This window comes from Dama dama, chromosome 20 (assembly GCF_033118175.1).
Source record: "Dama dama isolate Ldn47 chromosome 20, ASM3311817v1, whole genome shotgun sequence".
Lineage (NCBI taxonomy): Eukaryota > Metazoa > Chordata > Mammalia > Artiodactyla > Cervidae > Dama > Dama dama.
In genome coordinates this window covers 2,324,446-2,396,534 of record NC_083700.1, presented here as the reverse complement: position 1 = coordinate 2,396,534, position 72,089 = coordinate 2,324,446, and the positions used below count along the sequence as shown (strand labels likewise).

Here is a 72,089-nt window from a genome sequence, read left to right as displayed (position 1 = left end):
TTGTTTATATATATATGTTTATTTTTCATCTCAATGTGGGGAAGTCATTTCTAAATGTAATATTAAGCCCCATATAGAAAAGATCAATAAATCTGAACAATGTAAAAACAGAAATTTCAGCATGACAAAAACAATTGGTAAAAATAAAAAAGTACAATAAGCTGTGATAAAATGTTTGTAACTCATGTCATAGATATAAAGGGATTCTAAAAATCAAAGTAAAAATTACTCAAGAGCATAGTGGATAAAGGACAGGAATGCCTAGTTAACAGAAAATATATCTATATATGTATATATATATATATATATATATATTGCTCTTACGTATATAAAACACGTTCAGCCTCATTCACATTAAGAGAAATGGAATTTAAATTATGCTGTAATACCATAGTCAAACATAGTTAAACACTATCACTCTGGAGAAAATCCAGGTTTGGGAACATACTATGTGGTCTGGGGAAACAGGGATACTTACATACTTGTACATGTGCAACATTGTGTATGTACATACAAGGATATTCATTGCAGCTTTTGTAACAGCAGAAGGTAAGAAGTGACTTAACTGTACATGAACAGGGATAGGTCACACCATACAGCAGGGTGTTGCTCCACACACGCACAAGTAAATACAAGAACCTGTTAAAAAGCATGAGGAAACTCTGTAGAATGATACAGAGTGAGTTCCCATATACAACAAGTGGAAAAACAAGATGCTGGATAGTATGCTATCATTTCTATTTTTTGAAAGAGAGGATAAAAACTATATGAATGTTTGGTATGTTTCTGTAGGTGTAAGGTACTTTAAAAGGACATCCAAGAAACTGGAAATATTGGGTGCCCCTGGGGAACAGAACAAGTGCTATCTTGCAAGTCATGCATAAGGATTACCACAAATCCTTCGTATCTTCTGAATTTGTACTCAAATATAGTAATCTAAAGAATCTGCCTGCAATGTGGGAGACCTGGGTTCGATCCCTTGGTTGGGGGGAAGATCTCCTGGAGAAGGGAAAGGCCACCCACTCCAGTATTCTGGCCTGGAGAATTCCAGGGACTCTATAGTCCATGGGATTGCAAACAGTTAGACACAAGTGAACGACTTTCACTCACTCATAGTAACCTATTCCAAATAACAGTAGTGATCATAACTAAAGTGAACGTCTTTTTGTCCTCAAGCTGGGGAGATAAGACATACATTTACTCTTTTACTACAAGATGGAAAGTGTTTGGCATCCTAAGAGAGCCAGGGATTAAGTTATGTTCTGGCTGGGCTGGAAAGACAGCACTCATGGAAATTTAGGCAGGAGGATGCTTGTATTTTATTTAAGTATACTATAATGGAGCTAGAACGAGTGCTCTAACCTCCAAGTTCAAGTAATATTCAGCAGCACTTTGGCCTCCAACAAGACTTTTTTCTGGTTAAAAGCAGGTGCCTTAAAACTCAAAAGAGTTCTAAAAGAGCCCAGATAGCATCTGGCAAAAGTAAGGGGTCTAATGTTACTTGTTAAAGCCTTTTTAAGTGCACATCACCCTCCATCATGACCTGTTCCAGTGTTAAAGTAGCTGTGCTTAACACTATCGTGTGCCAGCAGGAGACAGAAAATATATGTTATTTTTAGCAAATTCTAGTACCAGTGGTACATACTCTTTGGACTCTGCTGGCAGACTTGCCTCTCAGCTGCTGGGAGGCCAAATTTAGTTAAATTGCCATCTTTGTCTGTCATCTCAAGTGGAGAAGTGGACTTTTTAGATTCCTCAAGCAGGGAGGTAATGGGTGAATAAATTCCCAAGGCGGCATCCAACTGTGGCTGAACTGACAGTTTGGGGATTTTATTTCCCCTAAAACTAAGTAAGGATGCAGAGTTTCAGCTCAGCAGCTGATAAAGACATCTGATTTACAGAGACAGCAAACAGAACTCTCCTGCCTTTATTTTTCAAAGTAGAAGAAAGGTCTCAGGTAACTCATTAACTCTAGCCCTTTCCATAACAATCACATAACAAGTCACAACTATCAGTAACTTCTTTTATAGTCAATTCTTTCTGTACTACGTGTTCAAAAAAATCCTTATGATCTCAATGATATTTTTATATATTTTTCTTCTAAAGTTTAAAAGGTTTCCTTTTCTAATTTATTTTTTAAATTTTTAAATGAATTTATTCATTTTAATTGGAGACTAATTACTTTACAATATTCTAGTGGTTTTGCCATACATTGACATCAATCAGCCATAGGTGTACATGTGTTCCCCATCCTGAACCCCGCTCCCACCTCCCTCCCCATCCCATCCCTATGGGTCATCCCAGTGTACCAGCCCCGAGCACCCTGGATCATGCATCGAAACTGGACTGGCGATTTGTTTCACATATGATAATATGCATGCTTCAGTGCCATTCTCCAAAATCATCCCACCCTTGCCCTCTCCCACAGAGTCCAAAAGACTGTTCTATACGTCTGTGTCTCTTTTGCTGTCTCACATATAGGGATATCATTACTTTCTTTCTAAATTCCATATATATGTGTTAGTATACTGTATTGTTGCTTTTCTTTCTGGCTTACTTCACTCTGTATAGTAGACTCCAGTTTCATCCACCTCATTAGAACTGATTCAAATGTATTCTTCTTAATGGCTGAGTAATATTCCATTGTGTATATGTACCACATCTTTCTTATCCATTCGTCTGCTTATGGACATCTAGGGTGCTTCCATGTCTTGGCTGTTATAAACAGTGCTGCAATGAACGTTGGGGTACACGTGTCTCTTTCAGTTCTGGTTTCCTTGGTGTGTATGCCCAGCAGTGGGATTGCTGGGTCATATGGCAGTTCTATTTCCAGTTTTTTAAGGAATCTCCACACTGTTCTCCATAGTGGTTGTACTAGTTTGCATTCCCACCAACAGTGCAAGAGGGTTCCCTTTTCTCCACACCCTCTCCAGCATTTATTGCTTGTAGACTTTGGATAGCAGTCATTCTGACTGGCGTGAGATGGTATCTCACTGTGGTTTTGATTTGTATTTCTCTGATAATGAGTGATGTTGAGCATCTTTTCATGTGTTTGTTAGTTATCTGTATGTCTTCTTTGGAGAAATGTCTATTTAGTTCTTTGGCCCATTTTTTGACTGGGTCGTTTATTTTTCTGGAATTGAGCTGCAGGAGCTGCTTGTATATTTTTTGAGATTAATTCTTTGTCAGTTGCTTCATTTGCTATTATTTTCTCCCATTCTGAAGACTGCCTTTTCACCTTGCTTATTGTTTCCTTCATTGTGCAAAAGCTTTTAAGTTTAATTAGGTCCCATTTGTTTATTTTTGCTTTGATTTCCATTACTCTGGGAGGTGGGTCATAGAGGATCCTGCTGTGATTTATGTTGGAGAGTGTTTTGCCTATGTTTTCCTCTAGGAGTTTTATAGTTTTTGGTCTTACATTTAGATCTTTAATCCATTTTTGTGCATGGTGTTAGAAACTGTTCTAGTTTCTTTCTCCTATAAGTGGTTGAGCAGTTTTCCCAGAACCACTTGTTAAAGAGATTGTCTTCTGTCCATTGTATATTCTTGCCTCCTTTGGCAAAGATAAGGTATCCATAGGTGCATGGATTTATTTCTGGGCTTTCTATTTTGTTCCATTGATCTATATTTCTGTCTTTGTGCCAGTACCATACTGTCTTGATGACTGTAGCTTTGTAGTAGAGTCTGAAGTCAGGCAGGTTGATTCCTCCAGTTCCTTTCTTCTTTCTCAAGATTGCTTTGGCTATTCGAGGTTTTTTGTATTTCCATACAAACTGTGAAATTATTTGTTCTAGTTCTGTGAAAAATACCATTGGTACCTTGATAGGGATTGCATCAAATCTATAGATTGCTTTGGGTAGTATACTCATTTTCACAATATTGATTCTTCCAATCCATGAGCACGATATATTTCTCCATCTATTTGTGTCCTCTTTGATTTCTTTCACCAGTGTTTTGTAGTTTTCTATATATAGGTCTTTTGTTTCTTTAGTTAGATATATCCCTAAGTATTTTATTCTTTTCTTTGCAATGATGAATGGAATTGTTTCCTTAATTTCTCTGTTTTCTCATTGTTAGTGTATAGGAATGCAAGGATTTCTGTGTGTTAATTTTATATCCTTCAACTTTACTATATTTATTGATTAGCTCTAGTAATTTTCTGGTGAAGTCTTTAGGGTTTTCTATGTAGAGGATCATGTCATCTGCAAACAGAGTTTTACTTCTTCTTTTCCAATCTGGATTCATTTTATTTCTTTTTCTGCTCTGATTGCTGTGGTGAAAACTTCCAAAACTATGTTGAATAGTAGTGGTGAGAGTGGGCACCCTTGTCTTGTTCCTGACTTTAGGGGAAATACTTTCAATTTTTCACAGAATGTTTGCTGTGGGTTTGTCATATATAGCTTTTATTATGTTGAGATATGTTCCTTCTATTCCTGCTTTCTGGAGGGTTTTTATCATAAATGGATGTTGAATTTTGTCAAAGGCTTTCTCTGCATCTATTAAGATAATCATATGGTTTTTATCTTTCAATTTGTTAATGTGGTGTATTACATTGATTGATTTATGGATATTAAAGAATCCTTGCATCCCTGGGATAAAGCCCATTTGGTCATGATGTATGATCTTTTCAATATGTTATTGGATTCTGTTTGCTAGGATTTTGTTAAGGACTTTTGCATCTATGTTCATCAGTGATATTGGCCTGTAGTTTTCTTTTAATGTGGCATCTTGGTCTGGTTTTGGTATTAGGGTGATGGTGGCCTCATAGAATGAGTTTGGAAGTTTACCTTCCTCTGCAATTTTCTGGAAGATTTTGAGTCGGATAGGTGTTAGCTCTTCTCTAAATTTTTTGGTAGAATTCAGCTGTGAAGCCATCTGGTCCTGGGCTTTTGTTTGCTGGAAGATTTTTGATTACAGTTTCAATTTCTGTACTTGTGGTGGGTCTGTTAAGATTTTCTATTTCTTCCTGGTTCAGTTTTGGGAAGTTGTACTTTTCTAAGAATTCATCCATTTCTTCCAAGTTGTCCATTTTATTGGCAAATAGTTGCTGATAGTAGTCTCTTATGATCCTTTGTATTTCTGTGTTGTCTGTTGTGATGTCTCCATTTTCATTTCTAATGTTGTTCATTTGATTCTTCTCCATTTGTTTCTTTTTTTTTCTTTCTTTTTTTTTTTTGCTTCCATTTTTTTATTTTTAAAAAATCAACTCATGTAAAATAATTCATCAAATCATAAAAAGGTGTAGAAACAAAAAGTCAAATATCAGTTTTAAAAATATCTGACACACTATAATGTGTGTATATGGCCTCTTAAATAATTTAAGATTAGCTCCATATTAAACACTCAGCTTTTCTCACATTGTTGCAAACCCAAATATTGTTCTAACCAGAGTCAAAAATGGTCTTTTTAACAATATAAAGATGGAACTCAAACAGAACTCCTCTTAGCAGTGCCATCTTAACTTCTGCTGCATTACCCAAAACAGTGGGTTTTCAAGAACTGGATCTTTCTAAGCCCATTTTTATTTCTAAAACTTCACTATTTGATTATATTTATTGTAGAAAAATGTGAAGAAATGGAAAAAGTAAAAATTATCCAGTATCCCTCTTCCCAAATACAGTAGCAGAAGAGTGCATATATTTCTTTCTAGTCTTTGTACATAACTATGTAGAATTTTAAAACAAAATTAGTACTGTAAAATGCTTACATATCCTCATTCCATATTATATAGCAGCAATGTGTTTTGTACATTATGTGAAGCCATGATGTTCAGTTGGCTGCTTCACAGTCTAATTAAGAGCTTGACCATGATTTACCTCCATCTGTTAGATATTCAGATTGTTTTGAATATTTGCTATGATAACTATGTTATACATCCTTCTTTATTCATAATTATTTATATGTATCTCTGATAATTCCTTAAAGATAAATTCCCAGGAGTTTAACCAGCACAAAGACTATTTTTTAAGACTTTGATACATTTTAACCAAACTGCCCTCCAAAAAAATTATACCAACTTACAGTCACACCAGTAAATAGTCCAAGAGCTTTTCTTCTTCAAATTCCTTGGCAGCATAGGAATATTACTACCTTTATTCCTACAGATTTAATAGGGGAATGGTGAAAGGTGTCTTCTTTTTTTTCTTTTCTATAAGTATAATTTGCTTTCCTTCTATTATTTGAAGCAGTCCAAGTCTTTGAGAAGGCATCTCTGATGAATGCAATGTCTTATCACGTCTTCCTTGGGCAGCAAGGGCATGAAAGCTGCATATCTTTTCTATGTTTTCTCAAGCAGGAATTCACAAAAGGACTGGAATTTCAAAGCCTCCTGGTCTTCTGGGCAGCCATGCTATGTTAATGTCTTGGTAACAAAACAGAACACTGGGCCGTTTTCTTCATGTTATGGAGGGTTTCTGACCATTCCATGGATCCTATTTGAGGTATGGCAGTGAGAAGTAAGCTTTTGGCTTTATTGGCATTTTCTTTCAGGGTCTTTAAGACCCGGTCCACTGAAACCGCTTCCTCATGCTCCTTCCAGCAATCATAATCTGTTGCCATGGCGATACTTGCATAGCAAATTCCAACCTCCTTAGCAAGAACCACCTCTGGAACTGTGGTCATGTTGATAACATCCGCCCCCCAGGTTTGGAACATGATGCTTTCTGCCCGGGAGCTGAAACGAGGTCCCTCGATGGTGATGACTGTCCCTTTTGAGTGGCACCTGAGTCCTAGCTTCTTAGCAGTCTCTATGAGGACCTCTCTTGTTTTAGGGCAGAATGGCTCAGCCATTGGAATATGGCACACTCCTCTGGCACAGGAATGATTTCCATCATAGAAGGTCTGAAGCCTTCTGGTAGTCCTGTCAATGAACTGATCAATGATGATGATGTCACCAGGCTGAATCTCTTCCTTCAAGGAACCGCAAGCTGTGGTCACTATGACATGGGTACAACCCTCCTCCTTCAGAGCCCAGATGTTCGCCTGATAGTTGACTTTCGAAGGCATGATGGTATGTTGCCTCCCATGCCTTGCAAGGAGGACGCAATCAACATTCTTTATCTTCCCCAAAACTAAGGCATCAGAAGGCTTGCCAAATGGAGTATCCACATATTTTTCAGTTCTTCCCTCTAAGATTTCTGGATCATCTAGGCCTGTTCCACCAATTACTCCAATCTTCACGGCAGCGGGAGTGGCACATGAGGACATGTCTGGCGAGGAAGGAGCGGCGGCCACGCTCGGGATGGAGGCGGTGAACCGAGGAGCGGCGCCTCCATTTGTTTCTTGATGAGTCTGGCTAATGGTTTGTCTATTTTATTTATCTTCTCAAAGAACCAGCTTTCGGCTTTGTTGATTTTTGCTATGGTCTCTTTTGTTTCTTTTGCATTTATTTCTGCCCTAATTATTATTATTTCTTTCCTTCTACTAACCCCGGAGTTCTTCAATTCTTCCTTTTCTAGTTGTTTTAGGTGTAGAGTTAGGTTATTTCTTTGACTTTTTTCTTGCTTCTTGAGGTAAGCTTGTATTGCTATGAACCTTCCCCTTAGCACTGCTTTTACAGTGTCCCATAGGTTTTGGGTTGTTGTGTTTTCATTTTCATTCATTTCTATGCATATTTTGATTTCTTTTTTGATTTCTTCTGTGATTTGTTGGTTATTCAGAAGCTTGTTGTTCAGCCTCCACATGTTGGAATTTTTAATAGTTTTTCTCCTGTAATTGACATCTGATCTTACTGCATTGTGGTCAGAAAAGACACTTGGAATGATTTCAATTTTTTGAATTTACCAAGGCTAGATTTATGGCCCAGGATGTGATCTGTCCTGGAGAAGGTTCCGTGTGCACTTGAGAAAAAGGTGAAATTGATTGTTTTGGGGTGAAATGTCCTATAGATATCAATTAGGTCTAACTGGTCTATTGTATCATTTAAAGTTTGTTTCCTTGTTAATTTTCTGTTTAGTTGATCTATCCATAGGTGTGAGTGGGGTATTAAAGTTTCCCACTATTATTGTGTTATTGTTAATTTCCCCTTTCATACTTGTTAGCATTTGCCTTATATGTTGTGGTGCTCCTATGTTGGGTGTGTATATATTTGTAATTGTTATATGTTCTTCTTGGATTGATCCTTTGATCATTATGTAGTGTCCTTCTTTGTCTCTTTTCACAGCCTTTATTTTAAAGTCTATTTTATCTGATATGAGTATTGCTACTCCTGCTTTCTTTTGGTCTCTATTTGCGTGAAATATCTTTTTCCAGCCCTTCACTTTCAGTCTGTATGTGTCCCTTGTTTTGAGGTGGGTCTCTTGTAGAGAACATATATAGGGGTCTTGTTTTTGTATCCATTCAGCCAGTCTTTGTCTTTTGGTTGGGGCATTCAACCTATTTACATTTAAGGTAATTATTGATAAATATGGTCCCATTGCCATTTACTTTGTTGTTTTGGGTTTGTGTTCATACAGCCTTTCTGTGTTTCCTGTCTAGAGAAGATCTTTTAGCATTTGTTGAAGAGCTGGTTTGGTGTTGCTGAATTCTCTCAGCTTTTGCTTGTCTGTAAAGCTTTTGAATTCTCCTTCATATTTGAATGAGATCCTTGCTGGGTACGGTAATCTGGATTGTAGGTTTTTCTCTTTCATCACTTTAAGCATGTCCTGCCATTGCTTTCTGGCCTGAAGAGCTTCTATTGAAAGATCAGCTGCTATCCTTATGTGAATCCCCTTGTGTGTTATTTGTTGTTTTTCCCTTGCTGCTTTTAATATTTGTTCTTTGTGTTTGATCTTTGTTAATTTGATTAATATGTATCTTGGGGTGTTTTGCCTTGGGTTTATCCTGTTTGGGACTCTCTGGGTTTCTTGGACTTGGGTGAATATTTCCTTCCCCATTTTAGGGATGTTTTCAACTATTATCTCCTCAAGTATTTTCTCATGGCTTTTCTCTTTGTCTTCTTCTGGGACTCCTATGATTCGAATGTTTGGGTGTTTAACATTGTCCCAGAGGTCTCTGAGGTTGTCCTCATTTCTTTTAATTCTTTTTTCTTTTTACCTCTCTGCTTCATTTATTTCTACCATTTTATCTTCTATCTCACTTATCCTGTCTTCTGCCTCGGCTATTCTACTGTTGGTTCCCTCCAGAGTGTTTTTTTATCTCATTTATTGCATTATTCATTATACATTGACTCTTTTTTATTTCTTCTAGGTTCTTGTTAAAACTTTCTTGCATCTTCTCAATCCTTGTCTCCAGGCTATTTGTCTGTAACTCCATTTTGTTTTCAAGATTTTGGATCATTTTCACTATCATTATTCAGAATTCTTTATCAGGTAGATTCCCTATCTCCTCCTCTTTTGTTTGGTTTGGTGGGCATTTATCATGTTCCTTTACCTGCTGAGTATTTCTCTGACTTTTCATCTTGTTTATATTGCTGTGTTTGGGGTGGCCTTTCCATATTCTGGCAGTTTGTGGTTCCTCTTTATTGTGGAGGTTCCTCACTGTGGGTGGGGTTGGACAGGTGGCTTGTCAAGGTTTCCTGGGTAGTGAAGCTTGTGTCAGTGTTCTGGTGGGTGGAGCTGGATTTCTTCTCTCTGGAGTGCAGTGAAGTGTCCAGTAGTGAGTTTTGAGAGGTCAGTGGGTTTGGTGTGACTTTGGGCAGCCTGTATGTTGAAGCTCAGGATTATGTTCTTGTGTTGCTGGAGAATTTGTGTGGTATGTCTTGCTCTGGAACTTGTTGGCCCTTGGGTGGTGCTTGGTTTCAGTGTAGGTGTGGAGGCTTTTGATGAGCTCCTATTGATTAATGTTCCCTGGAGTCAGGAGTTCTCTGGTGTTCTCAGGATTTGGACTTAAGCCTCCTGCCTCTGGATTTCAGTCTTATTCTTACAGTAGCCTCAAGACTTCTCCATCTATACAGCACAAAACATCTAGGTTAATGATGAAAAGTTTCTCCACAGTGAGGGACACCTGGAGAGGTTCACAGAGTTACATGAAGAAGAGAAGCAGAAGGAAGGAGATAAAGGTGACTAGGAGGAGAAGAGGGGGAATCAGAAGAGGAGAGGTCAAGCTAGCCAGGAATCACTTCCCTATTTGCTCTCTACACTCTGGAACACTCAGAGAGGTTCACAGAGTTATATAGGGAAGAGAAGAAGGGGGGAGGAGACAGAGGTGACCAGGAGGAGAAAAGGGGGAATTAAATGGAGAGAGAGAGAGAGAGAGAGAGATCCAGCCAGTGATCATTTCCTTACATGTTCTCCACAGCCCCAAACACACAAAGAGATTCACAGAGTTAGGTAGGGAAGAGAAGGGGAAGGGAGAAGATAGAGGCGACCTGGTGGAGAAAAAGGAGAATCAAAAGGGGTAGAGACCAATCAAGCCAGTAATCACTCTCCCAAGCAAAAATGGGTACTGAAGATTGGGTTCTTAAAGGTACAAAATTGATAACAGATACCAAAAAGCAAAGATTTAGAATCTAGAGTAGATATTAGACTGTGAAAAATACAATATTAAAAAAAAAGAAAACAAAGTGACAAAAATCATAAAATATATATATGAAGTTTGCTTTAAAAATAGGGGTGTTTTTTTTGCAAGGTAATAGTAGATTATAAAAATGAAAATTAAAGGAGTAATAGAGGACTTAAAATAAATTTTTTTTTAATTTAAAAAGTGATAATAGTAAAAAATATATCTAGGAATTTCTCTGGAGCTGTTGTGGACAGTGTGGGATCAGTTCAGTTTCAGATAGTTCCTTTTTCTGGCTTATACTTCTTAAGATCTATAGGCCTCTTCCTATGTAGTCGGTGCTAACTACAGGGCTTTAATCTATTGCACCTGTCACTTCCAAAGCGATTCCCTCTGTATTTTGGCTTCTTCTGTTTGCTGGTCTCTTCAGTGTCTAATTTCCGCCATGACACAAGGGGCTGAAGGTGGTCACTTATCTAGGCTCACTTGTTCAGTCGTGCTGCAGGGAGGGAGGAACACTGCAAGCAAATATCACTGGTGTGTGTGGGGAGCGCTCGCAGTGTCTGGGCCACACTGGGTTTGCCCCGGCTCATGGCGTGTGTGCTTTCCCAGTCTACACTGCTCAGGCTCCAGGTTGCTCTGCCGGGAACTGTCTGAGGCGGGCCCTGGGTTGCATGCACTTCCCAGGTCTAAGCCACTTAGGTTCAGGCTCTCGAGTACTCCCCAAAGGCACAGACTTGGCTGGGCCTGCATTTTGTGCCCTTCCCAGGTCCGAGCAGCTCAGGTGACCAGGTGCTTGGTGAGTGCAGTCACCCCCACTTGGGGGCTGCATCTTATCGCCGCTCGGTTTTCTGGGTGTACAACGGGTGCGCCTTCTCAGGTGTGCTGTGTGTCTCTTCTGGGGAGCTGATCTCTGGCTGCGACCCTCCCGGCGGATGTCAACCATCCAGAATCCCAAGAACTCTTGATTAGCAATGGAGCCTGCTTGCAGTTTGGTGGATGATGCCTCTCTGGGGCCGTGATTGCCCCCTTCCGGCTCTGGCTGCCCTCCTCTGCCTGTCTCCAGCAGGGGATGGGCCAGTCCGCAGCCGGCTAGCTCTGCTCAGTCCTTTGTTCTGTGAGCGGGCCTGGCAGTGCCTGAGGTTAGGGCTTTTCACAGGATAGTTCTCCCTCTTTTTTTCTTTCTCTCTTTCTCTGGCTATCCCACAGTTTGGGTTGCTATCTCATGTTAGTTCCCTCAGATTGCCCTCAAGGCATTCAGGCCAGGTCCTTACCCTAAGCAATGCAGCCGGCGCCTCCCTGTTCAGCCCCCGCTTGCTGGTGATGGCTGCGAGTGCTGGGAGTTGCCGTTAGGCGTGTAATCTGTGGGTTTTAATTATTTATTTATTTACTTTTCCTCCCGGTTATGTCGCCCTCTGAGATTCCAAGATTCCCCACAGACCTGCCAGTGAGAGGGTTTCCTGGTGTTTGGAAACTTCTCCCTTCCCAGGATGGATCTCTGTTCCTACCTCTTTTGTCTTTTTATCTTTTATGTTTTTTCCTACCTCCTTTTGAAGACAATGGGCTGCCTTTCTGGGTGCCTGATGTCCTCTACCAGCATTCAGAAGCTGTTTCGTGGAACTTTCTCAGTGTTCAAATGTTCTTTCAATGAATTTGTGGGGGAGAAAGTGATCTCCCTCCGCCATCTTATTCCCATTCCTATTCCTCTGCCATTTTAGGACTGCCCCCCTCTTCATATTTTAAATCTTAGACCAAATGGAATTGCTTTTCATGAATAAAGTGGGGAAGGGGTCTAAATTCAACTTTTTTCCTTTATGCGTTTATCAATGAATTATTCATGGACAATTTTCTAAATAGTCCCATTGGTCTGAAATATTACCTTGGTCAGTTTCATAAATGAATGGAAAAAATAATGAGTGGGTCTTCTGATTTTGTGCCATTTGTTAATTTGGCTATACTTACTTTAATATCTCACAATCTTAATTATCCTTATAATATTTTTTATAATCAATTAAAGATCTGACAGGGCAAGTCCCATCCCTCTTATGACGTTATTCTGCTATAGGTGTGTCCAGGCTTTCTTCATCTCTATCTTCCTAGAATTAGCTTGTGAAGTCCCACAAAAACAGGGTTGGAACTTTAATTGAAACTGCACTTATCTACGGACTGGTCCAGGAAGAATGAAAATCTGTACAGTTTTGAGTCTTTCTATAGACAGAAAAACTAGGTCTAAGTTTCTGGTCAGATTTATTCTTAGGTACCTCACAGTTTGGGGGTTCTGTTTTATTTTGTTGTTGTTTTGCTGTTGTAAATGTTGTCTTTTCCCCCTTCTTTTTAAAAATGTTTTTCAAACTATTTGTTGCTGTTGCATAGAAATGTATTTGATTATTTGATTTTTTTAATTGAACTTTTAGCCAGCTAAACTCTTCTATTTTTTTCTACTTTTTTTTTTTTTTTTTTTGCTTGTTAGTTTCAGGTTTTTTGGCTCTGCCACATGGTTTATGAGATTTTAGTTCCCTGATCAAGGATTGATCCCAGGCCCATGGCAGTGAAAACACAGTGGAAGTGCAGAGTCCTGACCATTGGACTGCCAGGGAATTCCTTATTTTTTCTACTTTTTGTCTGTAGATTCTTTTAAGCTATATAGACAGCCATATCTGTGAATAATGACAATTTTATTTATTCCTTTCCAAAACTTGTGCTTTTCTTTCTTATATTGTGTTTCCTAGAAACTCCAATACAATGTTAAATAGAAGTAACATCAGACATTTTTTTTCTTCTTGCTCCTGATTTTAAAGGAAAAGCTTTTAAATTTCCATTGAGAATAATACTTGTTATAAAATTTTTGTAGATGCTTTTCATCACGCTAAGGAAGTTCTAATTCTAGTTCGCTTGCAGTTTTTATTTTTTTAATCATAAGTGGATGTTCAATTCTGTCAAATATTTCTCTTTCCATCCATTCTAATAACATGCTTTTTCTCCCTTGAACCTATAATGTGATGAACGACATTTATAGATTTTTCTAATGCTAAATCACTCTTGCTCTCCTGAATAAACCCAACTTGAACACAGATGATATATTTTTGTATATATTTGGAATGATATATTTCTTGAAAATTTAGTAGAATTTGCTGGTTAAACTATGTGACCCTGGAATTTTATTCTTAAGAATCTTTTACCACTTCAATTTCTCCATTACAGGAAGTATAGACTTTCTATGTCTTCTAAATGCATTTCTAGTGAATTACATTTTTCTAGGAATTTCTTTCCAGTTCATGTAGGTTTTCAAATTTATTGGTATGAAATATTTCAGTATTTTTTCATGTGTTTAGCCTCTGCTGGTCTGGATTTATGCCTCCTTTTATATTCCTAATTATTGTATATGCCTTCTCTTTTGCTTGGTTCATCTCAGAGTTTTCATCTACTTTAATAATCTTCTCAAAGAGTCAGCTTGGGCTTTGTTGAAGTTCATTATCTTTGTTTTTTATTTCTCTTTATTTTCTCTTTTCTTCTACTTTTCATGAGTAAATTGTTATTTTTCTAATTTAAGTTGGTTAGTTAGTTGCTAATTTTCAGTCCTTCTTTTCTTCCAATATAAATATTTACAGCTATATGTTTTCCTCTCTCTTCATGTAGTATGTAGTATTTAATAAAACTATTTAGCAGACTTTTACTACCAACTTAGTCATAAGTTTTTGGATTTCATCATGATTTCCAAATGTATGAGATTAAAAAAATTTTTTTTATATATACACATAATTGAGAAAAAATATGACTTGTCAATTCCTTGAAATTTATTGAGACTTTTCTTCTTACAGTTTGGTCCATTACTATTGAAAAAAATTCCATGTGTATTTGAAATGAATGTAGTTAAATTGTCTATTTAAGCTTAACTAAAGTTTTCAAATATTCTATATTATTTACTGATTTTTAGTATGCTTATCAAAGACATGTTTAAATCTTACAGCCTGATGGTAGACTTGTCAGTTTCTCCTTGTTCTGTATTACCTTTAACTTTACATTTTTGGAAACTATTGAAAAAGGAAAAATTACTGAATTAATCAGGAAATAGTTTTAAAATCTAACAATGATTTTTATTAAATACTCTTTCGTTTGATATTAATACCACAGATTTTTGAGGGGTTGGTATTTCCCTGGTACATATGTATTTTTTAAACTTTTTTCATTTTTCCTGCCAATTTGCTTCTAGTGCATATCTTGTACACAGCATATAACTGGATTTTATTTATTTATTTATTTTTATAACTGAATTAAAAAAAAATTCAATTTGGTAAACTTTTGACCAGTGAGTTTACATTTATTGTACTTATTGATATATTGCACTTGATGCTACCATTTTATTTTTACTATTTTTCTTTCCCCCAACTCTATGCATTTTCTTTCTTTTCTTCTCTCCTGCTTCCCCAGGGGGGTGAGTTTATTTTTGTTATTATATTTTTCTGTATTCTAATTGTTTTCTCTTTATAAATTTATAAATTATTCACTCTATTTCTGTTCTCTCAGTGGTTACCCTGGACATTTTACCAAACTTATTTGATAAGATCTAGTGGGATCGAAAATCCCATGGACGGAGGAGCCTGGTAGGCTGCAATCCATTGGGTCGCTACCAGTCGGACATGGCTGAGCGACTTCACTTTCACTTTTCACTTTCACACATTGGAGAAGGAAATGGCAACCCACTCCAGTGTTCTTGCCTGGAGAATCCCAGGGACGGGGGAGCCTGGTGGGCTGCCGTCTATGGGGTCACACAGAGTCGGACACGACTGAAGTGACTTAGCAGCAGCAGCAGCAGCAGCAGTGTCACATAGGGCTTCCCTGGTGGCTCAGACGGTAAAGAATCCACCTGCAATGTGGCAGACCTGTTTTCGATCCCTGGATTGGGAAGAACCCTTGGAGGAGGGCATGGTAACCCACACCAGTATTCTTGCCTAGAGAATCCCCATGGACAGAGGAGCCTGGCAGGTCTCAAAGAGTCGGACATGACTGAGCAACAAAGAACAAACAGCACAGCACAGTATCAAATAATACATTAAGCTTTTAATGAACAATTCTATGATTTTAGAACACTAATTTCAGCAAACACCCTGTCTGCTTATGTTATTACAGATCCAGCATTTTAGTGCTGTCCTTTTATAACCCCCTTGAATTAAACAATATAATACTCAGCTTTTTACATGAACAATATTTGCTTAGGTTTGGTGGCTCAGTCAGTAAAGAATCCACCTGCAATGCAGGAGACCAGGGTTTGATCTCTGGTTTGGGAAGATCCTCTGGAGAAGGAAATGGCAACCTACTCCAGTATTCTTGCCTGAGAAATTTAACCTAAGGATTCATGTTTTTCATCATTTTTGAAAATTTTCAGCCACCTCTTGTTTAGTCTTTCTTGCACGGAAATTCCAACTAGACAAATATTAGACTCACTTTTTCCTCCAAATCTATCATCTTTTTCTCATTTTAATTCTATTGTATCTCTATGATACATTCTACTCATTTCTTCAGTACTATCTTCCAGCTCGCTAATTTTCTTTTCAGCTGTGGTTAGTCTTCCAGTGAGTTTTTTTTTTTTTCACTTCAACAATTACATTTTTTTCATTTCTAGAACTTCTCTTTGTTTTTTTGTCCTTCAAATATGCCTCCTCATTGAAATAATTATTGCTTACTTTTCTGTGAGTCTTAAAACATTTCATGCATAGATATTCTGTATTCCATAGTTAACAGTTCCAGTATCTGCAGCACCTGGATGAATAATTCCATTATTTGCTGTTTCTACTGTTAAAATGTTTTACCTTTCCCTAGGCTTCATGTGCTTAATGAGCTACTTCTTGATCTCGCTGCTGCTGTTGCTAAGTCACCTCAGTTGTGTCCGACTCTGTGCAACCCTGTAGATGGCCGCCCACCAGGCTCCGCCGTCCCTGGGATTCTCCAGGCAAGAACACTGGAGTGGGTTGCCATTTCCTTTCCCAGTGCATGAAAGTGAAAGGTGAAAATGAAGTCGCTCAGTCGTGTCCGACTCTGAGTGACCCTGTGGACTGAAGCCTACCAGGCTCCTCCGTCCATGGGATTTTCCAGGCAAGAGTACTAGAGTGGGTCGCCAGTGCCTTCTCCGCTTCTTGATCTTAATCTGAGGGAATTTTGGAGGACTAAATTGGACAAACATTTCTTACAAGGATCACCATCTGTTTCTGGCAATGTCCAGGGGGGTTCAGCAACACGGTACTATTTCAGACCTCTAAGAGGTAAAAGGCCAGGCTCAGGTTCTCCATCTTGCTCCTGGTCCCAGCAAGTCAAATGACAGCAGTCATGCCACCTGCATTATGCTTTACGTCCATCTCCCATCCCCAGGCCTTCCACAACTTCAAATTCCTGCTGTGCATCAACAAGATAAGGTAGACATGTTTAGAGTGATTGCCCTTCCCTCAACAGAGGTCTAGCACGAGTCAGTGTCTGGGTCCAGGAGTACACCTCCCATAGGTGTATGCTCACCCATTATGAGTGAAAAGTCACAGAAATTTTCTCATCCTGATCTGCTAATAATGAGTCTTAGCATCAATATCTGCTTTGAATCTACCAGTTTTCTCATGCCCTTTCTAGCCCTGTTTACGTCAGCTATCACAAGAACCACGAGATTCCTAGGTCAACTCCCACACTCAGATCAAAGGGTCTATACATCCCTAACCCCTTTTAGCACCTTTCTCCAATTCCTGAACCTATAATGCCCTCTAAAATTCATGGCTCATCAAAATTGCCTTTCAACCTTTTTTTCTCCTGGATGCCCTCATCAACTTCTTGCAACAACAGAAATGTGGATTGCCCCTGAAAGCAGTTTTTCCTGCAGTCTTCCCAAATGCTGTTTTTCCTCTCTCACACCCCCTGTTGCCACTGGGCCTAAAGGTTTGGGTAGCATCTCCTTGTTCTTCAGTGCTTCTTTCAGATCTATCTCCCTCCTCTCCAAAATCTCTAGCTTTGATACTCATGTCATCAGAATAAGACCATTTATTTGGATGTCAATAAGATATGAAAAAGAAATGGAAGGTACAGACACCAGAAAGAGAAGAAACAAAATTATTCTTGTTCACAGATGACATAATAACCTATGCAGAAAACTCAAAAGAATTGACCAAAAAACTGTGAGTTTAATTATAAACTCATGATTATAACAAGGTTGCAGGAGACAAGATTAATATACAAAAAATCATTTTCCTATATACCAGTAATGAAGAAGCAGAATTTGAAATTAAAAACACATTACCATTACAGCACAGAGAACTTTCAGGGCAGTGAAAATACTCTGTATCATAATGATGGGTATATATATGTCATTTTACATTTGTCCAAACTCAGGTTATACACTACTAAGACTGAAGCCTCAGGTAAACTATGGACTTTGGATGACTAGTTATATGTCAGTGTATTTTAGGTTCATTAATTGTAACCAGTGGATGTTGCTAATGAGGGGAAAGTTATACATGTATGGGGATCCAAGGTATATGGGAAATCTCTGTAGTCTCCTCTAGATTGTGCTGTGAATCTAAAACTCCAGTAAAGATAGAGAAAACAAACTTATGGTCGCCAGGGGAAAAGTGGTGGTAAACTGGGATTGACATTTGCACATAACTAACAAGGACCACTGTATAGTGCAGGGCCAATCCCTCTCATACTCCCAGTAAGTTATTTTGTGAATATCAACAAACTGATTTTAAACTACATATTGAGAAGCAAAAGAACCAGCCAACTCAATAGACAATACAGACCCAATACAACTCCAAAGTTGGAAGACGCTCTATCCTACTTCAAGGTTTACTATAAAGCTAGAGTAATAAAAAGCATGTGCTATTGCAATAATAGACAATTAGATCAGTGGAACAGAACTACATAAACAGACCCAGATGAATACTGTCCACTGATCTTCAACAAAGATTTTTTTTTCAGCAACCCAATTACTGTCATTACACAATGGAAGTGACAAATAGATACAGGGGCTTCAGTTCAGTCACTCAGTCGTGTCCGACTCTTCGTGACCCCGTGAATCGCAGCACACCAGGCCTCCCTGTCCATCACCAACTCCTGGAGTTTACCCAAACCCTGTCCATTGAGTCGATGATGCCATCCAACCATCTCATCCTCTGTAATCCCCTTCTCCTCCTGCCCTCGATCTTTCCCAGCATCAGTGTCTTTTCAAATGAGTCTGCTCTTCGCATCAGGTGGTCAAAGTATTGGAGTTTCAGCTTCAGCATCAGTCCTTCCAATGAACACCCAGGACTGATCTCCTCTAGGATGGACTGGTTGGATCTTTTTGCAGTCCAAGGGACTCTCAAGAGTCTTCTCCAACACCACAGTTCAAAAGCATCAATTTTTCGGTGCTCAGCTTTCTTCACAATCCAACTCTCACGTCCATACATGGCCACTGGAAAAACCATAGCCTTGACTAGACAGACCTTTGTTGGCAAAGTAATGTCTGTGCTTTTTAACATGCTATCTAGGTTGGTCATAACTTTCCTTCCAAGAGGTAAGCGTCTTTTAATTTCATGGCTGCAATCACCATCTGCAGTGATTTTGAAGCCCAAAAAAATAAAGTCTGACACTGTTTCCACTGTTTCCCCATCTATTTGCCACGAATGATGGGACCAGATACCATGATCTTAGTTTTCTGAATGTTGAGCTTTAAGCCAACTTTTTCACTCTCCTCTTTCACTTTCATCAAGAGGCTTTTTAGTTCTTCTTCACTTTCTGCCATAAGGGTGGTGTCATCTGCATATATCAGGTTATTGATATTTCTCCTGGCAATCTTGATTTCAGCTTGTGCTTTTTCCAGCCCAGTGTTTCTCAGGATGTACTCTGCATATAAGTTAAATAAGCAGGGTGACAATATACAGCCTTGACATACTCCTTTTCCTATTTGGAACCAGTCTGTTGTTCCATGTCCAGTTCTAACTGTAGCTTCCTAACCTGCATACAGGTTTCTTAAGAGGCCAGTCAGGTGGTCTGGTATTCCCATCTCTTTCAGAATTTTCCAATTTATTGTGATCCATACAGTCAAAGGCTTTGGCATAGTCAATATAGCAGAAACAGATGTTTTTGTGGAACTCTCTTGCTTTTTCGATGATCCAGTGAATGTTGGCAATTTGATCTCTGGTTCCTCTGCCTTTTCTAAAACCAGCTTGAACATCTGGAAGTTCATGGTTCATGTACTGTTGAAGCCTGGCTTGGAGAATTTTGAGCATTACTTTACTAGCGTGTTAGATGAGTGCAATTATGCAGTAGTTTGAGCATTCTTTGGCATTGTCTTTCTTTGGGATTGGAATGAAAACTGACCTTTTCCAGTCCTGTGGCCACTGCTGAGTTTTCCAAATTTGCTGGGATACTGAGTGTAGCACTTTCACAGCATCACCTTTTAGGATTTGAAATAGTTCAACTGGAATTCCATCACCTCCACTAGCTTTGTTTGTAGTGATGCTTCCTAAGGCCCGCTTGACTTCACATTCCAGGATGTCTGGCTCTAGGTGAGTGATCACACCATTGTGATTACTCAAGGAGTTAGATATGATAGATTGAGTGCCTGAAAAACTGTGGACAGAGGTTTGTAATAGTTACAGGAAGCAGTGGTCAAAACCACTCCCAAGAGAAAGAAGTGCAAGAAGCAAAATGCTTGTCTGAGGAGGCCTTACAAATAGCTGAGAAAAGAAGTGAAAGGCAAAGGAGAAAAGCAAAGATATACCCATCTGAATGCAGAATTCCAAAGAATAGCAAAGAATAGTAAGAAAGCCTTCCTAAAGTGAACAATGCAAAGAAATAGAGGGAAACAACAGAATGGGAAAGACTAGAAATTTCTTTAAGAAAATTAGAGATACAAAGGGAACATGTCATACAAATATGGGCACAATAAAGAACGGAAATGGTATGGACCTAACAGAAGAGATTAAGAAGAGGTTTCAAGACAACACAGAAGACTATACAAAAAAGATCTTAATGACACAAACACAATGGTGTGAGCATTAACCTAGAACCAGACATCCTGTAGTGTGAAGTCAAGTGGGCCTTAGCATCACTATGAACAAAGCTAGTGGAAGTGATGGAATTCCAGCTGAGCTATTTCAAATCCTAAAAGATGATGCTGTTAAAGTACTGCACTCAGTATCCCAGCAAATTTGGAAAACTCAGCAGTGGCCACAGGACTGGAAAAAGTCAGTTTTCATTTCAATCCCAAAGAAGGGCAATGCCAAAGTTTGTTCAAACTACAGCAAAATTGTACTCACTTCACATGCTGGCAAAGTAATGCTCAAAATCCTCCAAGCTGGGCTTCAATAGTACATGAACCCAGAACCTCCAGATATACAAGATGGATTTAGAAAAGTCAGAGGAATCAGAGATCAAATTGCCAACATCCTTCAGATTATAGAAAAAGCAAGATAATTCCAGAAAAACATCTACTTCTGCTTCATTGACTACGATAAAGCCTTCGACTGTGTGGTTCACAACAAACTGTGGAAAATTCTTAAAAGAGATGGGAATACAAGACCAGTTAACCTGCCTCCTGAGAAATCTGTATGCCGGTCAAGAATTCAATAGCTAGATCCGGACATGGAACAATAGACCAGTTACAAATTGTGAAACAAGTATGTCAAAGCTGTATAGTGTCACCCTGCTTATTTAACTTATATGCAGAGTACATCATACAAAATCCCAGGCTGGATGAAGCACGAGCTGGAATCAAGATTGCCAGGAGAAATATCAATAACCTCAGATATGCAGATGACACCACCTTTATGGCAGAAAGCAAAGGAACTAAAGAGCCTCTTGAAGAAGGTGAAAGAAGAGAGAAAAAGCTGATTAAATTTAAAATCTCAACATTCAAAAAACGAAGATCATGGCATCTGGTCCCATCACTTCATGGCAAATGGCTGGGGAAACAATAGAAACTGACAGCTTTTATTTTCTGGGCTCCAAAATCATTGTGGGCTGTGACTGCAGCCATGAAATTAAAAGACGCTTGCTCCTTGAAAGCAAAGCTGTGACCAACTTAGACAACATATTAAAAAGTAGAGACATTACTTTGCCAACAGAGGTCCACCTAGTCAAAGCTGTTTTTCCAGTAGTCATGTATGGATGTGAGAGTTGGACTATAAAGAAGTCTGAGCACTGAAGAACTGACCCTTTTGAATTATGGGTTTTTAGAAGACTCTTGAGAGTCCTTTGAACTGCAAGGAGAGTAAACCAGTCAATCCTAAACGAAGTCAACCCTGAATATTCACTGGAAGCTGATGCTGAGGTTCCAATACTTTGACCACTTGATGAGAAGAGCCTATTCATTGGAAAAGACCCTGATGCCAGGGAGACTGAAGGCAGGAGGAGAAGGGAGGAGAGGACAGGGTGGTTGGATGGCATCACTGACTAATGGACGTGAATCTGACCGAGCTCCGGGAGACTGAGAAAGACAGGGAGGCCTGGTGCGCTGCAGTCCAAGGGGTCGCAGAGTCAGACATGACTGAATGCACTCAATTACTGTCATGCTGATTTTGAAGAAAGATAAAATGGTCTCATAGCTTATAAAGATTTAAAAACCAATCTGCTAGTAGAAAATGCAGTATATAAAGTTACATTTAATAACTGTTCCTTGTTTAAAGATCTGACATCAGAGATAGATGAAAAGGAGGTAAAAGACAGTGCGGATATGAGTAACATGGTCTTTGGAGTCAGACATGGTTAACATTTCTTCCATAAAGTAGATGTATGACCTGAATCTCTGAGTTGTATGTGTGTGCGCTCTTGTCAGTCGTGTCTGACTCTGAGACTCCATGGACTGTAGCCCACCAGGCTCCTCGGTCCGTAGAATTTTCCAGGCACATATACTAGAGTGGGTTGCCATTTCCTTCTCCAGGGGATCTTCCCAACCCAGGGATCAAACCTGCATCTCTTGTGTTTCCTGCACTGGCAGGCAGATTCTTTACCACTGCGCCACCTGTGTGTGTAAAATGGAATGGAAGTATCACCTTCTTCAGAGTAGTTATTAAGAACTTAACAAGATGTGTGTGTGTATTTGTGTAACTCTGTGTGTGTGTGTATATATCTCCACAATGTAGGTACTCAGTAGTAAAGGAGAATACGGCTATTAAGAAAAACCAGAGTCCAAATAATTCTCCTGGGTTTTGAGTCAAACAGACCTAAATTAGAATGCTGTTTCTGCCACTGCCATCTATGATCTTACTATGGTTCCAAGATAAAAGGTTACTGTATCTCTTCTCCTACTCCAAGGCTATATAATAGCCCAAGTAGAGAACATGAGCCAGTTTAAGTCAGTTACAAACAGGCCAAATTCTTGACTCAAAATACATCTATCTGCTTGGAATATGCAGAAAGCTGTGGTCAAGTAAACCTGGAATCTGGTCACTTTCCAGCCATATGATTTGGGGAAAATTACATAATCTCCTTCTGGTTTCTCATTCTTCAAATGACTTTTGCTAAAGTCAGCATGTTTAAAGACTTTAAGTAGAAAAAGTATTTTTGTTAAAGACTAATTTTCTTAGATATTTGCAATGAAAAGAGCTGGTCTCAAGGGTACCATTCCACATTTCATAATGGAAAGAAATACATAAGACTAAAATCTTTCATAACAGATATTCAATACCTTTATTGTGGAGGAAAAGATACAAAAATATAACATTCCCAAAAGCACAACTCTTAAAATGCTGGTTTTATTACAGGACTCAAAACTTTAATGGCATTCCCATAATACAGCCAGAAAGTAGAACAAGCCCTAAAGAAAAATGCAAAAATGCCAAGATCTTCTCCAACCACAATTATTTTTAATCCATGAAACAGAATTTCCTTACAAATTAGGTAGTTTTTATAGTAATGACATTTATCATTGATGTCATCTGTTTAATATATGACTATAGTCAGAAGGGAAGTTGGGCCTGCTATTTTTCCAGAAATTGAAAAATGTACCATCATTAAGATAAGGAAGAGAAAGATTTGTATCCGTGTTTTGGGGATGTGTAAGGTGAGACTGAAGTCTCACAGTTGGAGAATTTATGGATATTGCTGGAGGAATTGGAGATGCTCTCTAGTAAGCGGGTAATCCCTCTTCCCCGAACACTGCTGTTTTGGCCAGAGATTTTCACCCCAGATGGGTAGTCACCTAGGATATTAAAAATACAAGAAAAGAAATGTAGCAATTTTACAGTCTCATTATAAACAGCTTCCTCAATTGATTCATCCTACTGCATGCCTTTCACTTAACCATGATTAAACAGATCATCAAAAGAGGAGATAATTCTTACAGTAAATGCCAAAAGGCTGAACAAGAATATTCTTTTTAAGTCCTGGAAATGTTAATTGAAGTTCTTCAGGGACCATTTGAAATTTCATGTCACTAGCTTTTTTAAACTTTCTCATTTCCCCAAAGACACCCTCACATCAAAACTATAAAACAGCAGCTGCTACAAGGGCTTTATTTTAAATGCCCTGAACAAAATTCTGAAGAGTAAGTTAAATTTTATCAAAGTGTTTTTACCATATCCAAAAAAAGTGCATTTGACAAGTAAAATTCCCAATTCAAGATTCTTATGTCCTAAAGCCAATTTGGAACATCTGTTTAAGTACCATACCCTGGAATCTTGGAAAGACCCTAACTTTTTAAGGTGCCTTATTAAACATAAGATACTTACCAGTGGGTGTGTTTGATCTTTGGTCTTGATTAGAAGAGCTGAAATGAGAGAATCCTGGGCTCTCAACCCTTAGCTTCTGTAAGTAAAAAGCAACCGACAAACAAACAAACAAAAGTGGGAAACGTTTATTTCTTATTATTGGATCATCTACTTCAAATTACTCCTTAAATACAAACTAACACCCACTTTCCAATGTCTGATCAACTTTTGAAGAGTATTGTTGTAAAGGAAAGCAGAAGGAAATCTTCAAGGGGGAAATTACAGCATAAAAAAGGGTTTTTATTTTTAAATATGAGATCATACAATGTTTCCTAATAAGAATGACTCAGAACAGAGAGAAAACCTAGTGATGAAGGATAAAGTATAAAATCATTAGAGCCATGTCCTTAGGTAGGTAAGAGAATGAGATATATAGAAATAAAAGGATTGGCTTTAGATAGAAACATAGACAATTCATGCATTAAAGCAGAGTATATGGTGAAGGTAATGGTAGGAATACATGGAAAACCTCCTGATTGATTCTATTTTCTCAGAGGAGGCGGGGATAAGAGCGTTAGCTAGAACAAGGATGAAGGAAGAGGTGATGGAAGTTTGAAGTGAGAGAAGATGAGAAATAACTGCCTAAGAGAGGAAGATTAATCAAACCAGAGAAATGGACAACTGCCACGCACTGCTAAGGGCTCACTTGAAGCTGGTGGTGATAGAGGTTAAATAATGCCAGTCAGTATGGTAGTTTCTTTTCAAATGTGTAAGAACAGAGTAGGTAAAAAGCTGATTTAATCAGGATTAGTGTTTATTAACCAAGTATGATGAAGAATGAAAGGCCACTGGAGTTGCCAGTGCGAGTGAGTGGAAATAACAGAGCAAGGAGTCTAAAGAGGGAAGGGAGGAGGTGAAGGGCAAGGTGAGGAGAGAGAAAGACGCAAGGTGCAGCACTGCCCATGTGAACGGCGCCCCTCGAGTTGTGCAGTGCAGCGACCCTGTGAAGGAGGGCTTCAGAACAGTGGAGACAAAGGAGGTCTCAGTCGAGATAAAGGAACTGCTGGCACTGAGGTACCAGAGAAAGACAGTGGTAGTCGGAGAGCAAGATGCTTGTATAATTGAGACTGCGCGAAGATGCCACTGGGACCTAGAATATGATCATGGGAGTGGATATTTGATGGATGGTACCACTGGAGAAGGGGAAGTCAAGGAAATGAAATATCAGGCAGTTAGAAAGATCTATGGGGAAACTGTAATCAAGAATTCTGATGGCAATACTGTTTTATCTTCTGCCTCAATGTTGCTCTAAGAATGAAGACGTCCAACTCAGGGGCCTAGGGACTCCAAAAAGGGGTTATCAGGTGCTACAGCCTGAATGACATGAGATTCAAAGCCTAGCGATTTTAGAGAGAAGTTAGGAAGTCTGGAGGCCACAAAGTTAAATAAGGACAACTACCTCAAATCTAGGCCCACAATAAATGAGGGGAAAAAAATGTTGCCATTTTAAAGAGCTAACAGGGAAACAGTGTCTTTAGAGGACAGTCAAATTTTAGTTAGAATCAAGGAGGAAAACAGGACTTCCCCAGAGAAGGCTGACGATACAAGATTTTGTTGATAGCTGAGGTTGAGAAGACACACAGTTGGGGAGGGCTGAATACAGAATTGGCCTAGTAAGATGAGTCTGGGAAATGAGCGAGGATCTAGGTATCCTGAGCTTGCATAGTGATTGATGCTAACAATGAAAGGGGGGATAATGTGAGTAAACCTGGTAGTCTCAACACAGACAGCGATGATGGGGCTAAGGCAGGGTTTCTCATCCTGGATACTACTGACATTTTTAGGCTAAGTAATATTTTGTTTAGAAGGCTGTCCTGTCCCTTGTGGTTCAGCCGGCAAAGAATCTTTGCCTGCAACGCAGGAGACCTGGGTTCAATCCCTGGGTTGGGAAGATCCGCTGCAGAAGGGAAAGGCTACCCACTCCATTATTCTGGCCTGGAGAATCCCATGGACTGTGTAGTCCATGGGTTGCATAGAGTCGGATGCAACGGAGTGACGCTCACTCTCACCTTCTTCCACTGTGCATTATCAGGTGTTTAGCAGGCTTATTGGTACCTACTCACTAGAAGCCAGCAGCGCCCCATTCCCAGCTGTAACAACCAAACACGTCTCCAAGCGTTGCCAAATATCTCCTGCACGGCACAAAAACTGGCCCCCCTGAAGAATCACTGGGCTGGGGTTAACAATACAGAGAGAACAGTCTTGCCCAGGTTTTAAAACTGTCACACGAGTAAGACAGACTTTTCGGGGGGGTTACATTTCTGAGTTTTAACAAAGAGATTTGTGAAACCACCACTGCAGTTAGGAGACAGAGCCATCTTATCACCTCAAAAACCTCCCTCACACTATCCCTTCACAGACACACCCTCCCCGACTCCCTGGGAACCACTGACTTGTCCATCATTATCATTTGTATTTTCAAGAATGTCACATAAATGGAATCATACAGTATATAACTTTTGAGACTGCTGCTTTTGCTATGCATAAGTATTGCCTTTGAGATCGATACTAATAGTTACTATTTGTGTCAATCATTCATTCCATTTTGGGGTTCCCCTTTCACTATTTTATTATTTTAAAGTAATAATATTTATTATATACTATATTCTATGGCAGAATTCTTAGTACTTTCATATGCTGCTACATTTAACCCTACAACTACTAGCGCTTATTATTATTATTGTTCTACAGATAAGAAATCAGCACAGATAGTTCAAATAACTTGCAGTCACCCAGCCTACATGCAGCAGAACCTGAAGTGAAATTCAGGAATTCAACTAGAGTGCCCATACTTAACTGCTGTGTTCTCAGTAGTATAGCAAGGTCTACGAGTAAGTAAATAGCAAGGAGGAAAGAGAGGTGGTACGGAAATTATATTAGCCTCTAATCAAATCCGGAATCAGGTCTTGTATTTAAAATATCTACTTCAAAAACGTGTATCATATAATTTTTTGAATAAATGTTTGAATGTGTTTTGTATAAAGACTAATGCCAAACGTTCCTCAGAAGGAAAAAATATACCAGGAAAGGAAAGGATCTTATGCAAAATCCAATTGGATTAAAAACTGACATTCCATGAAGGATTAAAAACACATCTAAGAGAAGAGAGACCCAAGCAGGAACGCTCTTTGTCTGCTGCGGACCAGGGCCGCGCTGAGCAGGACACGAGAAACCCGCAAGAGTCGGCTCCCCACCTGGTAACGCCCTGCATCCAGCACAACCATCTTGGGGGTCACACTGCTGCTGGCCTCGTAGTCCTGAAGCGGAACATGAGCCCCTGTGAGCTGGATTCCAAAGAGAGTGGCCAGAGAATTACTGATGCAGTACCTGTAAAAAGGAATTCAAAACGTTCATTATCAGAATCTTATCTAATTCATTTAAAAAGCAGTCACATTTCAAAAATTTCTAACAAAGTATGTGAGAGATACTGTAAATCTGGGGAAAAAGAAATGTAGAGATTTGAATAAAAATGGGAATTGGTAGCAGCACATATAAAACTGGATATCAGTGGTAAGCAATACTTTGATTAGCAAATATATCAGCCTCGTTATAAGAGAACAGGAGTGAGGGTACAGATCACCAGAATTCTTATGTATTTAAGGCAGGGAGAGACACCACCAGGAGGGGGGCTAAAACTTAAACACTTCTTCATTCTCAGACCAACGATCTGCAGCTGTATAAAGTGATCAACAGAGCACCTACAGATCTGAGGCTGCAGGAACTTTCCTGACAAAATGAGGAGGAAAGGGTCTATATTTTTTGAGCACCTTCACGAGGAAGTGCTGTTCTTAACGACAGTAGGGGATTTTGCTTTCCTATAGGAACCCTAGAAGGAAAAATTCAGCTTAAGTGCTTCTGAAGGGTCAGTCAAATTGCTCAGTGGTAACTACATCCAACAAGTAGTGACAGGGGCAGAATAAGAAAAGTAACATGATTTTAGAAAGTGTTTGTTTTAAAAGGGAACTGTGGAAACAGAGGTGAAGTGATGCATCCTATGTGTCAAAGCAACAAGGAAAGTTGCAAAGAATTCAGTGCAGATTAGAGTATCATGAAGACACTCCTAACTTACGCAATTTTCTTGCAAACAGCTAAAGCACAGAAGAGAGTATCATTTTCTTCATGCCACTTGCACCTGTACAAAAAAAGACTTTAATACCCTGATCTAATGAGTTTTCATGTGCCAAATTTCAAACTTACTTCAGTGTCACTTTTTCTTAAATGATTTCAATTATTACTCAAATACTAAAATTTCTAATTTAACATACAAAATAGATTTTTTTAAAAAACAAGTTTTTTACATTACTTCCTCAGATGTAAATTCATGATATATTACACACAACTATAGGAGAGAAATTTTACCTTGAAATAAAATGAGAGATCAGGAGACATATTAGTGACTATGGTTAGCATGCACTCGTAAAACAAGTATTTACTGAACACATACTACTTACCAGGCTTGTTCTAGGCATTCAGCATTGAATGAAACAAACTTATGCACACAAAACCTACTCTCTAATGGGGAAGTCAGATTAAAGATATTTAGGCATAACATACAGTAAGTTAGATGATAAGTTCTAAGAAGGAAAAAAACAAAAAGGTGATATGAAATGCTACAGAAGGGTGACATTTTAGGTAAGTCAGGCAGGGAAGGTATGCCTGAAAAACAGATGTTTAAGTGAAGACTTCAGGCAGTGATGTTAAAATGACCAACAACAAACATACAAGAACCACTATAAACCTGCATATATATATATATCTATCTTTCCCCTGAGTGCCAAAGTCTATTAAGACTCAGAACAGCACTACCTGCATAATACTGGGTTGGCCAAAAAGTTTGTCTGGGGCTTTCTGAAAGATGAACAAACTGTTTGGCCGATCCAATAGGAGGCTTGCCTGAACTTAGCAAGAATCTTCATTTAAAAAGTATAAACATGGCAACCAGTAAGTCCCGCATGTCTATCTACTAACCACTAAAGATAAGAAGAAGGAAGCAATCCCATTTACCATTACATCAAAAAGAATAAAAAAAAATACCTAAAAATAAAACCTAAGGAGGCAAAAGGACTGAAGTTCAAAAACCAGAAGATAACTGATTAAAAAATCTAAAGATGACATCAACAAACAGAAAGATAAACCATGTTACTGGACTGGAAGACTCAATCAAAATACTACTTCAGTTTACTGACTCAACACAATCCCTGTCAAATTACCAATGGAAGATCAAGAACAAAAGACTTAAAATTTTATGAAAATCCAAAAGAACCCAAACAGCCAAAGCAATCCTGAAAGAAACACAGAGCTGGGGAAAGACTTCAGACTATACTATAAAGCTACAGTCATCATGAACGGTATGAAAAGGCAAAAAGATATCACACTGAAAGATGAACTCCGCAGCTCGGTAGGTGCCCTATAACTACTGCAGAAGACCCTTTACTCCAGAAGGAGTGAAGAGGCCGAGCCAAAGTGAAAACAATGCCCAGCTGTGGATGTGTCTGGTGGTAAAAGTAAAGTCCAATGCTATAAAGAACAATAATGCATAGGAACCTGAAATGTTAGGTCCATGAATCAGGATTAAATGAATGTGGTCAAACAGAAGATGGCAAAACTGAACACTGACATTTTAGAAAGTAGTAAACTAAAATGGAAGGGAATGCGTGAATTTAATTCAGATGATCATTATATCTAACTGTGGGCAAGAATCCCTTAAAGGAATGGAGTAGCCCTCTTAGTCAACAAAGGACAAAATGCAGTACTTAGGTGTAATTTCAAAAATGATAGAATGATCTCAGCTCATTTCCAAGGCAAACCATTCAATATCACAATAATCCAAGTCAACTACCCAATCACTAATGCTGAAGAAGCTAAAGTTGAACAGTTCAATGATGACCTACAGAACCTACTGGAACTAACACCAAAGAAAGATGTCCTTTTCATCATAGGGGTCTTAGAATGCAAAAAAAGGAAGTCAAGAGATACCTCGAATTACAAGCAAGTTTGACCTTGGAGTACAAAATGAAGCAGGGTAAAGGCTAACAAAGTTTTACCAAGAGAACACACTGGTTATAGAAAACACTCTTATCCAGCAACACAAGAGGCGATTCCACACATGGACATCACCAGATGGTCAATACTGAAATCAGACTGATTATATTCTTTGTAACCAAAGATGGAGAAGCTCTATACAGTCATAAAAACAAGACCTGGAGCTGACTAGGCTCAGCTCATAAGCTCCTTGTAGCAAAATTCAGGGTCAAGTTGCATAAAGTAGGGAAAACCACTAAGACATTCAGGTATGACATAAATCAAATCCCTTATGTTTATACAGTGGAGGTGATTAATAGACTCAAGGGACCAGATCTGGTAGAAGAGTGTCTGAAGAACTGCGGCTGGAGGTTCATGACACTGCGCAGGAGGTGGTGACCAAAACCATCCCCAAGAAAAAGAAATGCGAAAAGGCAAAACGGTTGTCTGAGGAGGCCTTACAGATAGCTGAGAAAAGAAGAGAAAGGCAAAGGAGAAAGGGAAAGGTATACCTTTCTCTTTGGTATACCTATTCTCTGGAATGCAGAGTTCCAGAGAATAGTAAGGAGATATAAGAAAGCGTTCTCAAGTGAACAATGCAAAGAAATAGAGGAAAATAACAGAATGGGAAAGACTAGAGATCTCTTTAAGCAAAATGGAGACATTTCATGCAAAGGGGAACATTTCATGCAAAGATGGACACAATAAAGGACAAATACAGCAAGGACCTAACAGAAGCAGAAGAGATTAAGAAGAGGTGGCAAGACTACACAGATCTGTACAAAAAAGCTCTTAATATCCCAGACAACTATGATGGTGTGATCACTCACCTAGAGCTAGACGTCCTGGAGTGTGAAGTCAAGTGGGCCTTAGAAAGCATTACTATGAACAAAGCTAGTGGAGGTGATGCATTTCCAACTGAGCTATTTCAAATCCTAAAAGATGATGCTCTGAAAGTGCTGCACTCATTATGCCAGTAAATTTGGAAAACTCAGCAGTGGCCACAGAACCAGAAAATGTCAGTTTTCATTTCCATCCCAAAGAAAGGCAATGCCAAAGCAATGTACAATTACTGTATAATTGTACTCATTTTCAAATTACTGTACAATTGTACTCATTTTACATCCCAGCTAGATTATGCTCAAAATCCTTCAAGCTAGACTTCAGGAGTATGTGAACTGAGAACTTCCAGATGTACAAGCTGGATCTGGAAAAGGAAGAGGAGCCAGATTTCAAATTGCCAACATGCTCTGCTTCATTGACTAGGCTAAAGCCTATGACTGTGTGAATCACACAAACTGGAATATTCTTAATGAGATGGGAATCTCAGACCACATTACATGCCTCCTGAGAAGCCTGTACACATGACAGGAAACAAGTTAGACCTGAACATGGAACAACGGACTGGTTCTAAATTAGAAAAGGGCTATGTCAAGACTATTTGTTGTCACCCTGCTGATTTAACTTACAAAGCAGAGTACATCCTGCAAAATGCTGGGCTGGATGAACCGCAACCTGGAATCTAGATTGCTGGGAGAAACATCAACAACCTCAGGTATGCAGATGATATCACTTTAACAGCAGAAAGTGAAGAGGAACTAAAGAGCCTCTTGATGAAGGTGAAAGAGGAGAGTGAAAAAGCTGGCTTAAAACTCAACATGCAAAAGCAAAGATCATGGCATCTGGTCCCACCACTTCATGGCAAATAGATGGGGAAACAGTGAAAACAGTGACAGACTTTATTTTCTTGGGCTCCAAATCACTGCAGACAGTGACTGCAGCCACAAAATTAAAAGATGCTTGCTCCCAGGAAGAAGACCTACAACAAACCTAGACAGTGGATTAAAAAGCAGAGACATCACTTTGCTGACAAAGGTCCATATAGTCAAAGCTATGGTTTTTCCAGTGGTCATGTATGGATATGAGAGTTGGACCATAAGGAAGGCTGAGTGCTGAAGAATCGATGCTTTTGAACTGTGGTGCTGGAGAAGACTCTTGAGAGTCCTTTGGACTACAAGGAGATCAAACCAGTCAATCCTAAATGAAATCAATATGAATATGCTAAAGCTCCAATACTTTGGGCACCTGATGCGAAGAGTCAACTCACTGGAAACACCCTGATGCTGGGGAAGATTGAGGGCAAGAGGAGAAATGGAAACAGAGGATGAGGTGGTTGGATGGCATCACTGACTCAATGGACATGAGTCCGAGCAAACTCTGGGAAACGGTGAAGGACAGGGACACCTGGCTAGGATCAATTAATTTACAGCAAAGGAGGCAAAAGAGAACCCCATGAGCAGTATGCCTTGAGAGCCCCATGAACGGTATGAAAAGGCAAAAAGACAGGACACTGAGAGATGAACTCCCAAGCTCAACAGGTACCCAATATGCTACTGGAGATCAGTGGAGAAAATAACTCCAGAAAGAATGAAGAGATGGAGCCAAAGCAAAAACACCACCCAGTTGTGGATGCGACTGGTGATGGACGTAAAGTTTGAAGCTGTAAAGAGCAATACTGCATAGAAACCTAGAATGTTAGGTCCATGAATCAAGACAAATTTGAAGTGGTCAAACAGGAGATGGCAAGAATGAATATCTATATTTTTGGAATTAATGAACAAAAATGGACTGGAATGGGTGAATTTAACTTAGATGACCATTGTACCTACTGCAGTGGGCAAGAATCCCTTAGAAGAAATGGAGTAGCCATCATAGTCAACAAAAGAGTCTGAAATGCAGTATTTGGATGCAATCATAAAAACGACAGAATGATCTCTGTTCGTTTCCAAGGCAAACCACTCAGTATCACAGTAATCCAAGTCTATGCCCCAACCAGTAATGCTGAAGAAGCTGAAGTTGAACAGTTCTATGAAGACCTATAAGACTCTCTAGAACTAACACCCAAAAAAGATATCCTTTTCATTATAGGGGACAGGAATGCAAAAATAGGAAGTTAAGAAATACCTGGAGTAACAGGCAAATTTAGCCTTGGAGTAGAGAATGAAGTAGAGCAAAGGCTAATAGAGTTCTGCCAAGAAAACGCACTGGTCATAGCAAACACCCTCTTCCAACAAAACAGGAGAAGACTCCACACATGGACATCACCAGATGGTCAACACCAAAATCAGATTGATCATATTCTTTGCAGCCAAAGATGGAGACGCTCTATTTGGTCAGCAAAAACAACACCAGGAGCTGATGTGGCTCAGATCATGAACTTGTTACTGCCAAATTCAGACTTAAAGAAAGTAGGGAAACCCACTAGACCATTCAGGTATGACCTAAATCAAATCCCTTACGATTATACAGTGGAAGTGACAAACAGATTCAAGGGATTAGATATGATAGAGTACCAGATAAACTATGGATGGAGGTTCATAACACTGTACAGGAGACAGGGATCAAGACCATCCCCAAGAAAAAGAAATGCAAAAAGGCAAAATGGCTGTCTGAGGAGGCCTTACAAATAGCTGTGAGAAGAAGAGAAGCGAAAGGCAAAAGAGAAAAGGAAAGATATTCCCATTTGAATGCAGAGTTCCAAAGAACAGCAAGGAGAGAAAAGAAAGCCTTCCTCAGCGATCAGTGCAAAGAAATATAGGAAAACAAGAGAATGGGAAACACTAGAGATCTCATCAAGAAAATCAGTCACACCAAGGGAACATTTCATGCAAAGATGGGCACAATAAAGGACAGAAATGGTATGGACCTAACAGAAGCAGAAGATATTAAGAAGAGGTGGTAAGTATACACAGAAGAACTATACAAAAAAGATCTTCACAACCCAGATAATCATGATGCTGTGATCACTCCCCTAGAGCCAGATATCCTGGAATGCGAAGTCAAGTGGGCTTTAGGAAGCATCACTATGAACAAAGCTAGTGGAGATGATGGAATTCCAGTTGAGCTATTTCAAATCCTAAAAGATGATGCTGTGAAAGTGCTACACTCAGTATGCCAGCAAATTTGGAAACCTCAGCAGTTGCTACAGGACTGGAAAAGGTCAGTTTTCATTCCAATCCCAAAGAAAGGCAATGCCAAAGAATGCTCAAACTACCACACAATTGCACTCATCTCACACGCTAATAAAGTAATGCTCAAAATTCTCCAAGCCAGGCTTCAACAGTACGTGAACCATGAACTTCCAGATATTCAAGCTGAATTTAGAAAAGACAGAGGAACCAGAGATCAAATTGCCAACATCCGCTGACCATTGAAAAAGCAAGAGAGTTCCAGAAAAACATCTATTTCTGCTTTACTGACTATGCCAAAGCCTTTGACTGTGTGGGTCACAATAAACTGTGGAAAATTCTGAAAGAGATGGGAATACCAGTCCACCTGACCCACCTCCTGAGAAATCTGTATGCAGGTCAAGAAGCAACAGTTAGAACTGGACATGGAACAGACTGGTTCCAAATTGGGAAAGGAGTATGTCAAGGCTGTATACTGTCACTCTGCTTATTTAACTTATATGCAGAGTACATCATGAGAAATGCTGGACTGGAAGAAGCACAAGCTGGAATCAAGATTGCCGGGAGAAATATCAATAACCTCAGATATGCAGATGACACCACCCTTATGGCAGAAAGTGAAGAAGAACTACAGAGCCTCTTAATGAAAGTGAAAGAGGAGAGTGAAAAAGTTGGCTTAAAACTCAACTTTCAGAAAACTAAGATCATGGCATCTGGTCCCATCACTTCATGGCAAATAGAAGGGAAAACAGTGGAAACGGTGACAGACTTTATTTTTTTGGGCTCCAAAATCACTGCAGATGGTGACTGCAGCCATGGAATTAAAAGACACTTGCTCCTTGGAAGAAAAGTTATGACCAACCTAGATAGCATATTAAAAAGCAGAGACATTATTTTGTCAGCAAAGATCTGTCTAGTCAACACTAGGGTTTTTCCAGTAGTTACATATGGATGTGAGAGTTGGACTATAAAGAAAGCTAAGCACTGAAGAACTGATGCTTTTGAACTGTGGTGTTGGGAGAAGACTCTTGAGAGTCCCTTAGACTGCAAGGAGATCCAACCAGTCCATCCTAGAGGAGATCAGTCCTGGGTGTACATTGGAGGGACTGATGCTGAAGCTGAAACTCCAATACTTTGACCACCTGATGCAAAGAGCTGACTCATTTGAAAATACCCTGATGCTGGGAAAGATTGAGGGCAGGAGGAGAAGGGATGACAGAGGATGAGACGGTTGGATGGCATCACCAACTCAGTGTACATAGTTTGAGTAAACTCTGGGAATTGGTGATGGATAGGGAGGCCTAGCCTGCCGCAGTCCATGGGGTCTCAGAGTTGGACACGACTGAGTGACTGAACTGAACTGAATGAGGCAAAACTATATAATGGAGAAAAGATAGTCTCTTCATTGAGAGGTACTGGGAAAACTGGAATGCAAAGGAAATGAAATTAGAACATTCTCTAACATCATACATAAAAATAAACTAAAATGCATTAAAGACCTCAATGTAAGACCAACTATTATAAAACTTAGAGGAAAACACAGGCAGAACAATTCTGACATAAAAATCACAGCACTCTGTCTTCTGACCCACCTCATAAAGAAAATAAAAACAAAAATAAATAGCTGGGACCTAATGAAACCTAAAAGTTTTTGCACAGCAAAGAAAGTCATAAAGACAAAAAGACAACAGCCAGTATGTGAGAAAATATTTGCAAACAAAGCAACCAACAAGGGATTAATCTTCAAAACATACAAACAGCTCTTGCAAGTTCAGTATCAAAACCAAACAACCTAATAAAAAAAATGGGCAGAAGACCTAAACAGAAAGTTCTCCAAAGAAGATATAAAGATGGCCAACAAATACATTAAAAGATGCTCAATATCACTAACTATTGGAGGAATGCAAAGCAAAAATATAAAGAGGTTTCACCTCACACTGGTCAGAACAGCCATTGTCAAAAATTCTACAAACAATAAATGCTGGAGAGGGTGTGGAGAAAAGGGAACCTTCATACACCATTGGTGGGGAATGTAAGTTGGTATAACCACTTTGGAGAAGAGGTTGGAGGTTCCTTAAAACGCTAAAGAGAGACCTATCATATGATCCTACAATCCTGCTCCTGGGCATATTTACAGAGAAAACGATATTTCAGAAAGATACATGCACCCCAACGTTCACTGCAGCACTATTTCCAACAGCCAAGATATGGAAGCAACCTAAATGTCCATTAACAGAGGAATGGACAAAGACATGATACATATATACAATGAAATGTTACTCAGCCATAAAGAATGAAATGATGGCATTTGCAGTAACATGGATGGCCTAGATATTATCATATCAAGTGAAGTAAGCCAGACAAAGACAAATATTATATGACATTTGCCCATAAGCATATGCGGAATCTAAAAAATATATTAAAATGTACTTATTTATAAAACAGAGACAGACTCATGGGGCTAGAAAATAAACTTGCAATTACCAAAGGGGAAAGGTGAGGGTGGAGGGATAAATTAGAAGGCTAGGATTAACACTGAAACACTACTGTATAGCACAGGAAATTCTACTCAATACTCTGTAATAATTTGTATGGGAAGCAGAATCTGAAGAAGGATGGACACATGCATCTGCACTACCATGCCATACGCCTGACACTAGCTCAGCGTTGTGAGTGAGCTAGACCCCAGTGAGGGTCTAGTCCTCACAGGTCCACGCGAAACCAAGAAATTTTGCTCCTTGTCCAGATCTTAATTCCCAAGAGCACCTACTTAATATACACATTTTCCATTGGAGATCATATTTTAAATGAAAACAATTAAAAATATTACAATGTATCCCAGTATTAAAACAAACTACAACAAAAACCCCAGAAAAATCTGACTCCAGGGAAAAATGTCTCCAAATCTCATCATACTGTTAAAAAGGACATTAGTTTGATCTGGTTTTATTTATACTTACTGATCTTTCTCCAAATTATCCCAAAATGTGAATGTATTTTCTAGTAAAGGATGATTCATTCTAAAAACTGTCAGTAATCAGAACTTTGTATACTGTTATGTTAAAATGCATTATGCAACCTCAAATCTAGCTTAAACTTTGATAATTTCCAATGTGCTTCCTTTATGAAATTCCACTCTAAAGTAATAACATAAGATCATAAGTGAGTATGTCTGTTAAGTCTGCAACTCACTCCCGAAGTTTCAAAACGATCTTATCCATTAAAATAATGTGCAGCATAAAGGACTTTTACACTCTTCTCTTGATATCCAAAGGTCTCAATGAACTCTTTTCCTCTTATTTCAGGGTCAAGTTTCCTCCTTTTCAAGGATAGCCCTGCCTTTCCCTTTTCTCAGGAACCACTGTCATCTGACAGTTTCTGATGCTCTCCACTCTAGTCAAACTGACTCACTGTTTTTTCTCAATCAGACTCTCCATGTTTTCAATCCTCAATCACTGCTCAGGCCATGTTATTCTTTTGGAAAGGTCCTCCCTTTAACCCAAATCTCTGCTCACAGAAATTCTATCCATCTTTCCAGAAGAAGCAAATAAAACATTTATTCTATAAAGTACTTCATATATTAAATACATGAAGCAATTTATCCCTTATGTGATTTATCATAATCTTTTGAAACTCTTTAGGAATTTTCAGAAATTATCATATATAACTCACGCATAACCTGCTTTACTGCTCTTATCAGACAGGAGACTCTGAGGGCAAGGGCAACCCTGTTACTCTTCCCCTTGTTTTCCACAGAACCTAGTCTCATGCCTTATACACAAAAGCTGTATTTGTTAAATATCAAAACCTCAAGTTGGACTAAGAAAAAGTTATTTTAAAGTGATGTCAAAATAGAAAACTGCACCTCTTAAAACTACAAATGCTCTGGTTCAAGATGCCTAAATTTATCTCCTCTTGCCCTTAAGACCCTATCAAAATGAAAGTCAAACAGTCATAGTAGGAGATGTCCACAATAAAGGAGAAAACAGGAAGAGGCCTCCAAGGAAGAGAGCTGAACAAACTTGTGGGATATAGAAAGTAAACGAAGGAGTGAGAACTTATGGGACTAGACAAACGAAGTCTCAGCCTTCAGTGCTCACAGAATAGGCAGCACAGACGCTAACCTACTTATGTACCTCTGGAGAAGCTCTGAACTCATGGACATGTCTCTGGCCAGAAAGCAGAGGCAAGATATGAGACTGGACTTCTTCTGTACAGAGAATAGTTAACTTCCCTGACTGACTCCATGCAAAGAAGTGACCTGTTCTTGAAGAACTAGGCAGCAAGAATGGATGCTGAAAACATAGGGCAAAACCCTCAGAATTCTGGAATTTATGATTCGATCTCCAGCTTTACAATTAGCTCCTTTGTCTGTTTTCCCTTAGCAAAGCTTGATCAGTTGACAGTCCCCACTGGACAACACAGAGCACTTACGCATCTTTACAGCCTCATTCTAAAATGTGAACAGAGCCAAGGACAATCAGACATTCAAGGAAAGCCTGCAACACAAGAAAGGTCCACATAGGAAGATCACAGGGAGACAGAGAAGGAGAGGGAAGCCTGGAGTGCTGCAATGCATGGGTTTGCAGAGTCAGACACGACTGAGTGACTCAACAACGACAACAGGAGGATCACAACTCACAACCCAAAAGAATGAGATAATCCAGGGAACCAAAGCAAGCTATTTCTGCCTCACCGACAAGTACCCCAATGAGATTTGTGAAATTACTGCATCTATAATCCTAGGTTTTCTCTTCATCTCTTCAACCCTCATCAACACTGATGATTGGCTATGATGATTTATATGGATAGCAACTGTGGGCTGAAAGGTTCTAGAAGATGAAAAACTCAATCTCCCCCAGTGTGAAAACATCAGAGTTTGTGAGGGCCCTGTGCTGGGCCCTCTTCTCTCTGCACCCTCTGCCTAGATGATCTCATCTATACCCTGTAAGATCCATTTAGGCAGAGGATTTGGCTCCCTTCACTGCCATTTTCAGTATCCAGAACAGTGCCTGAAATATAGTGAAACGAACACTGACATTATCCAAACTTCTGCACTGAGTTCTAGGCCAGAAGGACCAGCTGCTTACACACTATTTCTAGAACGTGCCTCCCCAGGGCCCCAACATATTCTAAACGCGCTGCTCCTTCACTTCCTCTTCTACTGAGGCCTGTACTAGAGACCTGGCACGGTCTTTAGGCCTTCCTCTTTTCATTCTCTCTTCCCGCACCCAGCCCACCAGCAAGGGCCACTGATTTTCACCAGCCTGACAGCTACTTATTCAGCTCTAACTTTACGGTCATCATCCCTGTTCAAGCCATTTCTTACATGGACCAGAGAAATGACTAATAATTACAGGCTTAATACTTTCTTTCTTGACTGCTCCTAATACATCCATTAAATACTCAGAAATTTTTAGAAATCTTAGCTAATCCTGTTGATTCCCTATTTGATAAAATCCCTTCCCTTAGCTAACAAGGCCCTATGTTTATGGTCCTTGCTTATTGCTTCAGTCTCATCTTATGAATTCTCCCCTTTGTTCACTAACTCTCCAGTGGGACACACAGATTGTCTAACAGCTTCCAGTATACACCAAGTTCTCACCTCAAGGTCTTTGCAACCCTCTGCTCAGGATGCTGTTCCTTCTATTTTTAGCAAGGCTGCTTCTTTCCTCTTGCTTAAGATCTCAGCTTTAATGTTAAATTATCAAAAAAGTCTCCTTAACATTCTAGAAAGCAGTCTACCTTTCTGCACAGTATTTCCTACTATAGTACCCTGCTGATTTCCTTATCACTGATCACAGTTAAAACCACTGTTTTTTTTAATTTACAGGATGTTTCTCTTTCCCACTTAACTGTGAGCTGCATGAAAGCAGAGACCATATTCATCTCATTCACCACTATATGCTTGGTAAGGGCCTAGGGCACTTACTGGGACATGCTTAATAAATATTTGTTGATTAAATAAAAGCTACCTTGTTTCAGTCAGCAGGTCACAGTGAATCAATCAAAGGACAATTATGACAGAAACAAACATGGAGAATGGAGGGAATCTATAAAAGTTATAAATACTCTAGCCTTCAAAATAACATGATTAACAGCCTGTTTAAGACTCTTGCTACTCTTTTTTATGTAACTGTATTAAATTTCACCAATATAAAACCCACCCATTTCTCCCGGAGGTAGAGACAATATTTATCAAAAATTTATTACAAATTTTAATAAACTTTAAGAGCAGTGTTTGAAATGAGTCATATCTAGCTTATATGAACTGAGCTCCTATCAGCTTATATTAACTAACAGATTCTAACAACAGTTTCTATTGTCCATTAAAACCACAACTCCTTTGTAAGATACTAACTATTCGGAATCTTCTGAATATATGTATTCAGAATTGTACGACATTATGAAGCTCAGGAAAAGGCAGATCCATCCTTTCCAAAGAAATGTACTATTAAAGTGCTTAGAGTACTATGTAATGGTTTTATCTTTAATAAGATCCCATGGCACAAACCCCCAAAAATGCCTTACACCAAAGTTACTCTATTCCTGTTGCAGCCCATATGTAATCTGAGACTCAACACTGTTTCTTCAATTCTAAAATGATTTTTTCACATTTTAACTGAAGGTGAAATGCAACCTACAAAATATTCTACAATTGCTATTGGTCAGTCTAGAAATAGTTGAAATTGCCTAAACAAGTACAAATTTATTATTTTTCAAAGCAGTCATATGTAGTTATTTTCATTTTTATTGCAGTACAGTTTTGATTTACAATATTGTGTGTTTCAGGTACACAGCATAGTGATTTGGTATTTTTGCAGATTATATTCCATTACAGGTTACTGTGAGATAATGGTATAGTAATTCCCTGTGCTATACAGTACATCCTTGTTGTGTGTCTATTATGTATACAGTAGTTTGATCATCCCACGCTCCTGAATCTCTCCCTCCTTCACCCTCCTCCCTTTGGTAACCACTCTAGTCTATCTTCTGCATCTGTAATCTGATCACTCCATAGTCCTGAGTCTCTCCTTCCTTCACCCTCCTCCCTTTGGTAACCACTCTAGTCTGTCTTCTATATCTGTAATCTGATTCTGGTTTGCACATATATTTGCTTACCATTCTTGATAATCTAAAAACTGTGATCTTTCAACATTTTAGTCAATAAACCATTGAGAAAATATTGATGTGTCTCTGAAATCTTCGATTGATATCAACTCACAAGATCAAGAAAGAACCAGCATCAAAATCTGCAGGAAAGGTGTCTATCAGTGGCTTGGTAGAAAATCCTGAGATGATAGTGCAGTTACCTTTTAAGAAATGCTGCATTACCACTCTGGATGGCACAGAGGCAATAAAGTATAAAAACACAGACAATGAATGATTCTGGATATGAAATTTTAGGAATACTTTAGCGAGTGGCTGAGGCAATGGTACATAAGTCTAAATATCCATAAACTTAAAGCCTAACAAGAATAAACAAAACAAAGTTCAGGCCTGCAGCATAACTAAGAGAACACTATAAGACTACAAGCATCAATTACCTATAAATAGGGGGGAAAAAAACACCTCTTAATTTCCAATGGATTCATTTCTCAAGTTCACACCCAAGCCTTTACATATCTTCATATAGAGAGTGGAGCCCAGAAAACATCAGGGAAGAGAGAAGAGAAATGAAGAGCCCAAGATTAAATCATAATCATTCCCACAATGAGGAGGCCCATAAATATTCAGAATCCTGGTAAGATCAGAGCACTGACTACAAGAAAGGACTTCAAAGTGCCTGAAGCTCTAGAAGGCAGCCTGGAAGGCAATGTTTCTGGTCAGCAGAAGGCAAGAGGCAAAAGTCCTTCAGAGGCTGTGTGAGGAATAAAAAAGCAAAGAGGGGGAAATTTAATATTTTCCAGAACAAGGAAAGCAGAAGGGAAAAAAAGAAAAAAGTAAAGACCCATAACCACACCCCCACCGCCCTGAAAGCATTCAAAGAAACCATACTTTGTTACACTGACAGATGAGGGAGCACTTAAACTATAAATTTCAAACCACAGGAAATAACCACCTCTGTCCAAGAAATGCAAAGGAACAACATAAAGCCCGGCAAGAAAAAAACAGAAAAGGAGACTCACTGTCATTGATGATTCTCCCTACCCTTACTCCTGCCCCCACCAAAAGAAACATGAAGGAGAAGAAAACTGTAACATAACACCATAACACAACAAGGACTTCCCTGGTGGCTCAGCAGTCAAAAAACAACAAAAACAATCCACGTGCCAATGCAGGGGATGCATGTTTGATCCCTGGGTCAGGAAGATCCCCTGTAGAAAGGAATGGCAACCCACTCCAGTCTCTTTGCTTGGGAAATCCCATGGACAGAGGAGCCTGGTGGGTTACAGTCCATGGGGCTACAAAGAGTTGGACACTACTTAGCGACCACACACACATTCTACACTGTTATTAATATACGAATTAAATATCCTCAAACAAAAATCCTGATGATATGAAAACATGGCCTAAATAAGAAACTTCAAAACTAAGAACAAAAATAAGACATAGGGTTGACAAAACTCGGAAAAAAAATAAAAATTGTATGGGAAAAGAACTGAATTTCAAATTACCTAAGGAAGAACAGATTCAAATGAGAAGTTAAGTAAAAAACTAAAGAAAATGGAAAACTAACATAAGAATAAGAGATTAATGAAAGATGAAACAGGGGTGAGAAACAGTGACCATAATGAAAGACAGGTAAAATAGACCGAACATACATACATTGGACATCCTTAAGAAAAATGAAATGGAAAAAAATATTAAACTACAACCTAAGAAAAATATCCAGAAATAAGACCTGATTCTGCACACTAAAAGGGGCTGCCAGAGGCCTGGGAAAGCTGACCTGCAATGATGAGCTCAGAGAACTACCTCAGTGAGACTACTAGACTGGAGGACTTCCCTGGTGGTACGGCAGTAGGGAACCCACCTGCCAAAGCAGGCAACACAGGTTCAATCTCTGTCCAGGAAGAGCCCATATGTGGTGGGCAACTAAGCTCATGGGCCACGACGACTGAAGCCCACTCGCCCTAGAGTCCATGCTCCGCAACAAGAGAAGCCACCACGAGAAGCCTGTGCACCACAGCTAGAGAAAACCCACGCCCAGCAGTGAAGACCCAGCACATGAAGAAATGAATGAATGAATGCATCAATTTCTTTAAAATCTATGAAAGATGAAAAAAATCATTCTTAGGGTCTCCAGGCAAAAAAGATCAAAATTTTTAAAAAATCAAGCGAATTTAACAACCAAATTTCTAAAAAACAACATAAAGCAATACAATACAGCTGTTATTTTTTTAAAACTAAAAGAAATAAAATGCAAACCAACAGAAAAAGTTTTAAGCACACAAGAACACAGTTACTGTCATTCCCAAGAGCCCTTGACCAATCAAGATTCAGCAAACTTTTCCTGTAAAGGCATCAAATAACACAGCAACCACTTATAACTATAGGAGATATCCTAAGGTACAGACATAAATAATAGTAATGAGACCACATTTTCAATATAAAACAGATCAAGCAGACAAAAAACATAAGAAGATAACGCAGCTTAAACGACATAATAATGTAGAGCTTGTGGATACCTGTCAAAAGCTGCACCCTGACAAAATACATATTGTTCTCATATATCCACAAAACAGTCCAAATATTGATTATTTTAATTTGCAAAACACTGGTAACTTTCATAAGGTAGAAATGTTATAAACAATACTTTGAACAAAATGCAAAGACACTAGAATTTACTAACAAAAAACCAGAAAGACTTTCTTTCCACCTGGACATTTTAAAGCCTCATATTAACTCTTGGGTTAAAGAGAGTTGGAACTACAGAATTTTTTTTAAAAAAATGACAAAATGCTATGTCAACAACTTATGGGATGCACTGAAAGCCATGTCTGAGAAAATTCACTCTACTAAACACTTAGCAATTAAAAAAATAATCAAAAAGTTAACTAAACACTGAGTTAACAAATCTAAAAGAGTCCCAAAGTACCAAGAATACAAAAACAGAAATGAATGAGGAAGAGAACAAAAAATTAGTAGATCTAATAAACTGAAATCCTGCCGTTTTTTAAAAAAAAAAAAGACAATGCACGAGGTGTGATTTAGGAGGGGAAAGCAGAAGCACAAATATATAAGAAACCAATGAAACAAGGAATTTTAAATTATAAGAGACTTAGTGTGCAGACTTAAATAAGTTTGGTAACCCATATAAAATGAATCATTTCTTAGGGAAGTACAGATTACCAAAACTGATGCAATTAAAGTCAGAAAGTCTAATCAAGTCAACTTTCATAGAATAAACAAAGAAAGTTATCATGGCACCAAGTTATCATGGCACCACCCCACAAAAACTCAGCAATCTCAGATAGGCACAATCCATGTGAGAAAAATTTTAAAACAAATTTGAAAGACCCAAACATAGATCTGAACAATGAAAAGACATCTCCTGTCCTGGCACAGAATTCATATGTTAAGATTTCAGTTCTCAAGTTAGTTTATAAATTTAATGTAATCCAAGGAACTTTACAGAACTTCCCTGGTGGCTCAGAAGGTAAAGAATCTGCCTGCAATGCAGGAGACCCAGGTTTGATCCCTGGGTCAGGAAGATACCCTGGAGAAGGGAATGGCTACCCTCTCCAGCATTCTTGCCTGAAGAATCCCCAAGACAGAGGAGCCTGGTGGGCTGCAGTCCCCAGAGTCACAAAGAGTCAGACATTACTGAGTGACTAATACTTTCAAGAAATTTTATAGTACTAGACTGAACTGTTTTGTTTGAACTGCATTAAAGTACTGTACATTTAAAATGTAATAGAACCAATAAATATGGGCAAAACCAAACTGGAATAAAGCAAGCAAATAAAACTATTTCATATGAATAATTTAACCACAGTTAAGGAAAAAAAAAAAGAACAAATTCCAATAAATTTTTTTTGGGGGGGGACCAGATCCTGTAGCATGAGGGATCTTAGCTTCCTGACCAGAAATCAAACCCTGTGCCCCTTGTAGTGGAGGCATGAAGTCTTAACCACTGGACCACCCAGTCCCTCACCAATAACTTTTTTACTAACCTCTGACGAACAAACAAAACTGAAAAAAAGATTCTGAACTGTTAATATGCCTTTTTAAAATGGTGGTTTATCACTTAATTTTACAACAACCTAATACATCCTAGGACTGAACCAACAAAATTGTTGAGCACATGCAGAAAGGCAATACAAAAATAGAAAACTAGAAAACTCTATGGTTTTAAATGGCAGTTGCAGATTTATGTATGAACTCATGATAAGATGAAGACAGAGAGGGAGGAGGAAAGGGAGGAAGGAGTGGGCAGGTGAGTCTAGCTACATAAAAGTGTATGAAGGGTAGTACACACATACATACTTCCTAGCTCTCTCCACTAAGGGGAACTAGAGCCAAAGATGCTCTAGTAGGAATGAACACCTAGCACCCAGATTCTATCTCCTAAACACCCTCCTTCATTAAACAGAACTAGGGTTCCTTGGATAAATGGCTAATTTAAAGCCAGAGCAGGGAAGTATAAGAGGAACCTGGAACATTTTGAAAAGCAGACAAACACTCCAAGAACCAGGCAGCACTGTAAGATCTGACAACAAAACCCAAACTCCAAGCAAACAACACAGAAACCACTGTCCATAAAGAAACCAATCTGAGCAAAAAATAAGTTAGTAAGACATTTCAGCTCACTGAATAAGATACTAGGAATATGTAAGTCCATAGTCATAAATGAAAAAAAAAAGTCAGCAAAAAGGAAAAGCTCCTTACAGTAGAATGCTAACTAGTAAATGTAGAAACAACAATCAAATTAGACCATCACCATTTCACAAACATAGTCATAACTGACTCAGGCAAAAATCATCAATGGACGTTAAAGCAAGCAGATTAAAGATTGAAGAACAGATAATCTACCAAATTTCAAAGACTCTCCCAACAGAATATTAATTGTATGGTGAAAAAGAGTAACTTTTCAACGGAAAAATTTGGCAGACATTATCTTAAGCAAGTGATCAAAGTTATCAGTAATGAGATTAAAATCAGATACCTCCAGATATGACACACCTGAGAAGACATATCACTTTTGAGGTACTCTTGCTAAAAATACACAACCTCATAATGATGAAATTATTTGCAGGGAAGCAATGAAGAAAGACATAGAGAACAGACTTGTGGACATGGAAGAAGGGGAGGAAGGTGCGAGTGGGATATATAGAGAAAGTAACATGGAAATACGCGTCACCGTATATAAAATAGACAGCTGATGGGAATGTGCTGTGTGGCTCAGGGAAGTCAAACTGAGGCTCTGTGACAACTTCGGTGGATAGGATGGGGGGGGGGGGAGGTCCAAGGGGGAGGGGATGTATAAACATATGTATACATACATAGTTGACTCATGTTGATGTTTGGCAGAAACCAACACAACACTGTAAAGCAATTATCCTTCAATTAATATATAAATTACATACATACACACACACACAACCTCAATCTAACCATGAGGAAATATAGGCAAATTCAAACTGAGAAAAATTTTACAAAGTAACTGGCCTGCACTCTTCAAAAAGATCAAGACCACCAAAGTCAAAGATTAATGAATAATTCCAGGTTAAAAGGATCCTAAACCAGAGATCAAATTGCCAACATCCGATGGATCATCAAAAAAGCAAGCATTCCAGGAAAACATGTATTTCTGCTTCATTGACTACGCCAAAGCCTTTGACTGTGTGGATCAAAATAAACTGTGGAAAATTCTGAAAGAGATGGGAATACCAGACCACCTGACCTGCCTCTTGAGAAACGTGTATGCAGGTCAGGAAGCCACAGTTAGAACTGGACATGGAACAACAGACTGGTTCCAAATAGGAAGAGGAGTAAGTCAAGGCTGCATATTGTCACCCTGCTTATTTAACTTATATGCAGAGTACATCATGAGAAACTCTGGGCTGGAGGAAGCACAAGTTGGAATCAAGATTGCCGGGAGAAATATCAATAACCTCAGGTATGCAGATGACACCACCCTTATGGCAGAAAGTGAAGAAGAACTAAAGAGCCTCTTGATGAAAGTGAAAGAGGAGAGTGAAAAAGTTGGCTTAAAGCTCAACATTCAAAAAACTAAGATCATGGCATCCGGTCCCATCACTTTGTGGCAAATAGATGGGGAAACAGTGGAAACAGTGTCAGACTTCATTTTTTTTGGGCTCCAAAATCTCTGCAGACAGTGATTGCACCCATGAAATTAAAAGACGCTTACTCCTTGGAAGGAAAATTATGACCAACCTAGACAGCATGTTAAAAAGCAGAGACGTTACTTTGCCAACAAAGGTCCATCTGGTCAAGGTTATGGTTTTTCCAGTGGGCATGTATGGACGTGACAGTTGGACTGTGAAGAAAGCTGAGCGCCGAAAAATTGATGCTTTTGAACTGTGGTGTTGGAGAAGACTCTTGAGAGTCCCTTGGACTGCAAGGAGATCCAACCAGTCCATCCTAGAGGAGATCAGTCCTGGGTGTTCATTGGAAGGACTGATGCCGAAGCTGAAACTCCAGTACTTTGGCCACCTCATGCGAAGAGCTGACTCACTGGAAAAGACCCTGATGCTGGGAGGGATTGAGGGCAGGAGAAGGGGACAAAAGAGGTTGAGATGGTTGGGTGGCATCACCGACTCGATGGACATGAGTTTGAATAAACTCCGGGAGTTGGTGATGTACAGGGAGGCCTGGCGTGCTGCGATTCATGGGGTCGCAAAGAATCGGACACGTCTGAGCGACTGAACTGAACTGAATTGAAAGAGACATAATTAAATATAACATGTCATTCTGGGTTGGACCCTAGGTGTTTATTTTTTGCTACAGAAGACATTATTAGAACTAGCAAAATATGATTAGAACTAATATGATTAGACAGTAGTACTGTAGCAATGGCAATATACTGTTTTGATAACTGTACTGTGGCAATATACATGTTCCTGTTCTTACAAACATTCCGGATATTCAGGGTGAAAAGACATCATGACAGCAACTTATTCTTAAGTGATTGAGAAAAAGAAACAGTGTTTATTTTTATAAATATATTAAAATATTAACAATTAGAATCTGAGAATGGTATACACAATTTCCTTGCACTAGAGTCTTCCAAATTTTCTGTAAGCCTGAAATATCAAAAATAAAAAATACTTTTCATTTCATTTTTATATTTATTATAAGAATTCTATGTAATATTTATTTAAATGGATACAATATACTTTCATCAATACAGACACTCTAAATGATAAAACACTGTCATTTTATTTGGTAGTTTGTTTTTTGCTTTTAGTGATAAACTAACAATGTATCTTATAATCAGTGAAAACTTATATTCAAGGAAATACAATGATTTCAAAGTTTCATAGGAAAATCTTGCTTTAAAAGGAACTAATCCTACTGCATTTCTCAGTTCAGAAAAAAGTCAGTATCACTATCACAAAATCACCTAAGTACCTTGTGTTGCTAGAATAATCCCACATGGCCACCTCTAGGAGGCTCCGAACCCAGGTCTTAGAAGGCTCCTTCAGAAATTTTTGCTGGTAGATCCCTACTACAAGATCCTCTACAGTGAGAAGTTCTAGCTCTTGTCTGATTTCTTCCATTGGTAAATAAAAACAAACATAAAATTAGTGAATTCAAGAACACAGAACATGTACATCAAAATGGAAACACCGATACTAAACTCACCTGATGACTTTGCCATGTGCTTCAAACACCAGTTGACTCTGGCTCTATCATTAGACTAGAGAAGGGAAAAAATTTTACTTATATTTTCTTCTATCCTCTGTTACTTTCAATTAATAAGGCCCTTTCAAACTGTGGGGGGGTGGGTAAGGGGAAGGGAAAGGCTGAAGAGTTCGTGAAAACTAAATGAGAACTGTTTAAAAAAAAAAAAGAGCAACATATACTAGAAAATACTGCTAATAATAACCAGTTATGTTCATAAAGCATTGTTAATATACTTTATGAGCAGCAAGTGAGACTTAGGGTAGGCAAATGAAACCAATGTTCAGAAAAGATAAGGTGATTTGTGTTCGTGGTGAGAAATGTTCTATTTTTACTGTTTTATTAATAAAACAGAAAGGTTAAAACCCAATTCTACTACACCGAGCCTGAAAGAATTTAGACAAAACAAAGAATAAAGATTACAAAAAGAAGATCATGGAATTACTATAAAAACAGTTATGAATAAACTTCGAGTACTCTTGCCTCGAAGTGATAGGTGTACAAACCAGAAACCCACCCTTCAGGGTAAACAGGCATTGAAGGTATTTCACAGGAGGAGCCATAAACATGAAATCCACCAAAGGTGAAATACATTCAGTTACTGCAGTCTGCAAAATCCCTCCAATATTAGAGAAATGTAGAAGAAAAGGCACTATACGTACCTAATTACATTCAAAGCAACTAAAAATGAACATATTTTAACACAGTTAATACACAGGCTAAAGTTCTTTCTTTGGGTATCTTTCATGGATCTTCTGTTTTCTAAGTAGGTGACTTAAAAGAAATTCTTATGTTGAAATTACCTTGCAGTAGATAGGTGGCCAGTTCCCTGGGTTTGGATGAATGAATCTATAAAGATTTTGTAACACAGTTGCTTGGTCATGCCCAGATTCAAAGTGTGAAATAGGAATCTTGTGACTAGAATCACCTGAAGGAAGTAAAAAAGTAGGTAGGAGTTAAAATTTGACCAAGACAAATATTATGGATTATGTACAGAAGGGTGAGTATAGGAAGGAGTAGTGGGTGACTTGTATTTAAGTACTTGTACCAAGCCTGGTAAGGGTCAGGTACTTTACACATTTTATCCCATAATGTTATAAAATAGGTAATATACATACATATTAGAGAAGAGAGAACGGAGAATCACAGAAGTTAACAGTAAGTTAACAGCTGGTGAACAGTGGAGTCAGGACTCAATCCCAGGCTTGTTAAGTTAAAGTAGCAGTGTTTCCACCATTCCTATGTCACCTTTCATGAACTGTTTTATTAAAAAGGCTGGAGACCTTGATAGTAATGATTGGCTTTTAGAAGGTTGTAAAATGATATTTCCACTTCCAGTAAAATACAGACCAAGTAACACAAACTTTCCATAAAAATTTAGGATATCGAAAATAGCTATAGTAGCAAGGAATTATCAGGTCAAAAGCAAAAAAAGCCACAGAGGTAATCAAATGCAAAGAGAGGTGATCAAAATGCAAAGAAGTCAGAGAGGTCAGCCTAACTCTGGAGGCAGTTTTTACCCTGGCTGCTGCTGCTGCTACTACTAAGTCGCTTCAGTCCTGTCGGACTCTGTGTGACCCCCGAGATGGCAGCCTACCAGGGCTCTGCCTGGAGCTCTATCCTGGAGTCATTTGCTAATTCCTTAAGAGGAAGTTTACTGGCTAAGAAGTATGTTTCAGACAGCTTTGGGGGCCTGGTTTGTGAGACCCCAGGTGTCTAGAAAAAGCAATCATAAATCCTTTCTAGAAGAGAACCATCAACCTCAAATTATCTTAACTCATTTTTTTCCAGATAATCTATATGAATAAACCAGGTACACACACAAGAGTGAGAACCAAGACAAAGCTGAAAGACAAAATTGAGTCCAGAAGCTGAAGTTTCTGGACACAGATTTTAAATCATCATGCTTATTATCTGATGAGATCAAATTACGAATTTCAACATAAAATTGGAAACTACTAAGAAAAAGAATGCTAGGAACTCTCTGGTGGTCTAGTGATGAGGACTCAGCATTTTCACTGCTGGGGCCCTGAGTTCAATCCTGCAAGCAGCACTGTGCAGCCAACTAAAAAATAATACAGGAGGAGTTCAAGTTCTGATAATGACAGACTAAGGAAAATACGGAACAAATCAAACACCTGCTTGAAAGCACTGCAGATACATAAATGAAAAGAGGAACTGTAAGTCCAAGATCTTAAAATGAAGAAATCCTAGAGAGCTGAATCTGGCATTTGGGTATGTTTGTTATTTGGGCATTTACCAATCCTAGAAGAGATATAGAGACTGAGAAACTGAGATTTCAACAGACCTATAGCTAGAAAGAATTTAAAATATTACTCCAGAATTACTTGTGTATATATAAAAATTTATAAATTAAAAAATGCTCAATTGTCTTCTGGCCTCCACTGTTCATGCTGTGAAGCCGATTATAAACTTTACTGATGATTTCTTTGCATGTGTGCCAAGTCATACTGTTCAGTACTCAAAAATGATGAGACATATTAAGAGAGTTGAATACGTGATTGAACACCAAGATAAACAGACTACAAAAATACATCCAAAAAACAAGATCCCCATAACAGAGTTATCAAACGTAAAACTTTAAAAAACAAGGTTTATTATGTTCAAGGAAATAAAATTACCGATAACTTAAACAGAATCATAAAAAAGAACCAATGTAGACTCAAAAACTGAAAATACATTCCCCAAACCATTTTAAAATGGCAAAACAGCCTTGATGACAAGATAAAAGATTAACCTCAGGTTGAACATGAATGCACAACTCCTAAAACAAAATACTGGGTTGTCCAAAAAGTTTGGTTTTTCTGTAAAATGGCTCTAGTAGTGCTTAGGTGTCTTTAACTTCATTCAAAACAATTTTGTTGGACTGTATTCTAACAGTTGTCATATAAGCATGCATTTTAAAAAGTTTACCAAAACTGCTGAATTTTTGTGCAACCATTTTAATATTGAAGATGGAAGGGAAAAAAACCACATTTTCAGAATAATATGCTTTATTATTTCAAGGTAAAAATGCATCTGAAGCACAAAGAAAGATTTGTGAAGTACATAGAAAAGGTATTGTGGCTGATCAAACATGTCAAAAGTGGTTTGCACAGTTTCATGGCAGAGATTTCTTGTTGGATGATGCTCCATGGTTGGGCAGACCAGTTGAAGGTGACAGCAATCAAATTGAGACACTGAGAACAATGAACCTTATTCCACACGGGAGATAAGTGACATACTCAAAATATCCAACTCAAGCACTGAAAATCCAAAGCACTGTAGTAACTGCTTTTATTAAATATGTTTGGGTTACACATAAGGAAAAAAAAACCAACCTTCTTGATCATATTTCTGAATGCAATTCTCTACTTAAAACATAACAAAAACATTTTGTTTTCTGAATAAATTGTGACAGGTGATAAAAAGATGATACAGTATAATAATGTAAGTGGAAGATATCATGGGGCAAGCAAAATGAACCACCACCAACCACACCAAAGGCCGATCTTCATCCAGAGAAGGTGATGGTGTGTACATGGTGGGACTGGATGGGATGAGCTTTTTCTGGAACACCAAACGATTCATTCCAACAATGACTACTCCCAATTAGATCAACTGAAAGCAGCACTTAATGTAAAGCACCCAGAAATCGCCAAAAGGAAACATATAGTCTTCCATCAGGATAACACAAGTTTGCATATTTCTTTGATGACCAGGCAAAAGCTGTTAAAGCTTGGCTGGGAAGTTCTGATTCATCCACCATACTCACTAGACTTTGCACCTTCAAATTTCCATTTATTTTGATCTTTACAAACTTCTTTTAAAGAAAAAATTTCAATTCCCTGGTGTAAAAAGGCACCTGGAACAATCCTCTGTTCTAAAAGGTAAAAAGTTTTAGGAAGACGGAATTATGAAGTTGCTGAAAAATGGTAGAAGTTAGTGGAACAAAATGGTGAATCACTGTTTCATAAAGCTCTTGGTGAAAATGAAAAATGTGTCCTTTATTTTTACTTTTTAAAAACCAAAGGAACTTTCTGACCAATCCATATTAGCAAACCAAATCCAGCAATTTATTTAAGAGTTATATAGTGAAAATGTTGGATTTGTTCCTGGAATGTAAGGTTAGTTTTTAAGATTAGTAAATCACCATATAAACAAAAGACACAAATCATCTGATATCCAGAAAGAGTATTCATTAAAACATGCAACTGGTATCTCTAGTGAAACTGGGAACAGAAGGGAACTTCTTTATCCTGATAAAGAGTATATACCAAAACTAAAAGAGAGAGAGAAAGAAAAACAACATCAAACAGAATACTCACTGGTGAAGATTAGAAATGAGAGTTCATAGCCAGCACAGTAAGACAAACAGGTTTTAAATGTTTTAAATAAAAGACACAGGTTAGAAGAAGTCATTTCACAAATATAAGGAATTTTCTGAAAACTTCAGTTTAGCAAAGGTGGGATAAAACCAAAACAAAAAACAAACAATTAGAAAATATAATTTTGATTCAATTTAAAAAATACTAAAGAGAATAATTTTTAAATAAAATTAATTTTCTGAGAAAAAATATAATTGAGAGCTATTACATATAATTAGCAAGAAAAATGATAAGCTATAACTAATAAGATAAAGACTATAGAGAAAACTAAGACTTTATTATAAAGAGCTACACATTTAAAAAATAAGAGTAGTTCTATATTAAAACATTACTAACTGGGGAATTTTTGCAGAAACTAACACCAGTGGTGTTAATGTGTCTCTGGTCAAAAATGTGTAAACACAAAGAATATCATGAAGCTGTCAGGTTCTTTCCAAAATGATTCAAAGATTTAAATATATTCAAAATACTGAGATTAGTTTCTCTGGACAGAGGACAAGAAGGCAAAGTAAAGGGACCTGAGTTCACCTCCTCTCATGAAACATTAAAAATCACAACTAACTGCTGAAAAACTAGCAACAAAGAGGACTGGAATCTATCCAAAAAAATATTATACCTCCAAAAACAAAAAAACCCACCACAACAAGATGGTGGGGGGGCACATTTGCAAAATAATCAAATCTCATACCTACCAGTTGGGTGAAGCACGAACTGGAAAGTAATTATATCTCAAAGGTTCTCCCACAGGCATGACAGCTCTGAGCCTCGTGTCAGGCTTCTTAGTCCGGGGCCTGATGCTGGGAGGCGGGGCCACCAGAGCCCTTTGGCTTTGAGGGCTGGCAAGGCTTGCTGCAAGAGCGTCAGGGGGCCGGGGAGGCAGAGACCGCGCTCTTGGAGAGCACGCACAAGATCTCGTGTGTACCAGGGCCCAGGGGGAGGAGCAGCAACTTCACAGGAGTCTGGGCCTAATCACCTGCTGGCCCTAGAGGCTCTTCGTGCAGAGCGGGGACTGCTGTGTCTCACTGTGGGGACAGGAGCACTGGCGGCAAAGGCTCTGGGGCATGCTCACTGGTGTGAGCTGTCCTGAAGGGACCCTTCTAATGCCAAGTCCCAGCCCCACCCAACAGCCTCAAGGTTCCAGGGCTGAGATGCCTCAAGCCAAAAAATAAAACAGGGTGGGAACAGATCCCTACTCAGCAGACAAGCTGCTTCAAGTTTTCCTGAGCTCAGAGCTGCCTCTGAACACAATCTTTGCAACTGCCCTGCCCACCAGAGAAAAAGGACCCAGCTCCACCCACCAGGGAGCAGACACCAGAAGAAAAATGAGTTACAATCCTGTAGCCAATGGGACTACAAAGACAGAAAGTTTGACAAAGTGAGACGACAGAGGAATAGGTTCCAGATGAAGGAACAACAGAAAACTAAGTGGAGATAGACAATGTACCTGAAAAAGAATTGAGTGTAATGACAGTAAAGAGGACCCAAAATCTTGGAAAAAGAATATAGGAACTGACCAAGAAGATACAAGAAATGTTCAACCAAGAGCCAGATGATATAAAGAACAAACAGAGTGGAAAATACAGTAACTAAAAAACACACTAGAAGGAATCAATAGCAAAATCAATGAGGCAGAAGAATGGATAAGTGAGCTGGAAGACAGAATGGTAGAAATCACTGCTATGGAACAGAAAAAGAAAACAAAAGAAAAAAGAATAAAAAGAAATGAAGACAGTTTAAGAGAACTCTGAGACAATATTAAATGCACTAGCATTCATGTTATATGGGTCCTGAAAGAAGATATACAGAAAGGGCTTGACAAAATATTTGGAAGATATAATATCTGAAAACTTCCCTATTATGGAAAAGTCACCCAAGTTGAGGAAGCACAGAGTCATGTACAGCAGAAACCCAAGGAGGAATGTGCCAGGACACATGTTAATCAAATTGATAAAAATAAAAGACAAAAAGAAAATACTAAAAGCAACAAGGGAAAAGCAACAAATAATATATAACAGAATCCCTGTAAGGTTATCAGCTGATTCTTCAGGAGAAACTCTACAGGGCAGAAGGAAATGGTTTGGCATACTTAAAATGATGAAGGGAAAAATTACAACCAAAAATACTCTACTCACCAAGGCTCTCATTCATATTTGATGCAGAAATCAAAAGCTTTATAGACAAGCAAAAGTGGTGAGAATTCAGCACTACCAAGCCAGTTTCATAACAAATGCTACAGGAACTTCTCTAAATGGAAATGAAAAGGTGGCAACTAGAAACAAAATTACAAATAGGAAAGCTCACCAGTACACACAGTAAAGATAGGAAATCACTCACACAGAATGAGCAGAGTATAAATGCAGGATAATGGAAACACATTTGAAATTAAGAGACCAGCAACTTAATCTTGGATATATAGACTTCTATATCAAAATTTCATGGTAACCACAAACCAAAAATCTACAATGGACTCAACACATAAAATTAAAAAGGTATTCAATGCTTACACAAAAGAGAAAAAGGAATCCAACCATAACATGAAGACAGTCATCAAATCACAAGAGAATAAAAGAGGAAGAAAAAAGACCTATAAAAACAAGTACAAAACTAACAAAATGGCAATAAGTACATACTTATCAGTAATTAACTTAAATGTCAACAGATCAAGTGCTCCAACCAAAAGACATACAGTGGTTGAACGCACAAAAATAAAACCACATATATGCTGTTTACAAGAGAACCATTCAGATCTAGGGACACATACAGACTGAAAGTGAGGAGATGGAAAACGATATTCCATGCAAAAGGAAATCAACAATGGAATAATACTCGTATCAGAAAAAATGAAGTTCAAAATAAAGACATAGAACATACAAAGACGGACACTACCTAATGATCAAGTTCAGTTCAGTCTCTCAGTCGTGTCCGACTCTTTGTGACCCCATGGACTGCAGCACACCAGGCCTCCCTGTCCATCACCAACTCCCGGAGTTTACTCAAACTCATGCACACTGAGTCGGTGATGCCATCCAGCCATCTCATCCTCTGCCGTTCCCTTCTCCTCCCGTCTTCAATCTTTCCCAGCATTAGGGTCTTTTCAAATGAGTCAGTTCTTCGCATCAGGTGGCCAAAGTATTGCAGCTTCAGCTTCAGCATCAGTCCTTCCAATGAACACCCAGGACTGATCTGCTTTAGGGTGGACTGGTTGGATCTCCTTGCAGTCTAAGGGACTCTCAAGACTATTCTCCAACACCACAGTTCAAAAGCGTCAATTCTGCAGCGCTCAGCTTTCTTTATAGTTCAACTCTCACATCCATACATGACTACTGGAAAAACCAGAGCCTTGACTAGATGGAACTTTGTTGACAAAGTAACATCTCTGCTTTTTAATATGCTGTCTAGCTTGGTCATAACTTCTCTTCCAAGGAGGAAGTGTCTTTAAATTTCATGGCTGCAATCACCATCTGCAATGATTTTGGAGCCCAAGAAAATAAAGTCTGTCACTGTTTCCACTGTTTCCCCATCTATTTGCCATGAAGTGATTGGACCAGATGCCATGATCTTAGTTTTCTGAATGTTGAGCAAAAGTACAACTTCAAAAGTACTACAAAGGCATTGCCTTTCTTTGGGACTGGAATAAAAACTGATCTTTTCCAGTCCTGTGGCCACTACTGAGTTTTCCAAATTTGCTGGCATATTGAGTGCAGCACTTTCAGAGCATTATCTTTTAGGAGTTGAAATAGCTCAACTGGAATTCCATCACCTCCACTAGCTTTGTTCGTAGTGATGCTTTCTAAGGCCCACTTGACTTCACACTCCAGAATGTCTGGCTCTGGGTTAGTGATCACACCATCATGATTATCTGGGTTGTGAAGATCTTTTTTGCATAGTTCTTCTGTATATTCTTGCCATCTCTTCTTAATATCTTCTGCTTCTGTTAGGTCTATATCATTTCTGTTATTTATTGTGCCCATCTGTGCATGAAATGTTCCCTTGGTGTCTCTAATTTCCTTGACGAGATCTCTAGTCTTTCCCATTCTATTGTTTGCCTCTATTTCTTTGCATTGATCACAGAGAAAGGCTTTCTTACCTCTCCTTGCTATTCTTTGGAACTCTGCATTCAAATGGGAAATATCTCTCCTTTTCTCCTTTGCTTTCTGCTTCTCTTCTTTTCACAGATATTTGTAAGGCCTCCTCAGACAACCATTTTGCCTTTTTTTTCCTTAGGGACTGTCTTGATCCCTGCTTCCTGTACAATGTCACAAACCTCTGTCCATAGTTCTTCAGGCACTCTATCAGATCTAATCTCTTGAATCTATTTGTCACTTCCACTGTACAATGATCAAGAGATCAATCCAAAAAGAGGAATTAACAATTATACATGCAATCAACATAGGAGCACCTCAACGTATAATGCATATGCTAGCAGTCATAGAGATTCAGGTTTCATCTCTGGGTTGGGAAGAGGAAGAAATGGGCCTCTGGGCCTGGAGGAGGAAATGGAAACCAATTCCAGGATTCTTGCTGGAAAAAATCGCATGGACAGAGGATCACAAGAGTCGGACACAGCTGAGCAACTGAGCAAGACACACACCCCAGCCGTGAAGGGAGAAATCGACAGTGACACAGGAGCGGGACTTCCACATCACATCACATCACCGGACAGACCATCTGAACCGAAATCAGTGAGGAAACACAGGTCTTAAATACACATTAGCAGACAGACTTAACTGATACTTAGAGAACATTCTGAAAGCAGCAGAATACAAATTCTTCTCAAGTGCACAGGAAACATTCTCCAGGAGCGATCACAGGCTACGCCACAAAGCAAGCTTGGGTAAAACTGCAATTACATCAATCATCCTTTCCAACCACAACACTAGAAGATTTTTAAAAAATCAATAAAAAAAAAAAAAACTTAAAAACAAAACACTCAGAGGATAAACAATATGCTACTAAATAAACTAATGGATCATGGGAAAAAAAAAAGAGGAAAGCAAAAAATACTTAAGAGACAAATGCAAACAAAAGCACGATAATCCAAATTTATGGGATGCATCAAAAGCAGTTCTAAGAGGGAAGTTTATAAGCAATACAATCTTATCTCAGGAAACAAGAACAATCTGTCAAATAAAAAAATCTAACATTACATCTAGAGCAATCAGAGGAAAAAACAAAAATTTAAAATTAGCAGAAGGAAAGAGAGCAGAAATAAATGAAATGGAGACAGAACAATGAATTAAATAGAGACAAAATAAATAATAGACAAGGTCTATGAAACCAAAAGCTGGTTTTTTGAGAAGATAAACAAAATTGATACATCTGTAGCTAGACTCATCAAGGAAAAAAGGGAGAGGGCTGAACTCAAAACTAGATGTGAAATAACGGATACCACAGAAATACAAAGGATCATAGGAAGCTACTATGAGCAGCTATACATCAATAAAATGGACAATCTAGAAGAAACGGACAAATTATTAGAAAGGTGTGTACGTATCTGTGCTCAGTTGCTCAGCTGCGCTCGGTTCTGTGAGACCTTATGGACTGTAGCCCGCCAGGCTCACCTGTCCATGGGATTTTCCAGGCAAGAATACTGGAGTGGGTTGCCATTTCCTCCTCCAGGGGGTCTTCCCAACCCAGGAATGGAACCCATGTCTCCCATGTCTCCCGCAATGAGCCACCTGGGAAGCTTATTAGAAAAGAACAACCTTCCAAACCAGGAAGAAACAGAAAATACAAACAGAACAATCCCAAGTACTGAGACTGAAACTAATTAAGACACTCCCAACAAAGTTAAGTCCAGGACCAGATGGCATCACAGGCGAGTTCTATTAAACACTTAGAGCAGAGTTAACATCTATCCTTCTGAAACTATTCCAAAAAATGGCACAGGAAGGAACACTTATGAGGCCAAAATCAGGCAAAGAAAACACAAAAATATTAGAGGCCAGTATCCATTAACAAAGATGCAAAAACCTCAACAAATACTAGCAAACTAAATTCAACAGTATATTAAAAGGATCATACATCATGATCAAATGGACTTATCCCAAAGATAGAAGTATTTTAAGTATCTCCAAGTCAGTGTGATGCACCTCATTTACAAATTAAAGAAAATCCATAGAAAAGTGGGCACAGGTGGAACATACCTCAACATAATAAAGGCCACATATGACAAATTCAACACCATATTCAATGGTGAAAAGCTAAAAACATTCCCTCTAAGACCAGGAACAAGACAAGGATGTCTACTCTCACCACTTTTATTGAACATAGTTTGGGAGTCCTAGCCAGGGCAATCAGAGAAAACAAAAGGAATCCAAATTGGAAAAGTAGTAGTATAGCCGTCACTGTTTGCAGATGACATGATACTTACATAGAAAATCCTAAAGATGTTACCAGAAAACTTACTATAGTTCATTAATTCAATAAAATTTTAGGAGACTAATACACAGAACTCTGTTGCGTTATCTATACACTAAGAACAAAAGAACAGAAAGAAAAAATAAGGAAACCATCTCACTTGCCATCACATCAAAAAGAATAAAATACCTAGGAATAAACTTAACCTAAGGAGGCAAAAGACCTGTACTCTGTAAACTAGAAGATGCAGAGGAAAGAAACTAAAGATGACACAGATATATATATACACACACACCATGTTCTTGGATCTGAAGAATCAATATTGTCAAAGTGATTATACTACCCAAGGTAGTGTACTGACTCAATGCAATCTCTATCAAATTACCAAAGGCACTGTTTTAGAGGACTAGAGCAAAAAAATCTTCAAATTTGTATGGAGACACAAAAGACTCACAAACAGTCAAAGCAATCTTAAGATGAACAGAGCTGGAGGAATCAGGCTCCCTGACTTTAGATTATACTAATAAAGCTACAGTCATCAAAACAGTATGGTACTCATACAAAAACACAGAACAATGGAATAGGATAGAGAGCCCAGAAATGAACCCACTCACCTATGGTCAATAATCTACAGCAAAGAAGGCAAGAATTACAATGGAGAAAGGACAGTCTCTTCAGTAAGTGGTGCTGAGAAAAATGGACAGACACATGTGACAGAATGATACAATATTAAAACATCCTTTAAGAATGTACACAAAAATAAACTCCAAATGATTAAAAACCTAAATGTAAGACCAGATACTATAAAACTCTTAAGAGGAAAACAGAACACTCTCTGACATAAATCACAGCAGTATCTTCTTGGATCCACATCCTAATGACAATAAAAAGAATAATAAACAAATAGGACCTAACTAAAAGCTTTTACACAGGACTTCCCTAGTGGTCTAGCTGCTAAGACTCTAAGTTCCCAAAGCAGGAAGCCCTGGTTCAACCCCTGATCAGGGAGCTAGATCCCATATGTTGCAACAAAGTTTGAAGATCCCATGTGCTACAACTAAGACCTGGCTCAACAAAATAAATACGTAAATAAATGAATATTTAAAAGCTTTTGCACAGCAAAGCAAACCATAAACAAAACCACAAGACAACCCACAGAATTAGAAAAAATATTTTCAAATGATGCAACCCACAAGGCATTATTCCCTAAATCTACAAATAGCTCATGCTGGCTGAATATAAAAAAAAAAAAAAAATTAAAAAAATGGGTGGAAGATCTTAATAAACATTTTTCCAAAGATGTACAGATAACCAAAAAGCACATAAAAAGGTGCTCAATGTCAATAATTACCAAAATGTAAATCAAAATTATAATGCAAATAAAAATTATCACCTCAATAATTTTAATTTCCAAAATTTGCATTATAATTATATAAATTTTAAAATAAATTGTATATTTTTATAAATTTTATAAATATAAAAATTGCATTAATTATAAAGTTTCCATTATAATTTACTGCAAATTATAATATTATAAATTGTTATAATTTATATTATAAATTACTATAAAATCTGCACAATTATTAAATGAATTTGTACTATAATTTTGATTATAATGCAAATAAAAATTATAATGCAAATCAAAATCATCACTTCAGAATGGCCATCATCAAAACATCTACAAACAGTAAATGCTGGAGAGGGTATGGAGAAAAGGGAAACTCCTACACTGTTGGTAAGAATGTAAATTGGTACAACCACTATGAAAGGAGTCTGGAGGTTCCTTAAAAAAACTAAAAAGAGACTTTCCATATGATCTAAGAATCCTACTCTTAGGCATATATCCAGAGAAAACCATACTTTGAAAGAATACATGCACTCCAGTGTTCACTGCAGTACTATTTCCAATAGCCAAGAAATGGAAGCAACCTAAATGTCCATCAACAGATCAATGGATAAAGATGTGGTACATATATACAATGGAATAAAAAATAATAAAATAATGCCATTTGCAGGGATTTACCCAGCATCCAGTGGTTAAGACTCTGCACTTCCACTGCAGAGGCATGGGTTTAATCCCTGGTTGGGGAAGTAAAATACCACACTGTGTGCAGTGGAGGTGGGGGGCCCTCCCCACAAAAATGCCATTTGCTGCCAATATGGATAGCCCAATAGACAATCTCTATAACCTATAGAGATTATCATACCAAGTGAAGTAAGTCAGACAAAGATACATATGGTATTGCTATATGTGGAATCTAAAAAAAGAAAAATGATACAAATGAACTTATTTATAAAACAGAAACAGATTCACAGATTTAGAAAACAAATTTATGGCTACCAAAGGGGAAAGGTAAGGGGAGGAGGGATGAATTAGGAGTTTGGGATTAACATACACACATTACTATATATAAAATTGATAATCAACAAGGACAGGGAACTCTACTCAATACTCTATAATGGGAAAAGGATCTGGAAAACAGATACACATACATGTGTAACAATCAGTTTGCTGTTCGCCTGAAACTGACACAATGTTGTAAAAATCATGTGTGTGCTACTTGCATGCTAAGTTGCTTCAGTTGTGTCCAACTCTTGGCAACCCCCAGACTGTAGCCCATCATGCTCCTCTGTCCATGGGATTCATCAGGTAAGAATACTGGAGAGGGTGCTGTGCCCTCCTCTGGGAGATCTTCTCAACCCAGGGATCAAACCCATGTCTCTTACAGCTCCTGCACTGGCATGTGGATTTTTTATACCACTCATGCCACTTGGGAAGCCCAGATCAACTATATTCAAATATAAAATAAAAATGTAAAAAGAAGCTGTGACATATACACGCATAGGACTACCCCCCAGTCATTAAAAAAGAATAAAACATTGCTATTTGCTGTAATGGATGGACCTGGAGGACACTATACCAAGTGAAATAAATCAGACCAAGATCAGTACTATATGATATGGGTTATATGTGGATCTGAAAACTACAACAAATTAGTGAATATAAAAAAAGACTCATAAACACAGAGAACAAACTAACGGCTTCCAGTGGGCAGAGGTGCAACATAGGGGTGGGGGAATGGGAGGTACTAAGTATGGGGTGTAATATACTCAAGCATGCATTGTATAACATGGAGAATATAACCAACATTTTGTAATAAGTGGAAATCAATCTTTAAAAAATGTATAAAAATTAAAATAAAAATGCACAAACACTCCCCTAAAAATCCCCCAAATCCTAAGATTAAGGATCCTGTGATTCTAAATCGGGAGATTCTTAATAGCCTTTTTGTGAAGTGCAATAAATTATACGTGGAAGAGCAAAGAGACAAGAACAGCCATAATATTCCAAAAGAACAAAGTTAAGTAAATATTATGAAAATATTGTGTTTTGACAACATATGGGCACTAAAAAACAAGAAGATTAATAGAACAGAAGATATCAGAAAGACTCATGCATAAGCAGAAGTACAATGTGACACAGGTGGCACTACACAGGGGGAGCACACTGATTATTCAATGAATGAGACAGCTGATTATCCACATGGGAAAAAAAGGAAATCTCCACCTCACATCGTACACAAGTCAATTCCAAGTGGAATAAGATCTTGGAACTATAAAATAAAGATATCTTCATGGCCTTCAAGGAGAAGGGAATTCTTTACCTGGGGTTAAGGATAAAATAAGTGTAACTCATCTGACCTTTTGGAAAAAAATTTTTTTCATTTTACAGGCATATTTAATAGATGATTTGTAAAGCAGGAGTCCATTTCAATGTTTATCTACTTGGACTTTGGAAGTGTAGTATTAATACCATGTCTGAATAAGATGGTGCCCATTATAGATGAGCATCCACTGGAGTATGGGCGACTCCATGGGCTGTAGCGATCAACAGACTGCATTCCTAATGCTGATTTTGCCTGAGATTTGCATTGTCTTTCAATGTTATGTGAAACTAATTACATAATTCTCTTTGGAACTTAACCTCCCAACCCTTACTGTAACTACAAAGTGGTTTACAAGATATTTAATGAGGTGCTATGTTTGTGGAAAAATACCACGTAATTAAAAAACACTACTGAATAGCAGATTACTCTGTGTAGTAGTTAAGTCCTTTAGGATAATTTTAATTGTGATCATTTTCTGATTCTCATTGCTGGGAGTTATTAAATCTTAGCAAGCATCACCAATATTAAATGTTGAAAGTCCGTTTAAAGTTGGAGCAACTGTCTGTGTTTGAACAGATAAAATAAAGAGCTTTGTGTGCCCAGAAAGGAACACTGTACCAACTGCTAGCCAGTCTTGTCTGAAGAGCCACATATTTTTTTCCTGTGTTAATAATCAAGATAATTAGTATGTGGCCATTTTGTTACCCTTAAGAGACTGCAGTTCTGAATTTTTGATTAAAGGTTTTGGCTGCTATAGAAGTTTTATTTTAAATATATTTTGAATTATAAGAACAAAAAATTTTGTATTTTTCCAGTTAATTGGAATGATTGCCAAATTTCTGCAAGTAAGGTAATTGTAAGTTTAAAGCACTAAGCATTTATTGGTAAATAATGTATATATTCTCATTCTGAGAAATGTAAGTAGGTCAAGTCAAAATAAATTCTTTAAAGTTTACTATAAAAAAAGTAAAAGGGAATTCTTAAATAAGACCCCAAGCACCCACAAACTATCAGGGAAAAAATTGATACATTTACTAAATTAACAATAGAAACTTCTATAAATTAAAATACCCATGAGAGAAAAAGGAAAACAGGTATCTGCACATGATTAAAATAATCAATAAAAACAGATAGACATATTATAAACTTCCATACACCAATAAAGATGACAAACAATCCAACAGAGAAATAGGGGGAAAGACGTCATTTAAAAAATACACAGAAATATATAGAATATGTGGAGTTTCCCTGATGGCTCAGAGTAAAGAATCTGCGTGCAATGAAGGAGACCTGGGTTCAATCCCTGGGTTGGAAAGATGACCTGGAGAAGGGAATGGCTACCCACCCCAGTATTCTTTCTTTTTTTTAATAAAACATGTATTTATTTGGCTACTCCGGATGTTAGTTTCGGCGTGTGGGATCTAGTTCCCTGACCAGGGACTGACCCAGGCCCATGCCTTGGGAGCGCAGAGGCTCCTTCACTGCACCACAAGGGAAGCCCCACTCCAGTACTGCTGCCTGAAGAATCTGATGAACAGAGGAGCCTGGGGGGGGCGGCACATGGAGCTGCAGAGTCAGACACGACCGAGAGGTTCAAACGAGCAAAATAAAACACATTATTTCAATACGTACTTATCCTAAAACTATTCATAAAACAAAGGAGATAACACAAAATTCACAACAGTGGTTCTCTTAAGGGGGGGATGAAATCCAAGAGAAATATAGGGGTCTTCAGTGATAACGGCAAAGTGCTATTTCTTCAGCTGACTGGCGGGCACACTGCTTGTTCATTAATATTCTTTAAACTTTAAGTGAATGTTATAATCCTTTTATGTGTGTATGAAGTTTCGTTTTAAAAGCTGACAGACCTTCCATATAGGAAGCTGAAAGCAGTTTCTAAGGCTTGGCTCATGTTAAAGCAGAACTTCTGTCTCATAATTAACTATAGAAAGGAAAGAGGCAGAGCGCCTCTGGTGAAGTATGGGAGGAGGAGAGGGCCCGCATCTCCTACCTACCCCCGCACCCCCAACACAGACACGCAGAACCTGAACTCCCATTCAGAGGAACACTGTAGGGGTGGGCAGGACATGGGAGACCATCCAAATCTCTTCCAGTCTTAAAACTCTTCAATATAACGTGCTAAACCATAATGCCCATGAAGCCTTCACTTGGTTTCACATGTACTTCTTAAAGACCAGATACACAGGAGCATTAGGAAGATCTGAATGTACCATCCTTAGCTATTAATCATGTATATCTCTTTCAGAGTGTTACTGTGTGAAACATCAGCTGGATTACACTATCCTCGGTATTTTTAGCTACTCTGTTGACATCGCTGTCATTCTAATACAGTCATTTATCTTATTTAGTTGATACATTTCCTGGGGTTATCAAATTGGCAATTTAAGACATGCTTAAACTGGTAAGCTCCAAGTATTTTAGGTTTCCTGAATGAAAAACACTTTGCGTGGTTTCAAATAGTGTGAAAAATAACTTAAGAAAACATTCCTGGAGACCTTGATAAGTTTGTTTTCAAGAACCACACTTTCTGTTAATCACTTAATTTTGAAAACATTGCAAAAATATGTTTTTTAAATGATTTAAAAAAATTAATCAGAAACAAAATAAACAGTAAAGGGCATTCTCACAAATGAGTGTCTGGCATATAGGGATTCCAATGCATTCATGCGATGAACAAACCATAAACAGAGCTTAAGCAAAAATGTGAAATTAATTCACCAGCTAAGTTTCTACTTTTACTTTTTTACTACTACCTATTTTGCCAAATAGCTTCAGACAATTTAACACTTGAGATGACCTAGGTTCACATCTCAAAGTTACAACAGCATTTTTATTCTATACATTTTTTTCACCCAAAGCTACATAAGGGAACTTACGAAAACACTGCCTTAAACTCCCTGTTCCAAAGCCTACAGCTCTGATTCAAAAAAACAAACAGAAAAGGGACTAATACATATTTTTCACTAAAAAAAATACTGGGAAAAACTCAACACAATAAAAAATGAATCTAAAATATTCTCATTTATAAAGAACAATATTATAAGTATTACAAAACAGCTGCTTGTTATAGCAGATTTGAAAAACTTATTTTTAATTTCAAACACTTCTACAGACTAGTTGTCTACATTTTTAAGAAAAAACTTTTAAACGCTGACATTTTTAATAAAAACTAAAAAACAAACCTATTATCCTTATTTTTATTTGAAAAGAAGTAAGAAACTGGTTAAAATATAGTTTCTAGAAAAGAGTACAAGAGGTCAGATTTATATAGTCACATCCTTCAGTTGCAGATGCTTTACATAGAAACCTGTTTTCCTCATCTGAAAAATCAATTCATAGCTGTTTCATCTAACACTATCGTTCTGTTACTTTTGAAGCATAAACTTTCCCCCCTCACTTTTGAATGGACATTTCTGTGAATAGCCCTAAATCTAGATAACCTTATACCTATTAGAAGACCTACCTAAGCACCTGGCCAGTAAAAGCCACTGATCTTCAAGCCAAAGGATATAAGCAGAAAAAAAAACAGAAATAAAAACACAATCTCCATAAAAGGAAAAGGACATTATTCTATCATTGCTTGTAATTTAAAAATTTTGAAGGCTTACATACACTATCTACCACTTTTAAGAAGATTTACCAACAATAATTTAAGATTATCTTCCCCCAATGTTTTATGTGTCTGTTTAAAGAGCATCTTACCCAGGTGCTTATATTCAATGCCTATATTCTATCCCACTCCTTTATACTTACTTGCAGCCTGACAATGAAAACGAAATCCTCGTGGAATTTCACCTGTAATTCAAAATATTTTATTGAGAGATGCAGAAATCCAGAAGCTCTCAGTTGTACTACAGTAATATTCCATAGGATGACCATATCATAACACAGGTAATTGCTATTGTTATGTGAAATTACAGAAGATTTAAACCTCAAAGGAGTTTTTTCCTAACCAAAGGTATGATGACTATCAAAGAATCTTGGTATATTATCCACACTACTTTAAAAAGTTAGTCCTCACAGAGAAAGAAATACTAGGTAAAGAAAATCTGTGCTAAAGGAGTCTTAGCCAGGAGTCCATAAAAAGGCCACAGTTCATGAGGCCCTCGATATACCAAGATAACTGACATATTTCTCAGAGGAAAGTCTCCAAGTTCTGCCTTTTTAACGTTTTACACTTGTTCAAAAATTGTCCTAAGCAGCAACTCTCCTTAAGTAGGAAAATTTGTTTTCCTGTTATTTCAAAACAAGGAAAAGTGCTGGACTGTCCTAATCAATTTTAAAGCAACTGACAAAACTAAAGATGAAATTATTCTTTCCCCAAACTCTTCTCCCTATATATTTCTCCCACTAATCTCTAAAAGGTACAGTACTCCCCTAACTACTATCTACCAACTTGAGAACTGAGTGAAATCCTGTGTGTTCATTACTAACTGCTTTTGATGGGGTGGAACAGTAGTAGGAATAATATTATCTTAAAGTCTTTTAAATACTAGCCTATTTTCATACCTTCTCATGTATTCTTTAGAAAAGTTAAAGTGAAAGTCGCTCAGCCGTGTCTGACTCTTTGCAGCCCCATGAGCTACAGTCCATGGAATTCTCCAGGCCAAAATACTGGACTGGGTGGTCGTTCCCTTTTCCAGTGGATCTTCCCAATCCAGGAATTGAACCCAGGTCTCCCACATTAGAACAGCCCTCCAACAGGTATTACCCCTACTTTACAGATTAATTAATAGGTTCAGAAAGGATAAACATTTTGCTCAAGGTTACAAGTCAACACCAAGTTAAAAACTAGAACTGTTGATGTGAAGGATGGGGTAAAGAAAGTAAACAGCAAAGCTTTCAGCAGATTCTAAAACTACAGATAAGCAAACAGCAGACTACAGATTTTTTTCAGGCCTTCTACCTGCTCAACTTTAACGCTTACTTGAGGTTAAAAGCCCAAACCAAAAACTCTGTCAACACTTCATTCTCAGTAGTTTTTCACCCAGTCTACATTTGAAGAACTCACCCATGCAACAGCTTTTAAGAAAAATACTATTATCAAATAAGATCAACATAAAAAAGTGACTTTTTAACATCTAGGATCTACTCTAATTGGCTACTTACCAGGATTTATAAAACTGTGGAAATCTGCAATAATACCTTCTTGGAGAGAATATTTAACACAGCCTATTTCACAAGGGAGGAAGCGCTGTTCACAGTGAGGAGGTAGCTCGCCATGGCTAAAAATATTCAAAAAATAAAAAATGCCTCCAAGGAGAGCTTCAAAAAAAAAAAAAAAAAACAAACAGATGAGCATCTCAAGATTTACTCCTTTGATAAAAACAAAAGTTTTAGAACCTTTCTCCTTCTGTTCCTATATTCCTAAATAAATTGGAAAAGAGAAAATAAATCAGGTGTATCAGATAAATAAATTTTTGTAACATTTACCAAGGATTAAAGCAGTAACCACTCTTTGCATGAAATAACAAAATTATTCAAACTTACAGCTAGCTCTACATAACTTAGCTATACATAAGCCTTAAATGTGAGTAATGACTTAAGAAAAGCTGTGACCCATATTCAAGAAATATAAGGGTATGGAAAATAAAACCAAGCGGAATCAGTATAGAAAAATTCTAGTACAAACTATGGACAATTGAGTTCACTCTTTACCTTTTACCAATACACACAAGACCACTTATAAATTCTCTAAAGGAAGAAAGAAATGTGAAAATGTAAGAAAGGTATTATTTTCCAGGATTGGCCACACTTAAGGACTACTAAAGATTAGTAAGTTTTTAACAAAGTCAGAACACATTTAATTAAAAAAAAAAAACAAAAAACCAGTCAGAAGGAATAGCAAGGACTCTGATTAACTATATTCTTTGCTGCCCTAGGCTCAATTTATCTTTACTTTTGAAACAAACATATTTAAGTGTCTAGCTATAAACACTTGAATTCAAAAAGTATGTCTAAAAACATATGACATGGTAGAAACCAGATTTTTGTTTAAAAAAAAACAAAACAAAACCAAACCCCAGTGTTACTTCAACAAATGCATATTACCTGATCTTTTACAACTTTAGTGCCATCATGTGCGAACATCATAGTCAGTTACTTTGAAATGCAGAATCAAAATGAAGAGAAGACAAGTTTACTGATCAACATAACATAGAATTTTAAGTGCCCAAATTTATATAAGCAAAACACTGTAGGATTACTTTACCTTGATCACTTTTTAGAGACAAGCCTGACAGATCCGGGGGTGAAACATTCTGCTTTGGTACAAGCATGCCTGGCTTCCTCAGTGGGGTGCAAATAGGTTTCTAAAGAGAAAGGTAATCATTGACCATATATTTAAACTCTTGCCCACTTTATATCATATACTTAAATTTAGCAAAATAACTTTGAAACAACCCATAGCACAGATTACTTTAGTAACCACTCCAAGCCAATAAATCCAATGAGTACATAAATAAATGTCTATAACACTAACACCCAAAGTCAGACATGGCAAAAATCTAAAAATATTTTAAATCAAGGGGCTGAGTGGTAAATAACCAGTCCAATTACTGTTGAAAGCCATTTCCCCACTACTGATAATCTAATCCTATGGAGTCATATAATACATGCTTGTCCAGTGGCCAAAAGAATATCATTTGCCAAAGTACTCTAACACTGTTTGTTCTTCACTCAAAGTAAAAGCCAGATTGTGCTGACTCCAAGTCTCAATGATATATATGTAGAACATGACTTTTATTTTGAGGGGAACTATCTTAAGAAACTGTAGTGAAAAGAAGACACACACAAAAAAATCAGGGCTCACAAGCATAATTAAGTATTAATTCGAATTCAACTGAGTAGAGCTTCTACTCAAACATAAATCCATAAGATAAAAATCTCTCCAACCTAAAACAAGCAAAACTATTGAATTTCAATCCAATGTTAGCAGTTTATAATAAGAATAGAACTTTTGCTATGTCAGAATGGGAAGAATACAGAGGGAGGGGGTAAAATTCATATTTCTAGATATGAATCAGCAACATATTTTATTCAGTGCTTTAACATTCTGCTACACAGACATAAATTCAAATAAACTTTATTCAACTCTTACCTGTAAGGCACACAAAACATTAATCAACATCCACAGATACTGTTATTTCAATATTTTAAACACAGACTAGTGTTATTTAAAAAGAGAGAATGGACCAAACTACTGTTAAACATCTGAAAAGAGATTCTTCAATCATAAAAGAATTCAAAAGGACCCTTAGAGGCGATCTAGTACAAATCCTAAATATCAAGACTACCTTTTGCTAATCATGGTTTATTGGCTGCAGGTTTCCTAATGGGATTTTCCCTGGCCTTCACCATCAAACAAAACCAATGTGTGCCCTAGTTCAGGAGCCTGCCCGTTTCTCAGCAAGCATTCTGACACCAAGAAAAAAATGAAAAACTCTTTTTTGCACTCACCCAAATCACCCGGTCATCTACTCTTGACATTAATCCATTCACTCATCCAGCATTTACTCAGCATGCCTACCTGTGAGGCAGGTGGCTGCTCTTCTCTGGTTAACTTTACCTGCTTCTCCGAAGGCCCGGAGTCCTTCCCCTGGGCAGCTCTCCACTCTCGAGCCATTTCCGCATACTTCTCCTTTTCCTCCTCCCTCAGGAGCTTGAGGAGATGGACAGGGAAAACAAGCAGCAGCAGTGAGGGCCTAGTGCCCGGGGCCCCGCAAGAGATGCCTGGCCATTACTGGGAGGCGGTTCCGGCGTCGGTTTGCCCCGGACCGGGGACGGGGAGCTTCCTCGCCCTCCAGCAGGGCCCCGGGGTCACTGGTCTTCTCAAGGCCTCTTTCCCTCCCGCCTGGCCCTCCCACTTGCCGACTGCCTGGCCCGGGCTCACGGGCCTCCAGCCTTACCGCCCAGTCAGCGGAGCAGTAGGGGATGGCATCAGCGACGCGAGCCACAGGCAGGCCTCTCCGCCGCAGTTCGGGGATCTTCTCCTGCACGAAGAAATAGTAGGCGTTGCGGCTGGCCCTGCGGTTCGGCATGGCGAGCGCGGCCAGGCCTTGAAGCGAGCCTCAGACAACACCCGCCGCCGGCGCCCTCGCCGGGCTCCCGCCCTTAGTAACCGAGGCTGTGGCCTGCACGCGCAGGGCCTCAGCTCTCAGCCAATCAGGGCGCGGTGCGCAGGCGCGTCGGCCTCTCCAGGAGAGAAACAGTCTGCGACCGGAAGATTCCGCCTCGTGCGACCGAGGAGGCGGGGTGGAGGGGGAGCGAGGGCACAGAGGCCAAGCATTCTGATTGGCGGAGACGAGTGGGTGGGGTTGTTGTCACGAGGGTGGCTTGGAGAAATTGCTGTACATTATTGCGTAATATCCTTCAAAGTAGGTAAAGAGGGCCAGCCAATGCTTCAGGTTCTTCCGTGCTTTACGGTTCGGTTCAGTTCAGCTCCGTCGCTCAGTCGTGTCCGAATCTTTTTCGACCCCCATGGACTGCAGCACGCCAGGCCTGCCTGTCCATCACCAACTCCCAGAGTTTACTCAAACCCATGTCTACTGAGTTGGTGATGCCATCCAACCATCTCATCGTCCGTCGTCCTCTTCTCCTCCTACCTTCAGTCTTTCCCAGCATCAGGGTCTTTCCCAATGAGTCAGTTCTTCGCATCTGGTGGCCAAAGTATTGGAGTTTCAGCTTCTA

General features: G+C 38.4%; 2 protein-coding genes across 2 annotated transcripts; both read right to left on the bottom strand.

The window, feature by feature from the left end:
- Positions 1 to 5,181: 5,181 nt before the first annotated feature.
- LOC133040448 (S-methyl-5'-thioadenosine phosphorylase) lies at positions 5,182 to 7,262 on the bottom strand. Its single transcript, XM_061120172.1, has one exon. The coding sequence runs from the start codon at positions 7,204 to 7,206 to the stop codon at positions 6,355 to 6,357; it is 852 nt and encodes a 283-aa protein (XP_060976155.1). The 5' UTR covers positions 7,207 to 7,262; the 3' UTR covers positions 5,182 to 6,354.
- A 16,143-nt stretch (positions 7,263 to 23,405) lies between these two features.
- MAEL (maelstrom spermatogenic transposon silencer) lies at positions 23,406 to 71,505 on the bottom strand. The gene is made up of 12 exons (XM_061119780.1): positions 71,309 to 71,505; positions 70,969 to 71,061; positions 69,613 to 69,712; positions 68,511 to 68,666; positions 67,155 to 67,196; positions 49,768 to 49,892; positions 48,926 to 48,980; positions 48,692 to 48,833; positions 28,231 to 28,293; positions 27,356 to 27,488; positions 24,123 to 24,198; positions 23,406 to 23,593 (listed from the first exon to the last, which is right to left on the bottom strand). The coding sequence occupies exons 1-12, from the start codon at positions 71,438 to 71,440 to the stop codon at positions 23,406 to 23,408; spliced, it is 1,305 nt and encodes a 434-aa protein (XP_060975763.1). The 5' UTR covers positions 71,441 to 71,505.
- Between the last annotated feature and the right edge of the window lie 584 nt (positions 71,506 to 72,089).

What these genes read in the sequence shown, in the direction of transcription:
- MAEL (XM_061119780.1), bottom strand. Translation starts at nt 71,440, where the DNA reads ATGCCGAACCGCAGGGCCAGCCGCAACGCCTACTATTTCTTCGTGCAG. An exon ending in CCACAGTTTTATAAATCCTG is followed by an intron (nt 67,197 to 68,510) that starts GTAAGTAGCCAA and finishes TTTGAATTACAG; the next exon opens with GTGAAATTCCACGAGGATTT. An exon ending in GGCCACCTATCTACTGCAAG is followed by an intron (nt 48,981 to 49,767) that starts GTAATTTCAACA and finishes TCCCTTCTCTAG; the next exon opens with TCTAATGATAGAGCCAGAGT.
- LOC133040448 (XM_061120172.1), bottom strand. Translation starts at nt 7,206, where the DNA reads ATGTCCTCATGTGCCACTCCCGCTGCCGTGAAGATTGGAGTAATTGGT.